At 29.4% G+C, this 62,858-nt stretch overlaps 8 protein-coding genes across 9 annotated transcripts; 4 read left to right on the top strand and 4 right to left on the bottom strand.

Moving 5' to 3' along the window:
• Positions 1-4,155: 4,155 nt before the first annotated feature.
• Positions 4,156-7,429, bottom strand: LOC114168508 (annexin D4). The gene is made up of 6 exons (XM_028053349.1): positions 7,261-7,429; positions 6,750-6,925; positions 5,601-5,819; positions 5,264-5,488; positions 4,686-4,754; positions 4,156-4,591 (listed from the first exon to the last, which is right to left on the bottom strand). Exons 1-6 carry the CDS (start codon positions 7,304-7,306, stop codon positions 4,382-4,384), a joined length of 945 nt encoding a protein of 314 aa, XP_027909150.1. The 5' UTR covers positions 7,307-7,429; the 3' UTR covers positions 4,156-4,381.
• A 6,197-nt stretch (positions 7,430-13,626) lies between these two features.
• On the bottom strand, positions 13,627-14,511 carry LOC114169374. The gene is made up of 2 exons (XM_028054513.1): positions 14,044-14,511; positions 13,627-13,908 (listed from the first exon to the last, which is right to left on the bottom strand). Exons 1-2 carry the CDS (start codon positions 14,509-14,511, stop codon positions 13,627-13,629), a joined length of 750 nt encoding a protein of 249 aa, XP_027910314.1.
• Positions 14,512-15,835: 1,324 nt separating this feature from the next.
• Positions 15,836-18,629, top strand: LOC114168824 (annexin D3). Its single transcript, XM_028053789.1, has 6 exons — positions 15,836-16,033; positions 16,441-16,586; positions 16,923-17,150; positions 17,521-17,733; positions 17,938-18,027; positions 18,148-18,629. The coding sequence occupies exons 1-6, from the start codon at positions 15,958-15,960 to the stop codon at positions 18,358-18,360; spliced, it is 966 nt and encodes a 321-aa protein (XP_027909590.1). The 5' UTR covers positions 15,836-15,957; the 3' UTR covers positions 18,361-18,629.
• A 6,740-nt stretch (positions 18,630-25,369) lies between these two features.
• On the top strand, positions 25,370-27,429 carry LOC114168952 (proline-rich protein 4-like). 2 transcript variants are annotated; one of them, XM_028053943.1, is made up of 3 exons: positions 25,370-25,538; positions 26,418-26,722; positions 26,765-27,429. In XM_028053943.1, the coding sequence occupies exons 1-3, from the start codon at positions 25,442-25,444 to the stop codon at positions 27,062-27,064; spliced, it is 702 nt and encodes a 233-aa protein (XP_027909744.1). In that variant the 5' UTR covers positions 25,370-25,441; the 3' UTR covers positions 27,065-27,429. The 2 variants fall into 2 exon arrangements, with proteins under 2 accessions (XP_027909744.1, XP_027909743.1); XM_028053942.1 differs by having other exon boundaries at positions 26,418-27,429.
• Positions 27,430-32,925: 5,496 nt separating this feature from the next.
• LOC114170587 (protein PELPK1-like) lies at positions 32,926-34,175 on the top strand. The gene is made up of 2 exons (XM_028056096.1): positions 32,926-33,117; positions 33,276-34,175. Exons 1-2 carry the CDS (start codon positions 33,021-33,023, stop codon positions 33,977-33,979), a joined length of 801 nt encoding a protein of 266 aa, XP_027911897.1. The 5' UTR covers positions 32,926-33,020; the 3' UTR covers positions 33,980-34,175.
• Positions 34,176-36,860: 2,685 nt separating this feature from the next.
• LOC114170503 (proline-rich protein 4-like) lies at positions 36,861-38,009 on the top strand. Its single transcript, XM_028055994.1, has 2 exons — positions 36,861-37,008; positions 37,123-38,009. Exons 1-2 carry the CDS (start codon positions 36,897-36,899, stop codon positions 37,785-37,787), a joined length of 777 nt encoding a protein of 258 aa, XP_027911795.1. The 5' UTR covers positions 36,861-36,896; the 3' UTR covers positions 37,788-38,009.
• A 9,848-nt stretch (positions 38,010-47,857) lies between these two features.
• Positions 47,858-49,381, bottom strand: LOC114169013 (aspartic proteinase CDR1-like). Its single transcript, XM_028054022.1, has one exon. The coding sequence runs from the start codon at positions 49,258-49,260 to the stop codon at positions 47,950-47,952; it is 1,311 nt and encodes a 436-aa protein (XP_027909823.1). The 5' UTR covers positions 49,261-49,381; the 3' UTR covers positions 47,858-47,949.
• An 8,247-nt stretch (positions 49,382-57,628) lies between these two features.
• Positions 57,629-58,933, bottom strand: LOC114169373 (aspartic proteinase CDR1-like). Its single transcript, XM_028054511.1, has one exon. The coding sequence runs from the start codon at positions 58,931-58,933 to the stop codon at positions 57,629-57,631; it is 1,305 nt and encodes a 434-aa protein (XP_027910312.1).
• Between the last annotated feature and the right edge of the window lie 3,925 nt (positions 58,934-62,858).

Raw genomic sequence — 62,858 nt, 5'->3', positions numbered from 1 at the left:
TTTTAAAAAAAAAAATTATATCAATTTTGAAATCAACAAATTCAAAAACAAATAAAATTATTTTTTTTTCTAATAACTAATAACACATTTATAATTCTATTATTTAAAATAATTTATTTAATTATTTCTATTTTATTGATAACAAAAATAAAATTAATTATATTTATTTTAAAAAACTTTATGTTTCCATCATTTAAAAAAAAAAAAAACCAGTACAGAATTCGGGTCCCTGGAAACCGAATTCAGACTGGTATAAGAAAAAAAATTGCAAAATTAAATTTAGAATTCAGTTGCCCGAAAACCGAATTCTCAACGTAAAATAAAACTGTGCTATGAATGTAAGTATTGGACACAATATGCTATCCTGGAAATATTTTGGAGAAAGTGTGCTACATGGGAAAAAAAATCATGAGTTCTCTGTAGCTAGTTTGAACTACAAACTTCACATTGAAATTTTGGCTAAGAAAGTTACTATATAAGAAGCCACACAAGGAAGGTCTCTGTGTAAAACTACAAATGAAAGAAACAAAAATCAGTGCTATAGTTCAGAACAGAGAAGAATTATGCATCAAACACTTTCAACCATAAAGTACAATTATTGGTGCTTTACCAATGTACACTTCATGATTCATCACAACACTACCAAAATTTCAAAACCTTTTTTAGATTAATGGAGGGAAAAGCAAAGAAAAGAACACAAATATATGGTGTAATTGATGAAAAGAGAAAGGTGAAAAATAATTTTAATAAAATGGTGAAATTTATTGAATTATTCTTATTTGTTTCTACTTTTTATACTTATCCATTTCCTCATCTATCTGTCTCTTCAATCAAACACCTTCAATTTTTTTTTTTTGTCTTATCTATTTTCAGTTATCAACTTATTTGTATCACATTTATTTATTTATTTCTTCTCTAGTAAAAGAGACAAAGGCTGACAATGTTAGGAAAGAATGGATGAAAAAAAAAAAACGAGTAATGAAAGAAAAGTAAGAAAAATGAAAATAAAACAAAATATGAATTTTACAGTTTTTAATTTTTTTTAATTACAATCAACCCATAAAGTTTTCTATTTCTTTTTCAATTACTCACCCACCATTCTATTTCTCTTGTACGATTTGGTTGAGTAGAATGGTCGGTGGAGAAAAAACTGAAATGAAAAAATAAAAAAGTGGATAAGAAACCGAAAAATTTGGTTGCATATGGTAAAATGGTGGGCCGGACTGTATCACATTCGTACCGATTATTTTCTTATTGTAAATATTAATTAAATATTTTTTACAAAAAATATAAAATAAAATAAAATATTTAATATAAAAAATATATACTTTATTTTATTTTCAATGTCAAATAATTATATAAATATTAGATAAAAATATTAAATAAAAATTAAATAATTATTGAAAAGAGCTAGAATGTATTTTAAAATTAAGTCACAAAACCAAATATTATAAGAAAGTTAATATAAATTTTGTAAATTAACTAAAAAATTAAAGGAGTTTTAATAATTTAAAAGTGACATTGAGTTATTGAGTTTGAAAATGAGAATGAGACAATATATAAATATATATATATATATATATATATATATATATATATATATATATATATATATATATATATTCCGTTAATATGTGAGAATTTTCGGTCAAAATTAGACAAAATTTATTTATGAGAAAAATGAATTTATTTATCATTTTTAAGTAGGTAAAGATTGAGAGATGTTTAAAGATTCTTTTAAAGATAATTTAAAATGACAAATTTAGAAATTAGTTATAATAAAATAGGTCATACTTTGAGCATAGCTCAACTATCATAAATATTGAAAAGAACTAAAAAAAAATGACCTAATCACTTTCAAACATTAAAAAGCATTATTAATCATCTAAATATTTTCAAAATTTTTTATTATTATTTTTTAATTGACAAATTAATAAAATTACTATTTTATATATTGATGTATGGGTGTGTGTGTCTCTTGGATTTTTTGTAACTTTACATGGTGATACAATTGATGAACTTCACTCTAAACATCTTCAAAAGACTAGTGGAGAGTGAACTTCGTTAGTAAGACTATGGATTTCATATATGATTGGTAAGTGAGTGAATGAGTTGCAATTAGGAACATGTAGATTGTGATCTTTGTCTAGAGACAACATATGTATTTATATGTGTTGTTTAAGTTTATGATTTTCATTGAAAAGTATTTTCAAACTTATAATGTGGTGAAAATTGTTGTTGTGACAACTATTGTTTAACATGTAGTGATCATAATTTATATGGGAGCATATAGGTGGTGGAGAAGATGTGAAAAATGAGATTTAAAAATCAGTTAATGCTCGGGAAGTCTTAGAAAATTGACTGTTTTTTTTTTTTTAATTTTGTCAAATTAATAAAGTACCTTATGTAAGACTTGAATTTTTATTTATTTGAAATGTAAATAAAGTGTTGCTTTTACTTTTAAGTAACTTCTTAAGATATATTTATTTTATTTGTGTAATTATTAATACTGGAAAAGCGAAAAAATAGAATGTTACAAAATTACTCCAACTATATTAATTAGAAGTTAAGTGCGGATTGAATGTCAAGTTAAATAAAATAATGAATATAAAAAAGAAAAACCCATAAATTAATTATCTTAAAAAAATTGGTAAAAATTGACTCACATTTCTTGAATATAAATTGATTCATAACTCAAAACTCATTAAATCCACAATTATCATAAATCGACTTATGACTCACGACTCACATAAGATCTACATTTTAGGTACACTTAAGTGGACAACTTTAATGGGTACTTTTAATGTATTAGAAGTTTTGTCTCTTTTATCGGTTACTAAATACAAAGGTCAGAAGTTTATTATGTTGTTAATGGTTATGTTTTGTAATCATTAGCAGAATTTTAGATCTGAAGATGAAAAATCAAAACTCAGTATAAAGTTCAAGTTGTAGTGTTTGTTTTAGTATGACAAGTATTACAACATTGGATGTGTTTTAAAGAGTGTCAAAGGTTGGAAATGTGTTAAACTTTTTATAAGAATCTCTATTGAGAGGTTCCTATTGCCATGTAAAAGACAATGTTTTTAACACTCAATACAATTGCACACTTAAAATACTTAGAGATGTGATGCAAGGAGATAGTGCATCTTCTCTACTTTTTTATCTTTTAAAAATTGTGTCAAGAAAAAAAAATTACTAAAGTAACAATATAACTAGAGTTTGTTGACATTAAGTAGATCAAAACATTATACCTTTTCTACACATGTTCTGTATTTTTGTATAGGTTTAATTATTCTTTTGGTCTTCTTTTCATTCAAAAATGTTAAGTTAGTCCTCCAATTTTTTTTAATTTCAATTTGGTCTTGATTTTTTAAAAATTGATGCAATATAGTCATTTTAGCTAAATTTTTTGAAATGGATCTATAATTTTTGGGTTAAATTTGTTTTTGGTCTTTCAAGTTTCAGTGAATTTTGAAATTAACCCCTCTTCGAAACTTTATACCAATTTAATCATTCATATTTAAAAATACGTGGATTAAGTCTTTCATGCCAAATTTTGTTAGGTTTATTTGACATTTTAAATGCATTTTCTAATAATATTTGAGTTAACATTGAAACGAAAATTTGTCAAACGGTATAAACAATTCAAATACTATCGTGAAATACGCTTGAAACGTCAGATAAATTTAACAAAATTTGGTTAAAAAGATTAAATTCACGCATTTTTAAAGATGAAAGATTACATTTTTAACAAAGTTTTGAAAAGGGACTAATTCTAAATTTCATTAAAACTTGAGAGACCAAAAACATATTTAACCCATAATTTTTCATCAAAATTGACATTAAGATTATGTTAATTATATCAACAAAGTAAATCGAACTAAATTAAAACATTTTTGAACAAAAGCAAGAAAAAAAGTAATTAAACTTTTTTACAACATTATGATTTCTTTTTTGTAGATGCAAAATGAGGAGTTTTCAACAAGTTTTTTCTTTTGCCTTTTGTTTATTTTGTTGCGCTACTGTTTAAAGGAAAACCTAAAAGATATCTACATTTAATACCTCTGGAAAGAGTTAAAGCATAAACAATAATAAGTTTGAGGGACATAAAAAACAAACCCTAGCATAAAGCACAACAAAAATTGTAACGTGATAGAAAAAGGATATTTGTCTTGGAAGAAATACCATGATGATTTTATTTGATTACACCTTTCACTTTTTTCTCATGTGACAATAATAATAACACAAGATGAAGAAGCATCATGCAGTGAAAATGAGCAGCAACAAGCAAAGGAAAATTGGGAGGAAAAAACAATACATGGTATAGAAATCAAAACCAATTTCATCTTCCAAGGTTTTCTTCTCCTCTTAACTTCTTCATTCAGCCTCCTCTGACAATCAAGTTTAGCAAGAAATCCTTGTAGTTTCCTCTAGCAACCTCTTCAACTTTCTGAGGCAAAGAAACTCCATAAAGGTTTTGGTACTGTGTTTTTATTTCCTTCATATCAATGTCAGCTCTAGTAACAATCACACGAGTAAGAGATTTCTTAGTATTCTTATCCACATCAATTCTCAATGCTGCATTCAAAACCTGAAGGAGACAGAGAAAGAATGCAAGTTACAACAAATTTCATCATGGAAAAAGGGAAACAATTGTAAGAACAAATACCATAACTTCATCTAACCTTGCTGAAGTATATTTGTGGGATGCAAAAGCATTGCACAGTCTCTTTAAGTCTTAAATCATCAAGATCCTAGCCACAAGCAAAGGTTTTGTCAGAAGTAGAATCTCATCATGTTTGATTTGAAGTATACAACAGAATCTCAAAACTATAGAATCATATGAAGATACCATGAGAGAACTCAAATGTATTTGTTAGAAGTGGGTTTAAAGCCTAACTCAACCCCACAAAACTGACTTATAAGGTGAGGTTTGCACCTCACTTATGTATTATGAATTTGTCTTATCTCTAATCGGTATGGGACTTATAACACACCCCCTCACGCCGAGGTATATTCATCTCGTGCGTGAGACTAAAAATTAATGAGTGGTCCGTTAGCAGGTTTGCTAGGATAAGCTCTAACCTGACTTTGATACCATGTTAGAAGTGGGTTTAAAGCCTAACAGTATTAGTACATTAGTAGTGTTCATTCTAGCTCAAATTGATATTTTTTGAAGTTTTATAAGATTGGACATAATCCCTTTGTTGTATTGAGATATAAGGTGTAATCTGAGAAAATTTTAGATATTGTGAATACCTACCTCATCAAGGTTTTTTCCAGAAATCTCTTTGTAGTGCTTATAAACTGTCTGAAGATGTAGCTTGCTTCTTGTTGCCAATATCCTTATCACTTCATCATCCTCATTAATAGGTTTCTTATGAGCATTCTTGATTGCATTGGAGAGGATTTTAGCCTCAGATTTTGCAGTGTCATCCTTAACCTTGGATCCTTCATATCTATAGGCACTTAGTAGAGAAATCAATAGCTGTTAACACAAATAGTAGGGGTTAGTTTGACTCAGTAAACTTTTTATAACAGTTCATGAACGAGAAACATATTTAACCCTTTATCTGATAAGACGGTGCAGTGTACCTCACCTTTCTTTCGGTGCCATGGATGTGAGAGGCAACATCTTCTTCGATGGAATGGTCAAAGAGGGAGTGATAGGCCTTCCTAGCTCCTAATAGCTCATCTGAGGATCTAGTGCATGCAACCTCAACCAAAACTCCATATGCATTTTGGCCCTTCTTTAGGGCCTCTCTTACTAAACGAGCATCTCTTTCCCAAGGGTGCATGGACCACAACACCACAGCATTCTGGTTAAACCACTCACATTAGGGACCACATATCAGATCAATTCTTCCAACTTTTGTTCTTTGTATTTTCATGTTTGGATCTTGTTTTTTGGAAGTGTTAAAAATGAACATAGCCAAGTTATATCAGCCAGAAATTGCCATGGTTTTTCTTCTTTTATATTGAAAAAAAGAATTTAACCGTAATAATAATAATTAAGAGTTTTTCTTCCATGAATTCCTTAATCTAACGACGACAAAATATACATTAATGATAAAATAAATAAAATACAAGATGGGAAATTTATTTTATGGAAAATGTGAATATTTCTTGTTGCACATATTTATTGAGTTCATGATTATAAAAATAATCTAGAGTCAATTTGTCTATGTTTTTTTTACTGGAAATATAACAAAATTAAAAATAATTAGTGCCATTGTTTTTGTTTGAACTTTGGAAAAAGAAAAGAATCTACAAGGAAAACATACTCCTATTTTCTTGAGAATTTATATTTACTATTGAAAAAAAAATGTAATTATATTTATGACTGGCTTTAAAAATCAAAGTTCTTTTTATCACTACAATATCAAAAATCAAATTTTACTTTTCATAAAATCTCATATATATATATATATATATATATATAAATAAGTTTGAACAAACTTCTTTAGTATATGATCAAATTGAAACATAAACTAATGATCTCAAATTAACACTCTTTATATGCCCTTATATCATCAACAAATACTCTTATGAGCACAATTCAGCTTTGATTTTATCATCAAATAAATTAAAAAAAAGTAACATCAACATCTGGCCATGAAGCACATTTCACAGTTTCCAAGGATATTCAACTCTCAAAGGAAATTCACTTTTGACATTAGAGAACAGAGTAACCATAAACATAACATCATATACACACAGAACAGAGTAACCTAAGAGGAAAAATGTACCTTAAAACGCACGAATTCATGTTTGAGAAGACGAACATGGTGATCATCCCACCTCTGAAAATGGCGTTCATGATCCTCTGTGAACAAATGTGGTGTCTTCTTCCTGAAAGATTCTCTCTCCAGATGATCCCATTTTCCCAGTAATGTTACCAACGATTTCTCATCCACTCCATGCCCTGAAATCACCACCCACACCACTAATCATCAACCACATGGTTTTCCCCAAAAATGTTCCTCAGAAACAATCTTGGTTAAACAAAATCATTAACTTCTGTCACACCAAATCAGCACATTGTATAAAATTATCAGTAAACAAGATCAATTTCTGATTCAGTGCTGGTACCCACAGCAGAAAAACACTAAGTAGAAGCATTTTAACAAAGAAAAAACTAAACTTTAATAAACCCTTTTGATTAATTCAGCATGTTTGATAAGGACATGCATGTTTGATAATATTAAAAGTGAAGGAACATGGTACGAGGTTAGGGGTGGTCGAAGAGAATGAAAGAACCTGAGAAAGCTTGGGTTATTGCTTCTAACTCTTGATGGAAAGCCATTGTGATTGTTCTGTGTGTGAAGTTTGAAGATGATAGAGTTAAAGACGGTCACTTTATAGGACCCTCCAAGGGTATTTTCGTCATTTAAAACGCAATTGACAAAAAATCAAGTGAAGCTTCTTGTGTTCTTACCACCTTTGACCAATGGATGAACCCTTGAAAATGTTAAATAACAGAGAATTACATGTGTGTACCAAACAGAGTACTTAAAAAGACTCATTTATCCTTTATATATATATACTGTTTGTTTCTGAACTTAATAATTGTATTTTTTTTTTATTCATAAACTTAATAATTATGTGGCAGTGGAATTAGTAAATAAGAGTGAAATTATGCTAATGTGGAGTTTATTCTGAAACTGTAATGATTTTAATGAAGTTGAAATGTTATTGTAAATTGAGATAACAGTAAATATTGGTAAAATTCATAACTCAAAATTAATACAATAAATTTAGACTTCAGTTATAGATAAAGCCAGTTCAACAATGTAAAGTTAGAGAGAGAGAGAGAAGGGGTGAGAGAGAAAAAATATTAATTATTTTTTATGTTATTGAAGTTATTGAAGTAGTTGCAGACATGCCCTTCATTTTTTGCTGTATACAACTAAGCCACTGAGATGATTTAATTTCTATTATGACCACTTAGAATGCTAATATTTAAATATAATGCAATCATTGATGTCAATGGAATAATTGAACTGAATTTTATATAAGGGAACCATTGAATAGACTTACTTTTATAGTTTTTTTTCCTTGATCAAGGTGTTTTTCCTTTTACCTTTCATTCTGTTCTTATCAGAAAAAAAAATTATTTTTCAAGATTTCGTGTGTTTGGATTAATTATTAAATTGAACATATCAAATTTTACAAATAGTCGATTTTATAGTTAAAATATAATTAAAATAAAATGAAAAGAAAAATCTAAAAATGAGTTCATATATATAACTTTTAGTTACAAGGTTCAAAATTTTATTTTCACATGATAAAAATAAATAATCCAAATATCAAGCATGCAAGAGTAGAATCTGAAAGAGCTTTATTATCCCACCGACATTTTTTTTTTTTCAGAAACTCATTATGGTTTAGGAACATTTGCTTGTTGAAATTTATGTAATATGACATATACAATAATTTTCAACGTATGCAAACAAGTTAAGTTCATGATCAAATATTTAATTCAATTTGACCTTGGAGAAGTGCAACCCAGAACTTTATATGATAAGTTGCTTACAATCCTTAATTTAACTATTACATATGACATCCACTAAAGTATATCAGAAGAAAACCAATATATAAATATATATATATATATATATATATATATATATATATATTTTGTGTAGATCTTATTTTAAAAACTTATTTTATAAAATTATATTAGACTTCAAATTAATTTTTTAATAATTTTGATAAAATTTATTATTTGTTAATTTTATCGTATCATTTATTATTAAATTATCATTAATGTCTAATCTATGATTCTAACATGATATCAGAGCTATTGTTAAAAAAAAAAAAACATATCCTAACGAGATTTTTTGGATATTTTGTTTCACCTGCTATTGGACCGCTAACAGACTATCCATTAATTTGTAACCCCACGCACGATATATATATATATACCTCTACACGAGGGGTGTAATGGAAATCCCACATCAACTAAAGATAAGACAATTTTATAGTATATAAGTGAGGTGCAAACTTCACCTTACAAGTTGATTTTTTGGAGTTGAGTTAGGCTTTAAAAGCCCACTTCTAACAATAAAAATAAAATAAATTTATAATATATAAATAAATATAAATTTCATTTTTAAATTAATTTTATAAAATTGAGATAAATATAAAATTCAATTGTTAATTTTTTTTCCTATGTGAGAAAAATGTGAATCTCTATAATTGTGAGTCTAGGATAAGCACAATCTTTGTTAGATGCATTCTTGAATGAAATCAAGTGAGAATTGGTAGGTTGGAAAATGATATATTAAAGAATCCATGTGAGAAACATGGATTTAAATTTTCCAAACATGAATGGACATAATTGTTTGTTGTTTTCATGTCAACTCTTTGTACCTGATGGGACATGTAGACCAAGCTTTCAAAATATCAACCAGCCATTTAACACTTGTTTGTTTTCATAAATTTCAAAGAAATTTCGAACACAAAAATTAAATAATATAAAACATAAACAAATTTGATTAATATAGACTGAAAGTTTTAATTACTAGTTTAAATATTTTATTTTAAAACAGAAGGTTTAAAGTGATTATAAAATGGATCTATTAGTTTACTTTATATATATATATATATATATATATATATATATATATATATATATATATATATATATATATTATTTTCACATAAATATTTGATAAGAATTTTTATAACCCTAGTCTAATAATTGTCTTTTATTTATTAGTTTTTCTTTGTTGTTTGTTGATTTTCATAAAACTCTTAATAACTAAAATTTCATCTTGTTGAACATTAAAAAGTTTAAATCATGTTAAAAAAATTCGATCTTGTGATTAAAGGGAAAATTAAAAAAAAATGTAGTAAGATAAAAAAAAATAACATATAAAACCTAAATAAGTATAAGAAAAAGAAAAACATTGTTTTTTATTGACTGAATAATCATAAAAACAATATCTCAGAAATGAACTGCTAAAAGCACTTATTTATGAGTAAAAAAAAAATTTGAAACTGGAAAGAAGTAACTCTATTATTGTTACTTTTAAGTTAGAAAATGTTTTATGGAATAAAAAGTCACACAAATATCATCAACATCTAAACAATAAAATAATCATTGAAATATCTTATTCTAAATATCAATGATTCTAAAAGATCTTTTAAAATTTCAATTAAATACTACCATGTTATCCACTTATAAGTATCTTGATATTCTTAATATTGAATACTATATTTTTTTAGGAAGAATTATTCATACTAATTCACTACTAGAAATTTTTATATTACATGAGATTTTCTTGTAAATTTATTAAAATAAATTGAAAAAAATATTTTTTTTTGTTATTTTTCTAAGAATTATAATTGACAAGTAATTACTTCGTGAGTAATTATTTCCTACAAATTTATAAAACTTACAAGTATTTCCTACCAAAAAATTTTCAAAACAAAATTAACAAAAAATATGAATTTTTTTAGTAGTGATTATTTCCACTCTTTTCAATAATTAAAAACAATGAGAATGCACTTATTCATTTTTATTGACGAACTCAAAAATTGACCCTAAGGCCACAAGATAAGTAAAATTTTCACAGAGACTTTTTATTTATTTATTTATAACAACTACATTATTTAATTTCACCAATTAATAGTTTTCACTCATTTTGCTTTTGTAAGTTTACTATAACATTTTGCATGAAATTTAAGATTTAAATCTAAAAATAAACACTCTTTTTGATTCCATCTTTTCTTTTATTGAACCAAATATTTATTGATCCAAAAAATTGAAAGATTTTTTTTAATAGAATCTCCATCCTCAATCATAATCTTTCATATGCAATATTCAAATTCAAAATCATCCTTAAGGACACAAACTTGAATATGACTCTATCCTTTAACTTGTGGTTGGTTTCATACACATATAAACACAACCAAGGTATAAAATCTTAAAAGATAATTATTATGTAAACATATTCAATTTTTTTCTAATATTTTGGTGACATGTAACATATGTTAATATTTTTTAGAGTGTTCAACATGGAACCCGTGTCCTTTATAATTATGTTGAGGAAAACGTGGTCAGAAATTATACCTTATAAATTATTCATCCACGTCACTGTCTCTATAAAAGTGAACCTCATTTATTTGTCCAAGTAATTGAAGGTGTTCATATGAATTTGATTGAACATTTTAACTTAGTCAACAAACAAGTGTGAATTTGTGTAAGATAATCCAAAGCTACGCTGAGATAATTATGAACCGGAATAAAGTTGGTCTACAATTGCCAAGGTCATTAATTTTTTTTTTAAATAAAAAAAATGTGCACAATTCACCTAGTTATCTAGAAGAAAATGTGTTCAATTAATTAATAATTTGTTAATTATCTTAGCGATGTTTTGTGATCACTAACATGCATAAACCAAACGAGACATATTTAAGAAATTTTCTCACACATGCAAACATTTCACGAATTCACTTTAAACGATGTTCTGATGATCACTAACATGTAGAGATTCATCTTGAACCCAAAAGAGACACATTTAAGAATTTTTCTCACACATACAAGCATCTCACAAATTCACTCTAAAATAAGTAAAATATGAAGTTATTTTAATTCAAATTTTGATAGGATAGAATAATGTCATTTACACCAAAGCTTCTACTGTGCACTTTCATATTCAAATAAATGGCTAAAATGATTAGAGTTATAAATGTTAACGCTCAATGTATGAATAACACTCTGATAAAATGAAGAGATTGCATACTTTATTAAATCATAGAATGATGGCTTTGTAAGCCTTACAGACGTGACTCTCAAACAGAATAAAAATGAAACAGAAATGTAAAAACTACATGACGACAATCTAGGCGAGAGCTTAACAACTAAACAGACCCACTCAGTCCTAAAAAATAGGACTGTTTATTCACACGTTTAAATAACTAACAATCCCTCCCTTAAGCTTTAGCTTATTTCATTGATTGCAAGTACTCCAAGCATACGTCTAAGTTTTTCATATTGGTCAAGCTTCAAAGCTTTTGTCATAATGTCAACCACCTGCTCATTTGTATTGCGGTACTTCAGTGTGATAATTTGATCATTGACTAAATCTCTGAGAAAGTGGAACCTTACTGCAATATGCTTACTCCTACCATGAAAAACAAGATTCTTAGACAGTTGTATGGTAGAACTATTGTCACAGAAGATCTCTGTAGCTTCATTTCCTTCTACTCCAAGATGGTCTAAAATTCGTTTGAGCCAAATACATTGACATGCACAATATGCTGCAGCAATATATTCAGCCTCGGTGGTAGATAGGCTTACCATAGGCTGTTTTTTTTAGGCCCAAGATACAGCTGCAGGTCTAATCATGAACACTGATCCAGTAGTACTTCTCCTATCATCCAAATCCCCTGCATAGTTGCTGTCACTATAAGCTGCGAAACTCATCTTCCTTCCCTTTTGATAGAAGAGACCGTGTTCAATAGTGCCTTTTAAATATCTGAGAAGTCGTTTTGTTGCTGCCCAATGAGACTCCTTGGGATTGGCCATGTATCTACTAATTAAATTGACTCCAAACATCAAATCTGGTCGTGTGACTGTCAAGTACATGAGACTACCAACTGCTTGTTTAAACTTTGTAATATCTACCGGAATTCCTGCATCATCCTTGGATAAAATGGTTCCCGGTACCATGGGATTTCGTACTGAGTTACTGTCTAACATATTAAAACGTGCTAGGATCGCAAGCGCATATCGCCTTTGGCAAATGAAAATACATGCTTCATTCTGTATTACTTCTATTCCCAAAAAGTGTCTCATTTTACCCGAAACTCCCCTCCTCTATCGGTTCTCAAACAAACAAGATGAGTCCCAACTTCCTTTTCAACACAGGCTTTGAAGCTCTTGAATGTATTGAAGGTTTCGGATTTTTCATGCAAAAAATAAACCCATGTTTTACGTGAATAATCATCAACAAAGCTTAGTATGTACCTTTTGCGGCTATTCGAAGCGGGTGAGATGGGACCGCATATATCAGCATGAACTAACTGTAATTTAGTTGATGCGCGCCAAGAACTTAACTTTGGTATGACATCACGGTGCTATTTACCAACAAGACATGTAGTGCACACAATAGTAGAAATTTTCAGTGAGGGTAGCCCGATCACCATTTGCTTCTGTGCAAGTGTATTAAGTCCTTTGAAATTGAGATGTCCAAATCGTCTATGCCACAATTGTGTTTCTTGTTCTGACGTATCTTCCACTTGGAAACATTGAGAATGTTGAGGACACATTGAAGCTGATAAATAAAACATTCGGTTTCCTCGCATGGTAGTGTGAATGATCAATCCCTTGTCTGGATGATATATTTTGCATGCACCATGTTGGATCAAAATGGTAAGCCCTTTTTCGTGAAGTTGTCCAAGACTTAATAAATTGGTCTTGAGTTCTGGAACGTAATAAACATCTGAAATAACGTGATTAATATTATTAATCTGAACCCGAATGCTTCCTTTAGCAGCCACCTCAAGTGTAGTATCATTACCAAGCTTGACAGTTTTATGGAGTCCTTCTTCATCTATTTTTGTGAACCAAAGCTTATTTCCCGTCATATGATTACTGCAGCCAGAATCCAGAAACTAATCCTCCATTTGAACAGGATGTGTCACCTCTTCATATGCTACCAACAAAATCTCATTTTCGTCTTCAATTGCCGCTTCAGTGTAATGAGCATGTTTTTCAACTCCAGGGCATTCATATTGAAAATGGCCAAGCTTATGGCATTGAAAACATTCAATTAATGCCTTATTGAAAGGCTGTTTGCCACGACCTCGCCCACGTCCACGATTTCCACAACCACGACCACGACCCGCTTTATCATCGTGCATAACTTTCAAAACTTGTTCCTCTGGTTGAGAACTCTGCATTCATTGTTCATGAACGAGCAGACTGCCATGGAGTTCATCAAGACTCAATGTATTCAAGTCATTAGACTCCTCGATAGAGCACACTACATAGTTGAAATTTGTGGTTAAAGATCTAAGTATCTTGCTCACCACGATGCTGGAATCCATTACTTCACCATTAGATTTCATTTTGTTTACCACGCTGAGTGTGCGCCCAAGGTAGCTATCAACCTTCTCGCCATCCTTTATCGCCAATAGTGCAAACTCACGTCGAAGATCTTGAAGTTGATCACGTTTGACCCTCGTTGATCCCTGATATTTCTGTTGCATGGATCTCCAAATTGCTTGTGACGTGCTTTTGTCCAATATCGTTTCAAGAATTTCTCGATCAATAGCTTGGAACAAGAAGTTCTTCACTTTCAGATCCTTTAATTGTGCATTAGCTACACTCTTCCTCTGCACCTCCGTGGACGTTGCACCAAGCGTTGGAATTCCATCTTCCACGAGCTGCCATAGTTCTTTGCTGCGTAGAAAATTTTTCATAGTCATGGACCAGAAATCATAATGCCCATCAAACCTTGGAATGGCTGGTTGAACAAATTTATCTGAGGTAGTCATGGCTTTAAACTCACAGTTGATGCTCTCTTCAGTCTCCCTGGATCAGGCCCCTTGCGGAGCTCTGATACCAATTGTTAACACTCAATGTATGAATAACACTCTGATAAAATGAAGAGATTGCATACTTTATTAAATCATAGAATGATGGCTTTATAAGCCTTACAGACGTGACTCTCAAACAGAATAAAAATGAAACAGAAACGTAAAAACTGCATGGCAACAATCTAGACAAGAGCTTAGCAACTAAACAGACCCACTCAGTCCTATAAAATAGGACTGTTTATTCACACGTTTAAATAACTAACAATAAAGAGGTAGAAAAAAATCTAGAAAAATAATAATTTTAATAAAATAAAACTTGATCGGTTTTCTATTTATAATTCAAGTTTTTAATAACAAAACAATTGAGTTTTGCTTACAATCATCTTCTTCTATTCTTAAACATTTTCTGGTCCTTACAATTAATTATCTTATTTTGGTGTAACTATATTACAATTATCTTTTATATGTGGTTGTTAAGATTTTATGAATAGGGAGTGATGTGTTCCACACGTTTTGGTAGATGGTAGGTGATATGATTATGAAATGTGTGATTAATGAATGCAACTTTATTTTATTTTATTCGTAGACAAAGAAGCACATCAATTCTTACTATAAAGTAAATTGCTATCATTGCTAAAACACACTCATCTGAATTTTTGAGTATTTTCTGAATTTTCCCCTGCACTTAAAGAGACAAGGTTAAACGAAAAATAACTCCATTTGGTATTTTTAACTGTAAAAAGTTCAGTTATCTAATTTTACAACTAAAGACTGGTCAAAATAAGAAATTTTTGAAAAAAATCGTTTGTTTTGGATAATCTTCTGATATTTTCAAAATAATGAAAATGAGAAAAGTTGTATTTTTATGTCAACTTCTCATGTCAGCAGCGTGTAGATTTATTTGCTTTAAAATTAATAAAGTATTTTTTTGAAAATTAAATTAATCAAACATAACTTTTGGATATATTTAATTAATAGGAACATGTTTTATTATAACATTGTTGAAAGCGAATTCTTAAAAATGAAACATCACAGAATGCCACTTAGAAGTAACATATGTCATAATTATCATAATTATAGCAACCTGATCAGTTTCTCAGTCAGGTCCAAAAATTAAATAAGTGAAAAGTGTGGGGTGCTACCCAGAAATTCAGGAGAATGAAGGTGCGCTATTCAATTTCATAAAAGCAAAGGACTTTTAATTGGAATTTCCGAAGTTGAAAAACCGAGCAGCGACAGGGGCAAAATGGTAAATCTTTAAGGCTTGTCGAAATCTTAATTTTAGCGAGCTTCGTTGAGGAGGGAACAAGAACTGAAACATTCAAAAACACGTGTGAAGTGTTTTTTCTTTTAACGTGGATTTGTTGTAAGCACTGAAAAACCCAAGTTCATTGTCTCAGGGAAATGGCTTCATTGAAACTGCCAGAGCTTGTTCCTTCTCCTACCCAAGACAGTGAAAGACTCAGAAAGGCTTTTCAAGGTTTCTCTCTATCTTTGTCTCAAAACATTAAAAGAAAAAACGAGTGTTAAAGCTGAAGATACATTTGAAAAACCGAATTCTGTCATGATCCAAGTGATACAAGATTTAGGAAGCAAAATTGTTTAAAAAAACATCAAGTTTTGTAGTTTTTAATTTCTGGGCTGATGGGTTTTCCGCAGACATGATTTTTGTCTGCAATTGTGTGGGTTTTTTTTATCGTCCCAATGGAGTCGAATGTTTGAGTCTGTGACAAAGTTTTGAGCTTTCTTAGTATTGATGGGAATTTGATTAATGGGACATTGGAGGTATTGCCAATGGATGCTTTTTCTTGTTATTTAGTCCTATTTTTCTTTCTTGGTTAATGTCAAATTAGAAGCTTTATAATGATTGTGGGAAATTTGGTGCAGGATTTGGGACAGATGAGAGAGCACTGATACTGGTATTGGGACACAGGAATGCTCAACAGAGGAAGGAAATTGCAGAAACTTATAAGCAGCTTTACAATGAATCACTCATTGATCGTCTCCATTCAGAATTGTCTGGTGATTTTAGAGTATGTCATTCATATTTACACTAACAATTGTATAAGGCTTTTGACACATTTTTTAGAATTTGGATTCTCTGTCGTATTTTGTTCAGAACTGTTCTTATTTTTGTTTGCAAAATACATTCATAGATACTGATTTTATTGATTTTAGTATCAACATCGGTGTACTGTTAGTGTTCAGCAGAGAACAACATTAAGAAACCAAATAGAAAATCTGGACTCATTTTTTGTTGTCCATGGATGAAGTTCACTTCACTGCTAAACTTCAATCATATTCCAAAATCATGTCATTTTTTTTAAGTGATCATGTGATCTATGACTCACACTTGTGATGCATGACAGAATGCTATAATTCTGTGGACTTATGAGCCTCCAGAAAGGCACGCAAGACTAGCAAACAGTGCATTGAAAGCTAAGAGAAAAGGGATCAAACAGCTTCAGGTTCTGGTTGAAATAACATGTGCATCAAATCCTAACCATTTGGTGGCTGTGAGGCAGGCTTATTGCTCTCTCTTCGATTCTTCACTCGAGGAGGACATTATTGCCAATGTTGCTGCACCTCTCAAAAAGGTAAGAACATGGAACTTTCGTAGACACACAGAACAAAAACATTTACCTGAGTTTGTCTAATCTAGTAAGAAGTAGCTGTTTTTTAGGTAAGTGTTATGTAATTCTTAGTTTAAGGCTCAAGTTGTCAGAGATCCTACATCGCCTAAAGATAAGTGAGATTCATAATACATATACATAAGTATAAACCTCACCTTACCTTACAAGTTGATTTTACGAAGTCGAGTTAAATTTAAAGTTCACTTTTTCACACGGTATTACAAAAGTTCGAGTAATGTTGTATTAATGACTAACTTCACTATCAGATTCAGTTTCCAATTTGTTCCATGGTTTGTTTTCTCTGGAAAAGTGATTGCATAATACTGTTTCACAGCTTTTAGTGAGCTTGGTAAGCTCATATAGATATGATAAAGTTGCTGTAAATTTGGAGGTTGCCAAGTCAGAAGCATCAAAACTGCATGAAGCTATCAACAACAAAAAATTGGATGATGATCATATTGTGTGGACACTTAGCACCAGGAATCTTTTCCAGCTTCGGGAAACTTTTGCATGCTACAAAAACCTCTATGGGAATACATTGGAACAGGTTTTGCTTTCAAATTTTCGGTTCTTGTATAAGATTTTGATTTTTGTCACCTGAAACAAGAACTTTTTTTTAACCTTAAGTGAAAACATTAGTTACTTACCACAATGATGTGACAGTATCTTGGTAATTAATAGTTTAGAAAATCTCACTGATAGTGGATTATTGTATTGCATCCATAAGGGGTTTGGATTATTTTCTTGACAGGGCATAAAAAGTTGTGGTAATGGTGATTTGGAAACTCTCCTACAGCTGGTAATATTGTGTATAGATTCCCCTGAGAAACATTTTGCAAAGGTAAACCCTAATTTCTTCAGCTTGACTTATTAATCCATTCCTGTATCATTCATTTTGAGAATACTAAAAAGCAGCAATTGATTCTAATCTCATTGTTTTTGGATTTTATGCATATAAAAGGTTATAAGAGATTCAATTGTTGGTTTTGGAACCGATGAAGATTCACTGAACAGAGCTATCGTAACTCGAGCCGAAGTTGACTTGTTGAAAGTAAGATTTGAATATTCTAACATGTTCAAGTGCAGTCTTGATGATGATGTTATAGGGGATACCTCAGGGGACTACAAAGATTTTTTGATGACTTTGTTAGGGAGAGGTCCAGAAGGAGAGTGAAACATGCTTCTCTCTCGTCATGCTATTCTAGGATTGCTTGTAATCTGCATTTGATGGTCTAGACTCTGTACTCTTTGTTGTTTCAGAATGATCAGAATTCAAGATTGAAACTAAGACAATTTATCTGTTATTCTGAATTGATTTTTGTCTATAGTAATTGTAGTTTGATACTCCTATGAAACTGAAAGAACTTGGTGTATAGTGAATAAGATAGCAGTTGTTATCTTGGTTATAGCAGTCAAATTTATAATATCATTTTATGCATGTAATCAATGAGTTGAGGTAATGATAAGACATATTGTTGATGATATAAATAGGTTTCTTTTTTTTTTAAAATATAATTTTAGTTCCTAAATTTTGACAAGAAATTGATATTTGTCTTTGTCTTAAATTTTGATACATTTTGGTTTCAACTTTTCAAAATGAATAAGTATAATCCTCTTAATCTAATTGCGTTAATATTTTTAGATTGTTTGAGTTGTTTCAGACTAACGTTTGAGTTGTTTATACAGTTTGACATGTTCCAATTCAAATGCAAACCTGAATCGTCATTTAACATGTGCCATACGGTTTGGAGAATTATATCCATTCAATTTTAAAGTTTAGAGACTAAAATGTATCAAAGTTTGTAAGAGAAACAAATTTCAATTTCGCATACGAACTACAAATATATTTAATCTTTTTTTTTTTTTAATTTTTATATTTTCATTTACTTCTGTCTGCCAGAATCATTACTCCTACCTAACATTTGTTGATTATTATTTATATGTAAGTAGTATAAAGTGTAAAAGTTATTCAAGTGTCATGGCTAATAAATAATTTTCTCTAGGCCTTATATTAAGTTTTTACACTCAGTTAACTAATCATGCTAAACAAACACACAAATATCTAGTAATCCATTTCACCTATAATTTTTTTTCAAATTAGATGCAATTATTAATTACTTAAAATTTAATTATTTAACGCTGATATATAAAATTAATTACAACAGTGATGAAAAATAGGCTGCTTCGAAGGGGGGAGAATGAACGTTTATGGCGGACTTGGCAGCAAAGGCAACAAGGCTTTTTCTTCTTGCAACTCCATAATTGCTACCTCCACCCTAATACTTCTAAAATACCTGTTCTACCCTTTCTATTGTATTTGGAAGTTGGTTCAAACTATAACTAATTTGTCAAGTTTAGGTAGTGATAGCGGTAATGTTAGTATGAGATTAAGTAGACTCTGATAGGTTGAAAAAGTACGAATGAGTAGGATAATGGAGTTTTTGTATTTTTATGAAAATCGTATAAAATATTATTTAAAAAAAAAATATTTAACTCTTTCTTGTTTGAATGACTGTTGATGATATTTCTGCATCATCAATTTCAAAATATACACCGAAAGGTATTTATTGAAAAAAAAAAATTCCTTCTGAATTATATTTTGTGGAATGTTAGTTTTGACTCTAGAAAACACATTCCAAATATTAGTACTTTAGATTGAATATTCTGAAAAACTTTTGGAACGATCTGAAGCGACAACAATGAATTGTGTACCAGAAAGATGAAGATATCGCAATGAAAATAATTAAGGGTGTGTTTGGTTCAGTGTTGAAAAATTGATTCTAGCAGAATTAATTTTCCAAAGCAAAAGTAAGAATTAATTGTTTTTTATTTAATGTAAATTTTTTACTCTTTATCTAATTTTGGAAATCAAACACATACTGATTTCGCGTTAGAAAACCAATTCTACGTCAATTTAACACGTAACCAAACACGCACTAAATCTGAAGTTAAATTCAAAGGGTATTTTGGTCTCTCTGCTTTTACTATGGGGTGCTGATAGCAATTATGAGATTGTAGAAAGAAAAGCCTTAGTCACATTTGTGAAAATCCAAAACTATAACAATCGAAGGGTAAAGCAAGCTAATAAGCAACATTATACGATTAAAGGTTTTTCACTTGAATTTTCATGATGTTTTTCACAACTCTATGGGATATAAAAAAAAATGATTAATTGATAAAAAAATGTTTAGGATAACACTCAGGAACAACAAAAATAAAGTTTTTTGAATTGTACAATTTAGATGCATTTGTATTATTATTTTTTATTAATTTGAATTAAACAATTTAAAATGTATTTTTAAATTGGGTGTTCCAAAAATGTTTTGAAGATGGAGTGTTCAAGAAATTATTTTAATTTTCATTATTTCCACTAATGATTGACTCATTTTACTCTTATATATATTGTTCCTATCTTCATTTCTACAATATTTTGGGTATATCAATGTTCTTTTTATCGTATCATCATTTGATCTAATTATTATTTTTTTAAATCCACCATATTCTTAAATTTAGCAAATCTCATAGAGTTCATATCATTGTACCTTTCTTTCTGTTAGGTTTGTAGATATGAATGCTTTATAAACTCTGTCCCATCTTTGAAATTTCTTTCACATATCCTTTTCTCTAAAGTTTTCTAAGAAATGAGAAAAAAAGAAGATTAGAGATGCATTTTGTTATTTAATTACAAGTGATATATTTTAGGTACACCCCACCTCGTGCAAGTCTGATAAAATATTTGCTTTATTAAAAATGACAAAACCCACTTTAATAATGTAAATGAAAAAAAAAGAATTTAAAAGTATTTTTGACAAAAAAAAACTTTTAATTTCAAAAGAAAAATTAAACATTTTTTTAAATAACATTATGTAAACATTTGATAAATAAAATATTTTGTACGTAATAAAATGTATAATAATTAATAAAATTACATGTCTACTTTTTTTATGAAATATTATATGTCTACTTTTTTTTGTTTTGCCAAATACATCCTTTGTATGTAAAAATGTCTAGCATTGATCCTAGGACAAGAGGTTTTCAAGCAGAATACATGAGATTATGAATTTTAACTTATAATTGTACATACAAAAAATAGTTTAAATAAGTTTTAGTTTCTAAAAATATGACCTGTGTTAAATAAAATTAGTATCTTCAAAATATTTTTAGTGTTTTTATACCCAAATTTAATATGTAAATTTAGTTCCGACAGCTATTCTGAAAATTGATTAAGTTGACATGTTAATTTTCGCAGTGTCCAATATATATATATATATATATATATATATATATATATATATATATATATATATATATATATATATATATATATATATATATATATATATATAAACCCAGTTAATTTAAAAGTAATAAAATTATTTCAAAAATTAAATTAATATATTTATCAAATATAAAATATAAAAAGTCAATTCATAAGATAAGATTTTTATTTATTTATAAATTATAAATTTATTTTATATTTTAATATATAATAAACTTATTTTATATTTAGTTTATATTAAATTTAGGATTAAATATATTTTTAATTTTAAAATTTGCATTTGAAGTTAAAATTTGTTTTTATCACAAATTTTGATATGTATTGATTTTCAAATTTAAAAGATTGATGAATACAATTTTTTTTTAATTTAACGATATTAATTTTTTTTATGTATTAAACTATTGATATTTGAATCGAAATATGTCAATTGATTTATAATTGGACGTCTGTGTAAAAGTCAATCACAATTTTTTTAAAACGTAACTTTTTTTTTTACACAATTGAATTAGAAGAAATGTATCTCTTTAATTTAAAAATTGGAGAACGAAATTATATAAAGTTTGGAAAAAAATAAATTAAAATTTAGAACTAAAAACGTATTTAATGTATTATTATTTTATAAGAGTATTTGAAAGTGTTGATGAAAAAGCGAGTTGTTATTAATATTGGATGAGAAATGCACCTCCCATACAGTTTTTTGTTGAATGAGAAGTGATTGAGGTGAGAGAGATGGTACATCACTTTCTTTCCAACCTGGAATTCTCATAATGCCACATGCTTCTTCATCTTTCTCCCTATTTCTCATCTTACTTTTAATGTATACCACAATCTCAATTTCATTCATCTTCTTCCAACTTTTTCTCATCCAATAGCTTTTGCACAGGTAAAGTTGTTGTCTTTGTGAGAACACCATGTTACATTTATAGGTCAAGTTATCACCTCACAGTCAAAACAGTGTGAAAGGAGTAAAGTTTTTTCATTTTCTTCATGTATATCTCTAGGCTTTTATTTATATATATATATATATATATATATATATATATATATATATATATATATATATATATATATATATATATATATATATATATATATATATATACTATATTAGATATAAGATCGAACGTGATTCAATCTTATATCTTACATACACGTTAAAGATATTATAAAATAATTTTAATCACTGATATATTTTTTTTATCATTTATAAATATTCCGTATCAAAGTTTATCGATAATTTATTATCACATAATAATTTATTAAAAACAAATAAACTAAAAAAATATGGGGACATCATGCCAAATTCATTAAAAAAATTATATTTTACAAAACATACACAAATTATAATTATGTAAATTTTAAGTCTAACTGAACCCCACAAAACCAATTTGTAAAGTTAGGTTTGCACCCTCTTATATACTCTAATTTTGTCTTATTTATAGTCGATGTAGAACTTCTAACATAACCCCCGTCGCATCGAGGACCGTGGAACTTGACATTATGGATGGTCCAATAGCATGTGGAACAATATGCCCAACAAAACTCACTAGTATAGGCTCTAACAATGATTTTGATACTATGTTAGGAAGTGGACTTTAAATTTAATTCAACTTCACAAAATCAGATTGTAAGACAATGTTTACAACCACTTGTTATTGTAATTTCTAATTGATGTGAAACTTTCAACTTATGAGTACGTACCAATGATTTCTCTTACGAAAAATATTAAAAACTTTAAATTGCACATGCTTACAAAAATGTAAACACCATCCTAACAACACACTCATAGTGATATATTTATTCATAGTATCATTCATAATTAGAAAATATGATATTAAAATTGAAATCTTTAATTTTAATACAAAAGTTAGGACCTCAAACCATGCACAAAGGCTTTAAAATTTATTTAAAGGTATTATTCATTTTGGTAGCTCCAATATTGTAGCTTTAAAAGTAATGAATAGTTAAGAGAAAAAAAAGGTATACTTAAATTACTCTTGATTTCAACTTTGAAGTGATACAAGATTTTTAGATGTACCGACACAATTTTTTCGATTAAAGATTAAATAAGAGAAGATTTACCTTTGAGTCTCTTTCTTTTTATTTAGTGTTTCACTTATTAATCTTTCTTCAACTTTCAACAAATAAGTGGTATAGCTCAACTTCAAACAATAATTTAGTTTCACAATTAAAATGAATGACCAAATTAACATTTAAGTTATATATATATATATATATATATATATATATATATATATATATATATATATATATATATATATATATATATGGATCTTATATTAGTGACTAACTCTTGTTAATTATTTCTTATTCAAATTAAAGAGTAGATATTCTTAGTTTAAGAATAAACATTAAACTTATTTCATATCATACTTAAAAGTTTATTTAATGGGAATTATTTCACTTTTTAAAATATGTATGTATAAATATTGGTTTAAAATTATTACACTTATGAATGTTTTCTAATCTTCAATTAGATATAAATATCATAATGATAATATCACCCATTTCAATGGTTAATTTTTTAGTAGTTATATATTGTACGAACAATCTAAAAATGAAAAAAGAAAAAAAAAAAACGAATGCAGAAAAGGATATATAATATTATTCAGGAGGCTGGAAGAAAGAAGAGAAATGTTATTTTCTAAAAACATTACTATTTTTGTGTTAATTTGTTCAACATTTTTTTTTCTGGTTTCCCAAGATTCTCTCACTTAATTCAAGTTCTTTGAAAAGTATATTAATTTAATCGTTGGTATTAAATCGATAAAAAATTTGTACTATTATTATTGTCTTTTCAAAATCAACCATCTCTCTTTTTACTTGTTTTCATCTAATTAATTAATCAATATTATTCATAGAGGATAATGACTATGTAATATTACTCATACTCCTCAATCCTAGTAAGAGAGTGAAAAAATTATCTAATTTTCAATATTTATTATATCAACAAATATATTTTATTAATAAAGGGTCTTGTATATATTCTTACGTATACATGACATCAGAGAGGCAGTATTTTGTACCTTTTTGTCATTTTCTTTTCATTAAATTTACTATTTGTAAAGAAATAAATGACCAAGTTAAAAATGTTTTTTCATTTGAGGAAGGAACATTAATTCATCACAAAGAATTGTCCTCCTTTTCATTACCATGAAAAGACGTATATCAATTTTGTTCTCTTTTCTTTTCATATGCTAAGAAATTCTAAACCTTCCCTAGTTAGATGCAAAAATATTCTTCTAAAACCCCAATAAGAAAAAACCAACCTAATTTATGAGGCTCATTTATTAGAGCCAACACAGATCATACATTCTCAGCTACAAAAACGGTGTTATTAAACTCTACAATCTTGAACACACTCCCAACCACCAATAATGCTCCCTAACTAAATCTAAAATCTCTCAGTTCTATAGTTTATTCACCAGTCCACATTCTTTATTGGTTCTTTGGTATTGTCCTCTGCTGAGTATTAAAAATATACTGTGTTAGTATTTTAAATATCTTTTTAATATATTTTAAAACATTAAAATTAGTGGTAACCAATGTATTATAGAGACACGGTAATGGAACAGTACAAAAAAAATCCAAATTCTTTATTTACACACAAAAATGCAGTTCAACACTTAATGCACCATGTCAATTTCTTTATACAATGTAATTAATTGGTACATAGTTGATGATTGAAAACCTAATCAGTCACTTTATTATTAGGGTTTTCTTTCTCAACCACATTTTCTCATGATCTTGTCTCAAGAGATATAAAAGTCAAATCAACAACTTTGTTGCATTGTGTTAATCACAGATATGAAGAAGTGTAGTAAATAATAATCATTTAATGCAGAGTGAAACCAAACCAGGTATTATAAATAATGCAGGTATGGGGCAAGTGTAACTCAAGCCTTCACACCATTTTCCATTTTCAGCATTCATTGGCACAACGTGGTGTGGCTCAATGGGAAAACATTCTCTGCTAAACGCAATTTTGCGTCTTGGGCTTGTTATCACCTTCTGCTATGTTGTTACTGCTGCGGCAACAGCTGAAGTTTCAGGTTCCTGGTTTTTCCTTTTCTGTGATAATATTCATCATACGTAGTTCATCAATAATCAATTGTTCTTATCGGGTTTGGCTGAGGACTAATATGATCATTGATGTGTAACCGAGCTCTGAATCACCACGAGGAAAAGTCTATCTGCAAATATTTATCCAAAATCTCTTATTGACTTGATCGTCAAAGAGTCTTTATAGATAAACTTTTTTCTCTTGATTATTCAAAATTCGGTCACACGTCAATAATCAAGTCAATTCATTTTGAAAATTGATCGACCAAACCTGGTAACAACATCGATAATAGTTAGCATTGTAATAAATCATATACATTCTTAATTTTCTCATGAATAATTTAAAAATATTTGTACTTTCTTTGTATTACAAATGTTAATCAGTACTTATACTGGTTAACAAATTCAAAATATAGAAACTCTTTTTGTTGAAAAAAGTGTTATAGTATTTGATTATTATGTTAATCTTAATGCAATTGAACCTATATTGTTGAATTAAATACATTTTATATTCTAAACATCAGATATATTACTTTTTTTTACCAAGTAATTGCTTCTTTTTTTATGTATACATTCAGTAAATGAAAATTAAAACTACCTGAATACATTAACTGATATTATATTCATTATTGTCACGAACCATTCAATTTAATTTTGCACCAGCATGCATGTGATCATAGAGAAAAACTGGTCCTACTTTCATAACAGTTTACAAATTCAATTTTTTTTTCCTTACTGATCTTGTTTACTTTGTGATATAAATTTAATCATATAGTTCCTGAGTGATTTTTTTAATGTATTATTTTTTCATTATATCATGACACTTCATTGAATATTTAACTTATTTTCATTTAAATCGATTATTTCAGGGACTGAAGTTAACACAAATGGGAATCTTGGAAGTGAAGAGCTGACAAAAACAACCCTAAATGAACACTATGAAGACGAAAAGTTCCTTTTTCACCATCACAAACCACTCTTCAAGAAACCATTTTTTAAACCGGTTCCAAAACCAATTCCATTTGTAAAACCGGTTTACAAGCCTTACCCTAAACCAGTTCCAGTTCCGGTTTACAAGCCTCATCCTAAACCAGTTCCGGTTTACAAGCCTAAACCAGTTCCAGTTCCTGTTTACAAGCCTCATCCTAAACCAGTTCCGGTTTACAAGCCTCATCCAATTCCGGTTTACAAGCCTCATCCAATTCCGGTTTACAAGCCTAAACCAGTTCCAGTTCCGGTTTATAAGCCAATTCCAAAGCCGGTTTATAAGCCAGTTCCAATTTATAAGCCAGTTCCAGTGTTCAAACCAGTTCCAACCCCAATTCCAGTGATTAAGCCAATTCCAAAACCGGTACCTTTTTATAAGCCAATTCCTGTTTTCAAGCCAGTTCCAACACCATTTCCAATTATCAAACCTGTGCCAAAACCGGTTCCTTTTGTTAAACCTATTCCTATTTTTAAACCCATTCCTAAACCAATTCCATTTTTCAAACCTATTCCAAAACACATCCCTTGAAAACCATAGTGATGATTTTTTAAGCCTTCAAAAACCCTAGTTATAAGTTTCCACTTTCACTCCAAATTTGAGAAACCACACCACATAAGATCATAGAATCTTTATTCTGTGAAACCATACCATGGTTTAGAAAATGTTATCCATTCTATTATTTCCATTATGGTCACGCCTGTTCTAAGAAATCAATGGCGTTTCTGCAAAAACCCTATCCCACCCATGTTGTGCAGTGTGCTAGAATATTATTATATGCAGTAAATGCAATTGTTTCAATAATGTTGTATATCAGTTATGTGTATTATTCCAAGAATAGAAATAATATATTTCTCTATTTTTGGCTTAAATGATATTTGTATCTCCTTTTCATATTTTTTGTGATTCCCTTTTCATCTTGATCATGTGTCATTAAAAAATTGCAGCAATCCATCACTTTAACACTTTAAAATTAAACTAACTTAATAATTTGTTATTTTAAAATTAAATTGTATTAACTTAAGGGTTGGATATTAATTTATAACTTCTAAATAAAGTCAGGTTAGACATAACTATGGACTTTTAACTAAGCTATACCAAAAACCATTGATTATTTGTCAGTACATGAAAAAATATTAAAAAAAAAAAACAAATGCACTTAATTTATAACTTCACTCTCTGAATTGTTTTGAAGATGTAGAGTAATCAAATGCTTTCTTTGTGATATGTTGAAGGTGGAAAAAAATTATCTGGGTTAAGTAATGCAGAATGAAATCTGCTCACATATAGAGTATATAAATCGAAAACAATCGTAATATAAGTCATAATATCTCTGAATGCACAATATATTTTTTGTGTGTGTTTTTTTAAATATATAATGGCATCAATGATGAAGGAATTCTCAGTCAATTGTACAGAAAATTTTCTATTGTCATCCATATCTAAATAGGCTTTTTCTTTTAATAAGCACATGAAATACACCCATGCTTGATTATAGCTATTATTCTTTACTGATAAAAATAACATATTGATAAATGAAATATTTGGGGTAGTCTAATTTATAAACATTCATATTGTTGGAATTATATATTTTTCATATATAATTATAGTCATCGAGAGATTGTGATTCTATATATATGACATTGGTTTTACGCATATAAACTTTTTTTTTATCAACAAAGAATTAAATTAAATTAAAGAGAGCACTTAAGGGGTGTTCTAACCCTTATACAAACAATTATGAACAAAATGATGCTCTTACATAATTTTATATGTACAACAAAACATAATTTTCAGCCTAAACCAAACCCACATGTACTATCTTTGTGATTCTCAATCATAAATTTGCATCTCCAGCAAATAGAATTTTTAACCAGAACTTGATTTACAATCATAAAAGGAGAGCAATATGTAATCATCCCTTTATTTAAGCTTAATACTTCCTACAAACCCAGCTGAACCACATTTTAATTGCTATCATAGGTATTTCTTATAGAAGGAAGAAGTATTTTCCATTGACAGTGGCTCCACTGTGAGCCTCCTCCTCGAACAGTTGGCTCATATATTGTAATTCATTCCTGATGAGCAGCCTTCCGGCCATGCATACCGCAACCATTGACACCTTCCAATCTATCTTCTGCAGTTCCAGCCTTGATATTGGTTTATATTACCTTCGTCCTCTTTAAAAAGTCCTTCTATCATATATATGAATCTCCTTCAATCCTTTACTTGAAGACCCTACACTTTCTTTCCTATTACACATAGGCACACAACATTATCATGTCACAGAGATTTTAAGCAAGTTATAGGCGATATGTACCATTCACTATAAGAGAACTTCACAGCTGGAATCTTGTGTTTCATCCACACCCAAGCTGCCACTTGAGCAAAACTAAAGATTTCTATAGGATCAACTTTCTTATGCTTGAAAATTATCCCATTTCTATGATTCTAGATTTCCCCTAAAATATTTAACATCACTTTTAATCCAAATATTATAGGTCTTTATTCTTATATAATGACAGATGTAATATATTACAACCCGACAAACGAATTCCTCGAGTGGAGCCGCATTACATAGATAGATTTAGAACTTCTATGTAATTTATGTATACTTTTTAATGTATAGGGATCTCAAATGCTTCTTTTCAATAAATCTTTTACAAATAAGAAAAAGATTTTTTAATGTATTTTCTTTTGTTAATAGTGAGTGATTGATAATAGGAAGACGATGTTTGTACTTATAGTTGTAAGTTTGATTACAATCACTCTAATCTTTATGTATATGTCTGTAAAAACATAGGTTAGACACAATCAATGAAATCAACTGCACAAAAAACTAAAATTCGAAGAGTAGCTTTCTGTTTCTGTCACACAAACACTCTCTTTCAATTTATTTTTTATTTTTTATATTTTTTTTTTGGCTTTTGTATAAGAATGTTGACAATTTTATCATTCTCTTTCGATTTATATTTGTTATTGTCCGTAAAAGAAAGTTAAATATAAGTTTTTAATTTCTAAACTTTAATGCTGAAATAAAATTCGTTTCTATCCTAAATTTTAATATAGTTTATTCTTCAAACTTGGAAATTGAATAGCTAAAGTCTTTCTAATTCAATTGCGATGATTTTTAATATGTTAAATGACGTTTCAGACTAGTGTTTGAGCTGTTTACATTATTTGATATATTCTTGTTAAATATCATTGAAACATCGTTTATCATGACATGTAAAAAAAAAATTAACAACCGTTGGATTAAAGGAATTATATCTATTTATTCTAAAAATTTGGAGATTAAGATGTATCAAAATTTGGAAGAAGAACAAATTTCAATCCTAAATTTAAAAACTACAAACATATTATTTATTTATAAAGAAAAAAAAATTAGCACCGAAGGTCACTGTTCGAAAATAAGTGATATGAGAAGTGGGGTAGAGATTCTTTGCATTGAAAATTAATATGAAAATGTTCACCGAATGCTTCTCTTTCATTCATAATTTGTTCATAATAAAACAAACCAAATAATTTTAGTGGCCAAAATACATTCCCAATAACTTAAATATGTGACTGGAGATGCTCTTAACTTAAGAGTAGCTAAAGGAAAAATCCATATTTTTCTTATTAAAATAAAGAAATAGGTTATATACTAATTAGGTATTTATTCTTGCATCACATATCGAATAATATCACTGTTATAATGAATGTTTTTCCTAGGTTGATTATTTTCAACAATATAATGTAGACAATGATTTAAATCTATGACTGCACGTTGACAGCTTCAAGTAACTTGTTAAAGTATATTTTTGACAACATTTCAAAAGTTAAAGTTAAGATAGTAAAATTCTATACTTGTTGCTAATTAAATGAGCTTTATGTAGTTCACGTGTGTAACTCGCTTTAATACATATGTCTCATATGGAATCACTACTTAAATGTCGAAATGTTTATAAGTATCCCATCTTCGGAGTTCACATAACAAAAAGATTCAAGAAGAGTTTGAAAAGGAGAGAAGAGAAAACCGACACAAAAAGTTCTTGAAATCATTTGATTTCATACTTAAACAGTGCTGATAAGTACATTTTTGATTAGAGATATAAATTAAATAATTAAATATTTTTTTAAAAAATATATAATTAAAAGTATAATATATATATATATATATATATATATTAAAATAAAAAATAACATTTTAAAAAAAGGTCAACTAAATTTTTTAACTCATCTAACTATGATAGTGAAGTCCCTCCTACTTCATTACTCACGAGGCATCAACAAATGGGACCGATCCTTTCACTGCTAAACAAAATTCAATCAAATAATATCTTTTGTATTCCATCAACAAAATTCAATCACCCCAAACTAATTAATTAAAAGAAAATTATAAACACAGAACCTTCCATCTTTTTACACTTTTATAACATCTAATAATAAACTAATATTTTTTACTTTCCTATTTCTTATATTTTAATTTATTTTATATTTTAAAATACAAATATCATTTATTATTGTTGAATAGGTATAGCGTAGAAAACATAGTTTTTATATATTATCGCCCTTAACTAAATAGTAACACAACCATATAAGAAATCAGAAAATTCAATATAAAAATCTGTTGGTGTCATTGAAACTATTCATAAACATGCCGTCACACACACACATATATATATATATATATATATATATATATATATATATATATTATCTTTCTTCTTCTTCTGTTTTTCTCTTTTGACCTTGATTGTTACTGTTGTTTATTCACATCATTATCGTCGCTGGGTCTCTGTTGCTCTCACGTCTCCTCATCTTCTATTAATATATAAAATAATTTCATAAGATTTGACTGTTTAATTTATTGATGATCAAAAATTTATTAATAAAATAGTTATCGATTAATTTTAATGACGGATGCAAAATTTGTTAGTGATTATTAATTGACTACAAATTCATCCATAAATATTCGATAGTAATTACTGAAAAATTTTGACATCGATCAAATTAATTGTAAATGTTATAATTTGGTATTTTTTTTTCTTTTTCCTTTTCCTCTTATTTTTCATTTATTTTTGTTTCTCCACTCCTTCTCGCTTTCCTCCCACTTCACTGTTGTTGCATCCATTGTTGTCACTAGCTCTTCCTTTTTCTCTTCATCTTCCCTTTTCATCTTTTTCCTCCTCTTTCAACTATGGTTGTTACCATTGTGGACGTGTTGCCACATAACCATTGTTTGTGTCTTTGTCGCTTTTGCGTTTCTTCCTCCTCTTCTTCTCTTCTCTTCTACCCCTTCCTTAATATATAAAGTAATCTCATCAGATTTAATCGATCATTTTACTAACAGTTTTATCGACGGATATCGGGATTGATGAGAATCAAATTGAATATTTTTTTGGTTGAGTTAATTCACATGTTTGAATTTGTGTTAATAAATACTCTTGGACTTTGATATTAAAATAGACAAAAAAAATCACTTTCAATATAAACATTATTTTTTATCATCTCACATTAAATAAAAATAAGAAATAACATTCGTTTTTATTATCTCACATTAAATAAAAATTAGAAATAAAAAAAATGAATGTTTACATTGAAATCAATTCTTTATCTATTCTGATGAAAAAAAGACAATGACTTATGAACACCCTTAACTAAATATCATATATATATCATGGAGGTAAAATGCAAAAACCAATTGAAAACAGATACTTTTAACAAAATTCAGTACCATTTGTTACTTCAATACATGTTATCAATCTTACAGACGGTAATATTAAGAACTTCATTAAGGAGAAATGTTAATTACATGTATTCCAAAATCTAGTACACAAGAAGGGTACGAAAGGATCATGCAATCATTATTGAGATTGAAATGTGGTGTATCTCTGTGTAAAAATCCTTTGAATTTTGCTTCTTGATCATGTCTTTGAATACTTGGTTTTTCAAACTCTTCATATTTGTCATATGTTTAGAGAGGTCAAAAGTGTTTAACACCGATGTTGCTGCTGCTGTCATAATCCATGGATGCTCTCCCTCCATTAAATGAGACTCCAAATTAGGTCTTTCTTTTCTTTTTCATTGTTTGGAGAAGACAAATGCTGAATGCCAAAAAAAGTTGATAGCAAGAAAAATGCTACGTTGGATTATTATGATTGCATTATTATGGTTGATTTATGAAACATCTTTCTCAGGCTCACTTATTGAAGAGAGAATCTATCATTATCACACCAAAAACAAAGGTGTTAAAACACTATTTGACCACTCTAAACAAACGTCAAAGCTGCAACCACCCACATTATGATCCTAATTAACAAAATCTATAATTTCGGAGCATATTTCAAAGCATGTAATGACTAATGAGGAATCAACTCCAAGGTTCTAAGTTCTGTTAAGAAAAATCATGAAAGCTAGGCATTATAAATAATGTGATTATGCATCAACTTGTGACTCAAGCCTTCAACATTTCTCCTTTTAGCTTCCATTACTTGTTTTAACGATGAGAAAGGGTTCTTCTCTCTACTCTGCACTCTTGTGCTTCTGCTTGTTGCTACTTGCCAACTTAGGTTCTGTTCTTTCCATATCTCAAATTTCAGGTTTGTGCTTATTATTCTTTTTCAAGCTTTCATATGTATGAGGTTTTTCTTAGTAAGTTTTCAAAATGTATTAAACTAGAGACTGATCCCTGATGAACTTCATTCATTTTGTGTATTGTGTTCATTTCTGCTATTTAATAACTGCACTTTTTGTGCAGGCAATGAAGTGAACAAGGATGGGAAGGTTGTGAATGAAGAATTAGGAAAAGTAAATGTAGAAGGAGACGATGAAGAATCAAAGTTCAAAGGGTTGTTTCCTAAACCAATTCCATTTGCTAAACCTATTCCAAAGCCAGTTCCTCTCATTAAACCTATTCCTATTCCATTTTACAAGAAACCTACACCAAAACCAATTCCAGATATTAAGCCAATTCCCAGTGAAGAAGCAAAATTCAAAGGTATTTTCCCAAAACCTATTCCCATAGTTAAGCCAGTACCAAAGATAATTCCTGTTGTTAAGCCAATTCCTATTCTTAAACCTGTTCCAAAGATAATTCCTATTGTTAAACCAATTCCTATTCTTAAACCTGTTCCAAAGGTAGTTCCCATTGTTAAGCCAATTCCTATTATTAAACCTGTTCCAAAGGTAGTTCCCATTGTTAAGCCAATTCCTATTCTTAAACCTGTTCCAAAGCCAATTGTTAAGCCAATTCCTGTCCTTAAACCTGTTCCGGAACCATTTGTTAAGCCAATTCCTAAACCATTTGCTGTGAAAAACCCTATTCCTACCATTGAGTCAGAGGAATTCTTAAAACCAAAGCCTTTTTTCAAGAAGTCTATTCCTAAACTACCATTTTATCCCAAATTCAAGAAACCATTTCTACCCAAATTGCCTATTCAGAAGCCAATTCCATCTCCTTAAAATGAGAACACTCTACCTCTTCAAAATATAAGGATAATGGTTTTATATATGTGACACCATGTTTGATTCAACCTCAATCATAATTTGGATAATCCTTTGGTACCCGTCTTGTGTACTCGATTCCAAATATATATGTACTTGATGTTTTTCATTAATGAAATTCTCCATATTATGTTAAAATAACAAATGTTACTTATTTTATTTTGCATTTTTTTATTTAATTAGTATTTCCATTTGACATATTGAAGAGTTGAGATATCTAATTTTAATTTTGTTTGAAGAAATATAACTATTTTTACACAAGACTTAAATTCTACAAATTGAATTTATAATCTTAATTAGAGCACTTATAATATTACAACGAAATAACACTAAATTAGGTCTTAGGTTGGTTGTAGATTGCAATCATTTTGTTTTTAAACCCTTTTCTTCAAACAAGCCTAGTTAGATGAAAAGGGTTAAATAATTTTTTAATGAACTTTAAAACCATTGGATTCAATTTCAACCATAAGAGGAAGTGAATGTTTGATGGATGAACTATTAAAATATTTTCTTAAGACATTTCCTATAATGATAAATGTTAGACACAATTTAAAGAGCGTTTTCCAAAACTTAATTTTGCAAATACTTGTTGGTTCTCAATTGACATTGAGTTTCACTAGAAAGACTACTATTGCATAATACATATGAGTATTATTTGGACTTTAATCATTTCTATTAAAAGTGAGTATTCTTTAGTTATCAGTTACTCTTGGCTAAGATGGAGTATCATTTATAACACAACAACTCCTAATTAAGACTAAGTATTGTTTGGAACATAATCACTTCTAGTTAAGACTGTATTTTTTGAACCACTTATCAATAAGAACAAGTATTGCTTGGAACACAAGTACTCGTGGTTAAAAATAAGTATTATTTGAAACATTACAAAAAAATCATGTATATTGTAACAATTTTAATATGACAGTTCTTTAAAATCGCCACTTTTTACGATATAATATGATAATTAAAGAACTGCCACAATTTACATGTAAAATGCGATATTTTTAACTATCATTATTTGAACCGTCACATTTTACATGTAAAATATGACGTTTTTAACTGTCATTTTTTAATTAATATCAATATAACTTTCATCAATTTCACTTTCCCTCTTACTTCTCAATTTTCATGTCTGCTCTTTCACTTTCCATGTCCCGCTCTTGTGTTTTCATCCTCCCGCTATCAAACCTTGAACACCGAAAGTATTCACCAAAGTTCTCATTTTTTGCTATCACCATTAACATAAGAATTTAAATCTCAGTTTTCTAAAACTTTTGTGGTTCAGTTCTCCATTTTCACTATCACCACAACGGAATGTGGTGTGTTTTGTTCCCTAACCATCAAACATCCACTCGGAAGCAAGAGATTCTGCTTCTCCTGCCTAGTCTTCTTTTCGTTGGCTACCCCATAACCGATCTCAAGCTCATCGAGCCACTTCATCCAGATTTAGGTTCAAATCAACCTAATCGAATTATGAAAATATAAGAAATATTAAAAAAGAATAAATAATTAAATAATTACGTCACTTGATACACTTGATAATGACGTAATTAATTTCAAAATTAATTATAATTAATTAAATTGATGACAATTAAAAATGTCATAATATAATGATAATAATGTCAGTTTAAAGTGTCATTTTTCACATTATATTTGTTATTCAGTAAAAATATTACGTCAGTTTTAACTGACGTTTTTTGCCTCTTTAAACTGTCACTTTATACGTTGTATAAAATGACAATTGTTGCGGCGGTTCATCTATAACTGCCATATTATACTTTGTGACGGCAAGAATTACGACATTTCAGAAAACCGTCACTCAAGTAAATAATGACAGTTAAAAACGACATAAATTACAAAAATAAACGTCAGTATTTACATGTTTTTTTGTAGTGAAACATAGTCACTCATAGTTAAGAATAAACATTATTTTAAAAATAGTTATTATTTAAAACATAGTCACTCCTAGTTAAAAATAAAAATTATTTTAAACATAATCACTCATGGATAAAATCAAGTATTATTTGGAATACAATTACTCTTAACTAACACACACAAGGTTTAAAAAGAATGTGGTTTAAAAGATCACAAGTTTACTCACCGGAAAGAAGGAAAACATCTTTCGATGTATACAAACTTAAATACTCTTGTAATATTGCTAATGAACATGGACAATATTCTTTCTCACAACCCCTTCCATTGTGGTCAACCTTTCTTATTCAAAGAGATCGATATTTTGTGTAGAAGATACAATGAGCCCTAGTTTGTTCAAGGATGAAGTACATGGGTTAGAGATGGGAACTTGGGCTCTTATGAGGAGAAATGCAAGATCCGATGTGCATGCTATGCATGAAATTGTCCCCCACAAAATTGGATAAAGTTACTGCCTTTATATAGTTAAGATGGTTGAAACGTATGATATAGTAGTTGGTGATGTAGTGAACAATGGTTGAGTATTACACTAAAAACCTCCTACAATAGTATTACACTAAGTGTATACAATAAAATATATGAAATCTGCTTTGTCATGTTGCATTTGAACCTTCTGCAGAAGTTATGCAGTTTTCAACACACAAAAGAAAAAGAAACATGTTACCCAGCAGACTCATTTATTGAAAACACCATTCCTCACCAACACAGCTACAATAACGGTGTTAAACTCTTCTCACCTCTCCAAACACTGGTCAAAGTTGCAACCACCCACATTATAATCCTAAACCTAATCTAAAATTTCGGAGTGCATTATTTCATAGCATGTAATGACCAATCACCAACTAATCCCAAGCTAGGAATTATAAATAATGTGATTATGCAACAACTATGACTCAAACCTTCACACATTTCCAACTTTTAGTTTCCATTACTTGTTTTAGCAATGAGAAAGGGTTCCACTCTGAACTCTGCACTTTTGTGCTTCTGGGTTCCCTTGTTGCTCCTTGTCACTTTCAGTTATGCTACTTCTGTTTTAGCCACAACTCAAATTTCAGGTTTGTGTATGCAAATACTGACACATTACTCCCTTTTAGGCTTTTATATATGAGGTTTTGTTTTCTTTAATTAGTGTGTCTATTAGTTTATATATTTATTGCATTTTTATGCAGGCAATGAAGTGAACAAGGATGGGAAGGTTGTGAATGAAGATTTAGGAAAAGTAAACCCAGAAGGAGATGATGAAGAATCAAAGTTCAAAGGATTGTTTCCTAAACCAATTCCATTTGCTAAACCTATTCCAAAACCAGTTCCTCTCATTAAACCTATTCCTATTCCATTTTACAAGAAACCTACACCAAAACCAATTCCCAGTGAAGAAGCAAAATTCAAAGGTATTTTCCCAAAACCTATTCCCATAGTTAAGCCAGTACCAAAGATAATTCCTGTTGTTAAGCCAATTCCTATTCTTAAACCTGTTCCAAAGATAATTCCCGTTGTTAAGCCAATTCCAATTATTAAACCTGTTCCAAAGATAGTTCCCATTGTTAAGCCAATTCCTATTATTAAACCTGTTCCAAAGGTAGTTCCCATTGTTAAGCCAATTCCTATTGTTAAACCTGTTCCAAAACCATTTGTTAAGCCAATTCCAGTGCTTAAACCTATTCCAGAACCATTTGTTAAGCCAATTCCTAAACCATTTGTTGTGAAAAAGCCTATTCCTACCATTGAGTCAGAGGAATTCTTAAAACCAAAACCTTTCTTCAAAAAGTCTATTCCTAAACTACCATTTTATCCCAAATTCAAGAAACCATTTCCTCCAATTCCAACTCCATAAAATGATAACACCCATTGTGCCTCATCAAGCAATAAAGTTATTATATCTTCCATTACTAAGTGTGTTGATTATATAGTGGTAATTAAACCACATTCCAATCTCAACCATTAGTTTCTTAATCCTATTGTATCCCTCCTCAATAAATTTTTCATTAATGTTACCTTTTGTAAAATTATTGTCTTAAAGTAAGAAATGATACTACTGAGATTTCGTTTTAGTTTATCGGATTTGTTCTTCAGAATTTGTTTCCTAATGTTGTGAACGTCCTTTATTAAGGAATTATCTCTTGGGTTTGAAAACAAAATCATTTTGTTCTATATTTTATAACAAAAAAGAATAACTACTATAATCATTGCTTTAAATTGATTGTTCAATCAGAAATCAGAGCCAATGGTAAGTTTATAATTTATTAGGGACAGATTCTATAAAATTTAGAACTTCCCGAAAAGATCTCACAGAACATGACAACTAAAGTTTAAACTCGAAAAATTTTAATCATGTGGTTTCACTTTTAGCTTCCATGCAGAAACACTTCCTTCATATTATTAATCAATTCACGTAGCTTGTAAGGAATTAACCAATATTGACAAAATCCTTCATATTATATATATATATATATATATATATATATATATATTGTTTTTATGTAATGTATTAAGCAAAATAAATAAAATTACAAAATTACAAAAAGAATATAAAAAGAATAAAAAAACCAAAGAAAATAATTTATATATATATATATATATATTTTAATTCAATAATTATCTTAATCGGATTTTAAAATTTAATTTTAATTGAAATTCGAAATCCGATCAACTAGATTTCAAAATCCAATTTTTCACTGAACATGTTTTCTACCCTAGATTAGGAAAGTGTGAGGGGCCTGAGTGCTGGTGGGTGGAAAATATTAGGAGAGAGAAAAATCATTTTTTATCTAATCAAAAGGTTAAGTATCATTTAGGAGTTTCTAGAAAATATGGGAGGTGCAGGAAGAAAAGGGTTAAGGTCCAAGAAGAAATTCCGTAAATTTTATCCAGAGAAATTGTAGCAAAGTGGGCTTGGCCCACAGGCTAAGCTGGTGTTTTCGCTTTGTCTTATCTCACCCAACATACTAAACTAGTAGGTTACAAGTCCATTTTTTAATTAAAAATTAAAATAAAACATAACTTAGGAGAGTAACATTTTTTGTATTAATATAAATTTATAATAATGTCTGAACTTAAATTTTTAATATTTATAAATTAATTTTATTTATTAATTACAATAAAGTAATTTCAGAAAAAGATAATAATAATTTTAATTTATTTGGTTAGAAATATTAATTAATTAATTAATTAAAATTTTCAAAAATATTTATATGATTAAATATTTTTATATATATTTTTAAAATGTATACAAGTAAAATATAAATTTTAACGAAAACAGACACATTTTTGAAAACAAAATTGTCGAGAAATTATACCTATATACATTAAATTGATTTTATTACGTACTAGCGTAACACAGGCGCTATCGCGCCTGTGTGTATGTATTTTTTAAAATGCGTGATATTATATTAGTAGGTGATAATATTATAATATTATTAAGTTAATATATATTTTAAAATTATATTTATTAAAAATAAAGTAAAATATATCAAAACAGATAAAAGAATAACCATTGATAAATAAAGAAGAAGAGAAGAAACAGAGACATCTGATTTTATAAAAAGTTTGTAAAAGTAACGGTCAATTTTTTAAAATTTAATAAATTGTTATATTTAAAGGGTAAAATCGGTATTTTGAAAAGTGGACACAAAAAGGGGAATCCCCTTTATATATTGTTATAGATATACATTAAATTAATACCTTGAAACTGTTTATATTCATAATAATTCTGACGTTATAAAATGTTTGTATTACTTACACAATTGCAGAAGTATATATAATCTATATTATTTGCATAAGGAAATACTCTCGGTTTTTTATTCAGTCTATTTTTTTTTTAAATGAATATAGCTATTTTGTACAAATAAAAAAAGTTACTTAATAAAATAAATTATATTAAAAATTCTATTTATTTCAAAATAATATTTTTCTTTCAAAATAATCATGACATATTATTTCAATGTTTTCTAATATTATTCTTACAAAATTATTTATACTGTTGTAGTTATATTATTTTAATGTAATAAAAATGCAAATATACTGTATATAATAATTATAATATGAAAAAGTATATTAATTTGTCCAAACTCGTCTCCTTTCATATTATACATATCAAGATAAAGATAACGATGTCATGCTCAATGAAATGTGTAATAAGTTAACTTTTTATTAAAAATATAATAAATATATTAATTAACGTTAAATAATTAATATATTAATTAAAAGGTAAATAATGTAACACCTCATCTAAATAATAGCATAATTAAATGAAATCTTACACCGAATAATATAAATAGTCAAGTTGCGGATTATAAAGTCACTCCTTTCAGTTATCCAAGGTACTTACTTAAAAGGAAATACTAAAGCTCACTACAATGCCCATAACCCAAAAGGAGTAAAAGATAGACATTATTCGAGATAAAGTCCTAGGGGCAATACAATACACGGGCCTTAGCCCTATAAAAAAGCTCAAATCAGCGAGATCCAACACGGATAGACTATGTAGCGGAATTACCATTTCCCAATTGACCACGGAGAGTTCTCACATCTGCTCACATCAACAATGATCATCGCAAAAAAGAGAAAACCACACCAGACAGAACATACAACAAACAAAAGGGTAAGCTAGAGCCAAAAAGATTTTATCATGCAATCAGATATATTTCTACAGTCAAATATACACACATCATTCAAGCATGTTATGACCTTCAAATCAATACACTAGGACTCAACTTGACTCATCCGGATACATATAATCTGGTCAGATTCAGCAGATGCTTGCACTTGTGATGGATTACCCTACTCACCCTCGAGCTATGTGTTACAAGTGTTACAATGATTCAATCCCCCACACATAAGGTTAGCCCTTAATGAGTTTCAGGCCTCCTGCTACTCTCACCACAAGAGTCAGTCCGCTCTAAGTGAGACTAACTGACTCCTTAGAGTGTCAGGATGCAACCTTACCTTGAATCCTTACCAAATTATATAGATGGGGCACCACCATGGACACCCACTAACAGGGGCCATGGAATTACGTCCCGACCACTGAAGCACTACCTTGAAATCTCAAGGAATTACGCACTGACACAAACCAAACATGCTCAATCAATCAGGTATTATTTATCATGCACATAACCCTCATGCCAACCTTTATAACCCAATCCTCATTCATATTCCATGTTGAATCCATTCCAACTCATCCTTCCCAATCCATGAATATAGAATTTCACCTCATACCAATACCATGCCATTTTGATACTGTACCACACCTAACCGAACTCAATCAAATAAGTAAAAAATACATCAAGGCAGCCAAGTATTCAGCCTATGCCGAGTAAGTCTAACTTATACCGGACCTGGTCAATTTAACCATATAAATGATAAACCTCACGAACATGCCAGAGACAACCCAAGTACACAACCTGGGCCGCCATGGTCTCGAATTTAACTGAACAAAGGCTAAAGTAACAACAAAATGGCCAACACGGATAGTACGCGGCCAAGGACGACATCTGACAAGCCAAGAAGTAAACGGATCAGACCGTCCTCGAAGACTTAGTAAAATGGAGGTCCCTGCGTTCGATGGACCTTGGGGGCCTGGGTTAGGGCCCAGGCCCACTCATAACCCAGGCTATGGCCCAAGCCAAGGCTCGACCCATTGGATAAACGAACATCATTAATGCTCTATAAATATGCATGGACCCCACGAATTAAAGGTACACATTCATTAATCACTAATTTGACTTTCTGAGAGCTTTGACTTACTTGAGCTTCGGAGACTCTTCTGCAGGTAACCCCTCCTGGGTTCAAGCTGACATGTATCAATTGGGGAGAGTCCAACTGAAGAGATAGCGGACTACGTGGTAAGGTGACACTTGTGCCTAACTCATCTTATTTGTTCTCTGCAGGAACAGATACCAACCATTTCATTGAAATCACATGCCAAGATCATAGCCAAAATTCATCATTTGCCCACCCATGAACCATTCCATATCTCATATCGAATTCATACCCAACTCATCATATTCAATTCATGTTAAACTCATAAGCCACAAACCATAATTCATCATATTCACACAAAGTCACTCAATTCATACTTTAAACGGTATAATCAGTCCAAACATACGATTAATATCCAAAAACAAAGAAAACAAGGAGCAAACCTACCCCTCGCGCAGCCCCTCGCTCAGGCAGAAGGGTCTCGCTCAGGTGAGAGGGACTCTCGCTCAGGTGAGCTCCCTTCGCCTAGGCGAGAGCTCGACAATCTGGAACAATGGCCATTCGCACTAGCTCGCTTCGGCGAGATCTCCTCACCTGAGTGAGGCATTCTCTCGCTCAAAACAAAGATGGCCCGTCTGAGCGACAGCTCGCGCAGAAGGCCTGGGCGAGCCTCTACCAGTCTCGCTTAGGCGAGACTAGCTCACTTGGACGAGATTATTAGTTCTCGCCCTTGTTCTCACCTGCAGCAGTTACATTTTCGCACCAAACAACAAACAGAAGCACTTCGCATGTTCATAGTAACATATAGCCCATACAACACCAAACAGAACCAAGAATAGGCCAAAAATCATTCAAACACAAAGCCCTAACTTCCCTTACTTGGAAAGAGATGTCCAAATGAGTCATATACATAAACAGTGAGCACCACAGTTCCGGGAACAACTTAGTGAGGTGGAGTCGAAAGAGCTTTAGCAACCTTGACGAAGGCTAAGGATCAAACCCTAGCAAAACTTCTGTTGAGAACGAAGGGATTTGAGGACTAATGTTTTCTGAAAGTGAGATAGGAGTGAGAGTGTTAGGCTGGTTTAGGATCTTTGGCTCGGCCAGCCCTTAGGCCCAATTAGATTTGGGGCAGCCCTTAAACATAAGGGCAGAAAATATTGGGTCTTACAAATAACTAATTCATTAATTAAAATTTATTAATTTATAAATTATTTTTAATCTGTGTTAATTTTTTTTTCACCAAGATGCTTACCTAAAAGGTTAATTCTTTATATGATTTTTATGCGTTTAAGGATTAGTTAGTTTTTAACCGAGGATATTCGTTTAGGAAATTTAAGATATTTATTGAGATTTAACAAAAAGTAATTTTTTCAACATCTTTAATATGGAACCAGTCTAACGATTAAAGGTTTCATGTCGAATGTTATCATCGATAATAAAATAATAAATAAATATAATTAAATTAAAATAGTATCATAATTTTATAATACTAAAATTTAAAATGAAAAGGTATAGTTAATTTGATTATTAATATTCAAAATTAATATATCGTAATATTTAAAATGAAAATGTAGTTGTACTTGATTACTAATATTCAAAATAAAAATAAAATAAAATAATATATCGTAATAATGATGTTAAACGAATTGATATTACATTTATTTCAATTATAATAATAAGTTTACAAAGAAAATAAAAACTAAAGTGACATATTAATAATATAAAACTACGCAAAAGTAAACAAAATACTGGTTGGATATATTATCGCTCGATTGGTGACGTATAACAAAAAATCATCACGTAATAAGTGCTAGTAAAGAATAGGATCAAAATAAAAATATATGTTAAGATTATTTTTTTTTATTGAGGATGAAAAGTAAATTTATAAATTTATTAGGGAGAAAATAAATTCAAATTAAGAAATTATTAAAATATTTGGGACACATTTCTCCCTATGTATATTAACGGTTTCTTTGTAAATTCTTTAAAAGGTAAAGTCTCATAATATATGAGAACTTTAGACTGAACTGAAATTGTCTTTGACTAGTAACGACTTCAGTTTGTTAACATAAATAATTGGTAAAAGTATATCAATTGAAGTTGAAATTGGTCAAATATAATAATGTGGGATGTTTTTCTTAAAAGTAGAAAGAGTAAGATCATTTTATTAAATAATGACAAATTACAAGTAAAATGGTGATGAATGTAAGGCCCATTTTATTCCTGTCCTAAAAGTTAGTGGGCTGCCTTACAGTATTGGGCCTAAAGGCCGGCTCATAGGATAAAAACCTGTTTCAGTTGCCCTAACACTCACACTTTCTGCATTCTCAGATTCGCAGCCGCCTCCTTCCCTGTTTCCGCACTAGAGCTCTGCTAGGGTTCCAACGTTCTTCAGATTTACGTTTAGCTTGGCCATTGTTCTGTTCACGTAAGTACCCTTAACCCTTATCGCCTCTGTTTTGTATAGCTTTCACAGTAACAGTGGAGACTCTTTTATAACTCGTTTTACCCACTGTTCCAGTTGCGAATCGGGTTCTAGAGCTGCTGTGCTCCTTAGTTCTGTGCCGAAAGACCAGTACAGACCCATTTCCAGGTACGGGAAGTTAGAGTCCGAGATTTAAGTTGTATTTTATGCCTGTTCTTGAGCTTGTGAGTGGACTGTATGAATAAATCACTGGTTTGATGCGTATAGTGCTTGGTGTGTTTGGTTGGGTCGGGAAACGCCCTTGCTGCAGGTGAATCAGGGGCGAGAGCTGTTAATCTCGCCCAGGCGAGTTAGGCTCGCCTAAGCGAGATTCCGTGGCGTTCCCTGAGTGCTTCAACGAACCCTCGCCCAGGCGAAGAGGGGGCTCGCCTAAGCGAGCACGTCTCGCCTGAGCGAGACCCTTCAACCTGAGCGAGGGGTTGGGCGAGGCTGTACGCTGTTTGGGTGGTTGTTTGTCTTTGGAGGATTGATATTGCTTTGGGTGTGAATTGTATGATGAGAAACATGTATATAAGGGAGTATTATGTATGCTTGGCATGAATTACGAATTTGCGTATGACGGGATGGGTATGATCTTAGCATGTGAAATGAATGAGTGGTTTGGAACTAAAGGAAACACATTATTGATATGAGATGAGGCCCTAGATTCATGGGGTGGTGATGATCCGAGGTATGGATTCGAAATATGATGCGTATGAGGAATTAATCTCAAGGGTTGCTATAGAAATGTAAATATGATTTAATGTTCTCCTATTGCTGAGATATGAATGTTGGTCCGTGTCAGCGTGTAAATTCCTTGGGGTCTCTAGGCGAGACTTTCAGGGTTGCGCTTCAGTGGTCGGGACGTAATTCCATGACCCCTGTTAGTGGGTGCCCATGGTGGTGCCCCATCTGTATAACTAGGTAAGGATTCAAGGTAAGGACTGCATCCTGACACTCTAAGGGGCCAGTTAGTCTCACTTAGAGCAGACTGACTCTTGTGGTGAGAGTAGCAGGAGGCCTGAAATTCATTAAGGGATAACCTTGTGGTGAGGGAGATTTGATTCATTGTAACACTTGTAACACATAGCTCGGAGATGAGCAGCTCAGAGTCGAGCAGGGGTATCCACCACAAGTGCAAGCATCCGCTGAATCCGACTAAGTTATACGTATCCGGATGAGTCGAGTCAAGTCGTAGTGTATTGAATGAAAAGTCATGACATGCTTGGTTGTTATATGGATATAGGATGATGATACTATGTTTGACTGTATGATGAAAATGTATTGGCTCTAACTTACCCGGTTTGTTGCATGGTTGTCTTGTATGTGGTACTTCTTCTTGCGATGATCATCAATTCGATTGATGGGAGCAGATGGGCGAGGTTCTCGTGGTCAGCAAGGAGATGGAGATTCTGCTGCTTAGTCCGCGTGGATTGGACTATAGTTGTCATTGTACTTTTTTTTAGGGCTATGGCCCCTGTATTTCGCTGTTCTTGGTTTTTGTAAACTTTGGTCGAACCGTTATTCTGTTTTTGGTTGGCATCATGGTGTGCCTAGTTGTAGGGGTGGTATTATGTACCCCAGGATTGCATTGTTGATTATCTCTGTGTGACGTTTCCTTTAATTTTACGTATTAAATTAAATGGGGCGTTACAATGAACATAATATAACATCTTGAAAAACTAGAAATAGAAAAAAATACTGACGATAGAGATAATCGTTCCTGTGATATCTTTTATTTCTATAATATGAACATAATTGTCCCTGTGATATCTTTTATTTCTATAATATGAACATTTGTTTAGTCTCTTAGGATTGAGTTGATATATTTCATTGCAGATACAAGTTGTTAGAGGTCTTCCCAATATTCTACATCACATGTTTGGATCAGAAATGAAATAAAATTGAGTGTGTGTGAACTATAAATTAACTAAAATATATACAAAAATTAGTTTAACAAAAATTTAACAATTTGAAGTTTTATTATCCTACACAAAAATTGTCATGTACTATAAAGATTTTGTCTTTTTTAAAATTTTAAAAAAATTCATTAATATACATCACGACTTCTATTTCATTCTCCATCCTAACAACTTAACCTAGATTTATAAATTTTTCGCACCCTATCTCATAATTTTGTGGGAAAACTTACCCACATTTGAAAAAAAATCTAATATATTTATTGTCTTGATTTAATATATATTTTAATTAAAAAAAACTTTTTCTTTATAAGGTTCTAACATATCAGAAGTATTTTACCATGTTAACCTAACATTCTAAAGAAATTGATGGAAAACCAAAATAAACAAATAAGTGTATCAAAATAAACCAAAAAGTAAATGAAAAGGAAGAAAATCTAATCGATTGACAGATACAGAACAAAAAATTATAACAGTTCATCTGTATATTAATTTCAGTGACAAGTCTTTCCATAGAATTTATGGGAAAGACAATATATATTAACGAGAAAAAACTGAAATCTGTATAAATCTTTAGCTCCAACTCAAAATTTTTAAAGTTAAAAAATCGACAAGGTTTTTTCTTTATATAATGTCTAAGTTTGTTATTTTTACTGGACGTTACACTTAAATTTTTATTATTATTATTATTATTATATATATATATATATATATATATATTATATAAATTAATGTATTATTTCACAGACATATTAATTGTCTGATTCAACTATCTTAGGAGTTTCAGACCTAAAACTTTGTGCAAGCAACATAGTTTTGTCAGAAAATATAGATATTCAAAACAAGTAATAGATTTCTGTAAGAGAAAAAAACCTGACTTCCGGTGACGATGTATCATCATATTTAATATTTTAAAATTCATTAATGAATTATTTAATTTATAGAATAATATATTTATAATGACAACAATTTATAACTCTTTATTTTTACAATATCAATTACATATGACTTTAATAATTTAAGTCACATATTTATTTTTATACATATCTGTATTTAATATTTTAGAATATATGTTTATTATTAAATTATTTAATTTATAAAGTCACAATATATATTTATGATTATAATAATTTATAATTTTTTATATAGATAATATTTATTACATATAATTTTAATTTAGACCATTAATAATAATTATATATTTATTATGTTTTTTAAAAATTTTGTATAACTTTTAACATAGACCAGCGTAAACACAGGCGTGGTAGCGCCTGTGTATATATATTTTTTAAATATGAGTGATATTATATTAGTAAGTGATAATATTGTAATGTTATTAAGTAAATATATAAACTAAAATTATATTTATTAAAAATAAAGTAAAATATATCAGAACATATGAAAGAATAACCATTAATAAATAAAGAAGAAGAGAAGAAACAAATATAGCTAATTTTATAAAAAGCTTGTAAAAGTGCCAGTCAATTTTTTAAAATTTAATAAATTATTATATTTAAAGGGTAAAATTGGTATTTTTAAATGTGGCCACAAAAAGGAAATCCCCCTATAGATATATCATGATATTGTTTTTAGAATAACCGTATAAATCAAATAATTGGCATATCAAATCCAGATTTTTTACTCGTTTTAAGCATTAAAAATATATTGTGTTGATATTTTAAATATTTTTTAATATATTTTAAAATGTAAAAATTAATGATAATAGGTGTATTATAAAAGTATAATAGAAGAAAAAAAATCATAAACAACACAGAAAAACCAGTACAGAATCAAATTCTAGAATTCGTGATTCACAGGTATTGATTAATATAATATTTATACATGATTAACAGTGACAACATACTTTGTTCTGTATTATTCAATCAAACTGAGAAACACAACAAAAAGAATCACCCCTTGCTACAATCTTTAGGTTTAAAAGAAACAGTTTGCTTCTGAAGATCGTATCCAACCACGAAATTCTGCTGCGCCACGTTTCCAAAGATGGAAAGATCCTCACTTGCACGGAAAGCTAAACATATTACCCCATCACCAACCTCAATAAAAGTGTTCACTGCTTTCAAATCCACATCTGCACCTCTGAAATGTGCTGTGATCACTGGTATTCCTTGTTCAGAATTCGAATCACTTTCATAACACAGGCTCAAAAAGCCACTGGGATCACTCGCACGTTCCAGATTCACTGCATCAGCCACTGCAGATTCCAATTCTTCGTATACATCACTTGGTAAAAGAGTGAGCGTTGTTCCTGAGTCGATTATGATGTTTCCCTCTGAAGCAGGTCCAGAAGAAGAACCTCTAACAGCTACTTTTTTTCTTCCAACGGTGAATGATTCCAACGTTAGGAAGAAAAATATTTGACCCTCTTGTTTGATCAAAGGGGTTGAGACAACGCCTTTCCCAGAAAGCACAGCAGCATCACCGAAACTGAGTTTGCTGGTTGATTTAGACCCTGAAAAAAACGGTGCCAAACAGTACGAAAACTTTCCCTCGATTGTAGAACCCAGCTGAGATATCAGAGAAGTAGCTCCACCAGAAAGACCAACTATGCCAGAACCATTGGCTTGAAAGGTTCCGGTGTTGTCATGTCCACACCCTATAGCAATGTTACGAAATTTGACAGGTGAACCTTCGGTGGAGCTTAGGGTTATGGTGTCAACACTAAGATCTCCCGTTGAATGCGATCCATCACCGTAGTTAATAGTATATTCACACTTCTCTGAGCAAGAGGAAGAAGCTCCCGCAGCACGACATGCGCTAGAAGTACAAGGTAGGTTTTTGTATGTTCTGGATTTTCTAGGATCAAATATAGGACTGGTTTGTTCGTAGCAGTCTGTGCAAGGTTTACACTGCAACCAGACAATGTTGCTACCGGTGTCAACTATACCGAGGATTTTGAACGGTGGAGTTCCGACTGAATAGGTCATGAGATATTCACCGGAGTTTGGTATCACGGTGGATTCAACCGTGTCAAGGGAAGCAGAAGGTTTTGTGAGATGATTGACACGAGCAATGGAACGCTGAATGGCTTTTGCAACTCGTTGAGAGTGAGTTTCTGAGGGAAGATAGAATGGCGATTTTTCTGAATCACGGTGCATCATTTCCACACTGAAACCCTTGAGAGCGTTTGAGAGAGAAGTGTTGCAGAGAAACAACAGAACAAGAACGAGAGATGAATAACTTTGCATCGTTGTTGCCATGGTTAATGTGCAGAGAAGAGAAGTGAATGAAAATGAAAATCTCTGCGACGAAGTGAAGAGTAAGTGTTACACTGTTAGAGGCCTTTTATAAGATCTAGTCACGAGTTCAGAAATTCTATACTGATTTTTGATCTTATCTTCTGAGCATTAAAAAATATATGGTGTATTAGTCATCATGAAATTAAGTATAATAAAATTAAGTAGAAAATCTAAATTCATCTAGTCATCATGAAATTATAATTAAGGAAGGAGAAAATTTGGCTTGATGTAGTGATTCTTTTTGTATATTTTCATTTAAGTATGATAATTCTCAATAAATTTAATTAAAGTCTTCGATTATGAATTTACGTTGTATGGAATATTCTTTTTGGTTATCTGATTGTATACGTAAAGAAATTATTTAATTAAAATCTTTTGAATCTACGTTGAGGTTCCATTTCTGTATATTATTTCGTCAACATTCACCTTTAATTAAAAAAAAAATGAATAGAAAGAATACATTAATTTTCATCTACTTTTCTGTTGTATATGTACGTCTACACGTAATTTTTTTTTTATGAAACAATGAATATTATAAGCTTTTTATTTAATATTATGTTATTATTCCGTAACTTTTACAAAAGCAAAATTAGATTTTATATTTGGTACTTTCGCTAGGTAAATATCTTCAGCCTTAATTTTTTAAAATAAAATCTTAATTATGAGTTTTAGTTAAAGAAGTAACAAGTAGAACATACTTTTCCAAATATTATATAGGTTCTTTGGGAGTTTAACTTTATACGTATAATAAGTATTTTGGAACCTTTAGATATACAGATAAAAGCAACAAATTAAAACACGAAATATATTAATTTAATAAACATATATAATTAATTAAATATATATTATTCCTTTAGAGTTTCATGAACTCATAGGATAATTAAAAAAAATCACATAATTAAAGACTATATTAATAAAAAAAATATTAATTAATTAGTAAATATTTAATTAATTAGCTAGGTTAAATATGATGTTGAAGAATATATATATATATATATATATATATATGTATATATATATATATTAATGTATAAATTAATTTTAACTTATAATAAATCTGATTTCGCTTTTTTGCATAAAGATGTTTAAGCAAAAACTCTTATATTAATTTGATGCATTATATCTTTTTGGTTATCTGATTCTTTTTGGTTATCTAATTGTATACGTAAAGAAATTATTTATTTAAAATCTTTTGAATCTACGTTGAGGTTCCAAGAGTTTCCATTTCTGTATATTATTTCGTCAACATTCACCTTTAATTAAAAAAGAAAAACATGAAGAGAAATACATTAATTTTCATCTACTTTTCCGTTGTATATGTTGGGTCCACACGCAAAATTAGATTTTAGATTTGGTACTTTCTGTAAGAAGTAAATGCTTAAGCCTTAATTTTCTAAAATAAATTCTTAATTATGAGTTTTAGTGAAAGAAGTAACAAGTAAAACATACTAATAGTATATAGGTTCTTTGGGGGTTTAACTTTATACTTATAATAAGTATTTTGTAAGCTTTAGATATATATATAAAAGCAACAAATTAAAACACGAAATATATTAATTTAATAAACATATATAATTGCTTAAATATATATTATTCCTTTCATAGTTTCATGTACTCATAGGATAATTTAAAAAAAAACATATCACATAATTAAATATTATATTAATAAAAAATGTATTGATTAATTAGTAAATATTTAATCAATAGGTTAAATATGATGTTGAAGAATATATATATATATATATATATATATATATATATATATTTAATCAATTTTTTTTAAAATTATCCTATGAGTGTATGAAACTCTGAAAGGATTATATATATATGATTTTGGTTTATTACTATGAATGGTTGTATTAGGAAACATTTTTCAAGCACAAATACAGAGAATCAGTTATCGTTTTAATATTTGGTTTTCATTACGTTTCTGTATTTACTTTTTATTCATTTTATATTTTATAGGTTGGAAATGATTGTTTTTTAGATTTCATAGTTTGTAGTAATGTTTAGCGTGTTAATTTTTAATAAAAATAATCAATATATTTATTAAAAATTACCTAATTAATATATTAATCGACTAATTTAAAATCAAGTATTTTGTAAATTAATATATATATATATATATATATATATATATATATATTAATGTATAAATTAATTTTAACTTATAATAAATCTGATTTCGCTTTTTTGCATAAAGATGTTTAAGCAAACTCTTATATTAATTTGATGCATTATAAAGGTTTAGTTCTTAGTTTTTAACTGAGAATATATAATTTAGGAAATTTAAGATATTTCTTGATATTAAAAAAACTTAAAATTTATTTTTTAAAATGTTTCAAAAATGATTCTAATGTCTCATTATGATTCAACTGGATGTAATAAAAAGAAAATTTTATAAAGTAGTATTTAAATAAAAACATGGTTATATTTGATTAATATTATTCAAATGAAATATACCATAATAATAATGTTAAATTAATAAATATCTCATTGTTCAATTTTAATAACAAGTTTACGCACAAAACAAGGATTAAAATGGAAATTAAAATAGCATAAAATTATGCAAAACTAAGATATATACATTAATGAGTCAATCATACTTAATAAACCATTTATCATACAATAAGTGATAGCAAGCACAGAGTTAAAACAGAAATAAAAGTTATGATTAAAAGAAGACATTCTTATTGATGATAAAAAAACAGATGTAGAAATATTTGAAGATAGTAAAAAACGTTAGTCCTAGAAAATAAAAACGCGATTTTTAAGTCTCCAAGATTTAAAAATAATTTATTTTAATATTATAGAGCAAAAATAATTTATTTCGAATGAATTTCAGAAAAAATTGTTAACGCCTGATTAACTGTGTTTAATTTTACAAATAGAATCTTACTTTATCTGTCTTTCTCTTATCTCCTTTCATTCTTGTAAGTTATCACTTTCTTTTTTTCAGATTTAGCAACATGGTTACATGATACATGATGTACAAATATAATTCGGTTTATCACCTAATAAACAAACACTTTGAGGGATGAACAAAAACAAGCTTCAACGGCAAAAAAAAAAAATTAGGATTTTTAGGGAGAAATTAGGGTTCTCATATTATATTGGGGGGGTCGATCCGACCCAGTTTAGATATCCAAGACGACCCATGTAACAAATCGATTCATGATTCACGAAATTTGTTGTTGTAACATGCGACTCAAATACGATTCATGAACTAACACGAGTCTTCACACGATTCGTATTGCAGAGGAGTTGATGATAAGTGCCAAATATAAGATAATATTGAGATGAATTTGACACTTATCTTGTTTTTATTTTAATAAATTTATATATAAATCGTTCCAATTTAACTTGTTTTACAGTTTCCAATATCAATAAAGAAAAAAAATAAAGAAAATGGATGAATTTTAAGCAATTCTGAACAAAACTGACATTAGTGCAATTGAGTGGTAGAGTTGAGGCTTGAACCACACAAGCAAACTCATTCCAGAAGGAAACCTCAAGCATTGAACCTGAGACTAAGCCTGAAGACTCATTCTTTAGAAAGTTATCTCAAGATCTCAGGAGCTGCAGCACTAGAGCATGAGGATTGAGCCACAAAGAAACCCACCTATCTTTTGAGAGACTCTTAGAGAATTTTTGTAAACACTTTCCCTTATGCTTAGGAACATTATTTGACGGTAAAAGAGAGTATGAATATTTCATATATTGTATTGTTTCCATCATTATGAGGAGTAAAATCTCTTTTAAGTGTTCAAGCAAATATGTAACTCTTGGAACTCTCCTGTATCAATACTATTATATTTATATTTATTGAAGTATGCTTTCATTACATGTTTATGAATTAGTTTATACTTGGTTTTAGATTAAATGATCACTCATCTTATTTCACTGGCTTAGGATTGAGTGGGAACTGGTTCAAAGTTGTGATCCAACTAATTTTCCCTTACTTTTAGATGCTGGGAATAAATCTAATGCTCTAACTTGTTATAGAGTCATGATCTTAGTGCAAGTGATTCATCCAAGCAGTCACAAAAGAATCATATTGAAGTTTGATGATCCTAGGCTCTAGGTGTTAGGAATGGACCTAGAGTTACATTTAAAGAGAACTCCTAGAACATGAATGATTGTATCTTTATAAATGATGATTGAATCAATACAAGAGAGAGAGAGTAGTGAAATCTAGCTTTAACATGTCTTTTTAAATTTAAAATCAACCCTTATTCAAATATAATTTTATTCCAATTTTATTGCTCTAGATAAACATTATTTTTCATATTAAATTTGTCCTCATATTTTCTATGCAAACCAAACACTACATTACAAGAAAATGTCTCATTAACAACCAATTTTAATGACCAAAAGTTGTTAGTCACTATAGTGATCAATTTAGATACTAAATTACAAAATAACAAATTATTGATTTTTAAAATAGTCATTATTATAAATAAAAAATTATAATTGGTCGCTAAATTGGTCACTTAGAGACTAATTTAGAAACCAACTTCTTTTGGTAGCAACAACCTTGGTAGCTAATATTTAGTGACCAATTTCTTTTGATAGCTAAAACCTTAGTAGTTAAATTTTAGAAACCAATTTAGAGACCAATTATAATTTTTTATTCATAATGGTAACCATTTTAGTAACCAATAACTTTTTATTTTGTAAATTGATATCTAAATTGATCACTATAATGACTAACAACTTTTGGTCACTAAAGTTAGTTGTAAATGAAGTTTTTTTCTTATAGTGCAATTTCATTCAAATCAAACTAGTTTAGACCTTGTGTTTTCTACAAAATCCATGTCGATACGATACTTGTTGTACTATAGGTAATAATAGTTAATTAACATGTTATTTATTTGAAAATACTAATATTTCTTTGTAACAAGCTTTATATTATCCTTGTGTTGATTGATATTATACAAAATGTCATTTGTAAATTATGGGTAGACAATACTCAAAGGATTCACAATGATTCATATCAAGTTTATCTGCGAACAATGAAACATGCATGTTTGATAAAATCTTAGAGGATAGGTTAATTAGTTGTTCATTCATAGAAGATGATAAGGAGTTACAACACATGTTATTTTATTGTAGGAGAATGCTACCCAGTTAAGGCACTAGTTAAGAAATAATACACATTGGTTTTATTATTTTTACATTGAAAGATGGAATAATTAATTCTATTAATTAAAATAATATAAATACATATAATTAATTTTATAAAGATAAAAATATCCTTTAAAATATCTAAGCAATAAAAATAAGCATTTTGGAAACTCAATTAAATTTCAAATTGATACTTTAATTAATTAATTTATTTATTGTATATTTTGTGATGTTTAATACTATTTTTTTGTTGGTTTTTCTATTAATTTAAATTTTTTTATGTTTAATTATATTTTAGTTTTTAATAATATTAAAATATAGTTATTTAATTATTTTTTAATTTTTATCGATCAACCTTAAATAAAATATGATAGCAACTGTACAATATTTATGAATATTTCTGTCTTTTAAAGAAAATTAAAGGCTTAAATACCTTTTTGGTCCTCATTTTCGTAGTGTTTGTTGCGAATGGTCCTCATTTTCACAGAATGTTTAAAATGGTCCTCATTTTTACCGAATGTTTAGAATGGTCCTCATTTTCGCAATTCGTGTTTTATTTGGTCCTTTTCTGTAACGCCGTTTAAATCATTAACGGAGCATTGTACATGTGGCACGATTTGTATTAAGGTGTATTACGTGTACTGTACAAGTGGCTTAATTAGATATTTGGGGATAAATAAGTGAGCTAGGGTTTTGGTAGGGAATGTTTGGGCAGTTGGTGAGTTTTGACAATCTTGTTCCTCCATTCCCAATTGGTATTGCTGCAATCTTCTTCTTCCTGCAATCCCATTATATAGGTATGTTACGGTCTCAATCTTCTTCCTTTACCTCTGGTGTAATCGTTGGAGGCAACCGTGTTGTATCACTTCATGCACTATTGGTGATTCAACGAGAAACGAATTAACCCCGATTTGTAGTTGCGGAGAGATGACTGCTTTGAGGATGACAAGAACTCCAAAGAATATTGGTAGAAAATTTTGGGTACAATCTACTTTTATTTTTGTGTTAATAATAAATTGGTTTTAATTTTTGGTTTATTGATTTACAGAGTGGTGGTTCCAATAATGTGGGCTGCAACTTTTTCAAATAGTGGTGTTGATGAAAAGGATGTCATCATCATGACACAAATGAGGCAGATTAATGATTTGGAGAAGTCATTGAAGATTAATCTTGAACTCCCTGCTACAAGAATGAACATCAAGTAGTTTCCTCAATTGCCAAATCTTACGGCTACGAACATAGGAACAATATGCGGACCATTGACATTTATTTTGTGCACCCAAACAACCAACCCTAACTCGCTTACTATCATTTTTCAAGAATTTCAGATTTCTCCCTGCATGAATAGCATAAGCCCTAATGGCATCCTTGAAGTGGTTGTTGTCTAGAAAAACAGTTCCTACTTCCCATTTGTAATCCGCCATACTTTTTGGCATTACAAATGTCTGGAATGGACCACATCCTGTCATTTCATCATTGTTTACTTCATCCCCAGTTGTTTCACTCTCGCTATCTGGCCCACTAAGTAATTCTTTTGAATGACATTCATCATCAGATAACTCGATTAATGACGTGCTCTATTTTCAAATTTACCTCTGCTAGAATCATCACTTTCAGGCATAGTTTCTACTTCAATTCACCTTCCACTTCAACATCACTATTCAGACCACTGGCATCCCCAATCTCTATTTCAGCAGCCTCTTCATGGGCCTCTACTTCACCACCGTGGTGGACAATAACATTGAACCTATCATCACTCATTGCCCTAAAGTAAATTAAACAGATAAAAAAGATGTATTATTAAGCCTACTTTAACGCAATGGGGGACCAATGCTACAATCAATTACAAATAAAATAATGGGAACCATTACACCAACATCGACAACCGACAAACAAACCAACTAAAATAATAGCCCACTGAACCCCACCTACAGACACAAACTACACAAAATCATGGAAGTAATTTAGAAACCATGCAGAACATCACAACAATCGAAAGAGAAACAAACCCAAAAATAGAATTACGAAAACCCTAACCCACGAGCAAACACAACCCAAAAAACCCTGAACCCACTTACCTTGTTGATGATGATTAACTGGAAAATTGAAATGAAGAGTGCAACTGCAATCCAATGATGAAATGGCAAGTATTAGCTGCTTCCTCTGCAAATCTGAACTCAAGAAAGACGAAGATAAAGAAATTTCTCTAATTGCAAAATTTCTCCTAAATTGAAATATTAACGTTAATTAGCCACCTGTACAGTACACGTAACACACCCTAATACAAACCGTGCCACCTGTACAATGTTCTGTTAATGATTTAAACGGCGTTACAGAAAAGGACCAAATAAAACACGAATTGCGAAAATGAGGACCATTCTAAACATTCGGTAAAAATGAGGACCATTTTAAACATTCTGTGAAAATGAGGACCATCCGCAACAAACACTACGAAAATGAGGACAAAAAGGTATTTAAGCCAAAATTAAACTATATTATGATTAGGTTAGATTTTATTTAATATTATAATTAATTATAATTTTTTGTAAATTTGAATGCGTATTAATTATTCTAAGAAAGTGGTTATCAAGACTCTTTATGGTTTTAAATCGTCTACAACTCTTGGATACAATATATTGTTTAAGGTCACTATATTTTGTTGGTCATAGATGTCTGTTGTGCGAAGTTCCCAAGGATGGTTGATGAACATGAACTCGAGAAAGGTGTTAATAGAATACAATTCCACATCTGCACCACTTTTGAAATGTACCATGATTGTTAAAATTTGATATTGTTGACCGGGTGTAATTTCATAGCATAACTTCAAATCTTTTAATGGGTCATTAGTACATAGTAAATTAATTGCATTTGTCATTTCTCCTTCGAAATTTGAGTAAATCATCTGACAAAAAATTGAGTGTTGTCCCTGAGTCAATTAAGATGTTTCTCTCTTCATTCCTTGAAGCTCTATTCTCTTCATTCCACATGTTTTTAGTTCTTGACTGAGTTGCAAGTGAGAAAAATGTCCATTTCCAATGCCAACCATGCGAGAGCTTTGCTCATGAAAGAATCTAATGTCGTCATGTCCACATCCAATCACTGCAAACACTTCTCCTACAATCTAATTAAAGATGATTTTTCATTGATAGTAAATGACCAAGAGTGACAACAACACATTTTTTATTCTATTTTATTAAATTGTCTATAACTCCGAGGTACAATCAGTGTTCAAAAAGGTCACTGTATTATGTTGTGTGTCATAGCCGACCAAGATGTCTTGTTGTGCCAAATTCCCAAAGATGGCAGTTGAATCTGGACTAAAAGCCAAACATATTACAGTTTCAGTCATCTTCACAAAGGTGTTGATCGAATGCAATTCCACAACTGCACCACCTTTAAAATGTGCAAACACTGTTGGTATCTGATATTGCTGACCAGATCTAATTTCGTAGCACAATTTCAATACTTTCGATGGATCATCGGTGCGTACTAAATTAACTGCATTCACCATTTCTGCTTCCAATTTTGAATAAACCTCGTCTGGCAAAAACGTTAGTACCGTCCCTGAGTCAAGTATGATGTTTCCTTCTTCACCATTTCTCGGAAACTCTATTCTCTTGCTTCCCACACTGATCGCTTCCATCACCAAGTAGTACCCGAATGGCATTGCATTGTTCATGACTATAGGGGTTGGAACTGCAGATTTAACAGAAACCTCACCACGATCTCCAAAATGGAGATAGCTAGGTTTTCTGTCTCCTTCATACATTGGCGTGAAACAATAGGAAAACGTTCCACCGGTTTTAGGTCTTAACTGAGTTGCAAGAGAGTAAGGTCCATTTCCAAGGCCAACTATGCCAGAGTTTTGCTCACCAAAGATTCCAACATTGTTATGTCCACATCCAATCACAGTTTTGGGCAATGCTACAGGTTTATCTTCACTACTGGAAGTTAAAGTAATGGTGTCCCAGATTAAATCTCCTTCTGTAGTTGAATTATCACCATAGGTGGCCTTATATGCACAGTGCTTCCCATTGTTAAACTTGCAAAAGGAAGTTTTCTCAGTGAGACATTCAGCAGCAACACAAGGGATACTGCTGTAAGTGCTTGAAATGGAAGGATCGAATATGGGTCTGCTTTGTTTGTAACAGTTCTTACAAGGTTGACATTGCATCCAAATGGTGCTGGAGCCAGTATCAACTAGACCAAGGATTTGGAAAGGTGGAGTTCCAACTGAATAGTTCATCAGGTATTCTCCTGGAGTTGGTATTACAGTGGTCTCAACATCATGCAAGGAATCTAGTGTCAGGTAATTAGCACGATGAATGGAACGAAAAACGGCATTTTGAACTCGTTGGAAATGAGTTTCTGTGGGACGATAGAAGGGTGATTTTGGTGAATCACGGTGTATCAGTTCCACACGAAATCCACTTTTGAGAGCTTTTGAGGAGGAAATGTTGTGAAAAAATAACAAAAGAATTAAAAAATGTGAATAACATATAAACATTGTTATCACTATGGACAAGAGGACAAGAGTGAACAAACAAACAATCTCTTTGAATGAATTTGTAAATTTGTAATTGTTAGTGCTTCTTATATAGTGACTATGAAATTATTTGCAATAATTGTTATCAGTATTAATATATCTTATATGTGTTTTTAACTGGCAGAAATATTACCCATTTTTTCTATACATTTGGTTCGGATTCCAATGAACAATCCGAAATCTGATTTATTTTAAATTTGTTCATTGTTTTAATATATTTCCTAGCTAAATTTATTACATAGCTAAGATTGAACCTGAAAAACCTAAAATTTATTATATACCTTTCTTTTAAAAAAACAAAATCCTGCTAACGAAAACTAAATAGTCAGAGTCAATGTACATAAAAAATAAATATCCAATTTATATTAGCGGGTGAAATTCAATTTGAACATCTTAACAATTATATATATATACCTTTATTGGAGGTCTTGTGAACCAAAAGTATTAACCATATTCAGAAAATTAAGAATATTATATAGATTATTCCTTTTATGATTGATGACATTCGTAGTAATAATGATCGATGAGATTGTAGTAATAATTGCTTGCAACCTTTTTTGTTAATATAACACATGTTCTTAGTGTTAAAAATAGTGTTTTGTTAATTTGAAATACTATTACTCTTAAATATGGATTACACGTTGAATAAGTTGTAATTAACATGTAGTTGCTCTTTAAGCAATTTGTAGGTAATGAAAAACTCTTTCGAATTAATGTTTTAGAAATGTTTTTTCTAATATACATATATATATATATATATATATATTATATGTTATATTATTGTTATTTTATTATATTATACAAATACAAATTCAAGGAATACTTTAAAGACACGGCTGTCAATTTTTTCTTACAAAATTCAAAAGAAAAAATAAATTTATTATTCAAACTTTGATAACATTTTTGTGTACCATAAAATTCAAAAGAATATTAATACTTTCTTAATATATGGAAAGTAACGAGGAAGGAACCGTAGCTACGTTAAATTCTCAATTTAAAAATGTCTCAATTAAAAAACGTGACTACAACGGATTTGAAAATTTTCTTTGCTATTTGTGCGGAATGATATATTATTTTTTATGAGTAGTATGCAATTCATAATAGCTTTTCCAAGTAGAGATTATGTATTTTTAATTATGGGAGCAACAAATTAGGGTTTTAAACTCAAATTTCAATATCCTTTACATGTCTTATATGTTTTACTCGCTTATATTTATATTTTTGTTTGTAGTTTACATTTGTGTTCAAATTCTGACTTGGTTTGGTAAGTCTGTTCCTTTGTATCAGGGTTACCTTGGTCTTCACAACATTTTGAACTCATATGCAGAAGAATATGTAGAAGTTGGTTCATTCTTTCAATGGAATTACCCCCATAGAAGGAAAACTGGAAAATAATTGCAAGAGTATTAATGTTGTGGTGCATGTTGGACTTCCCTAAGCCCGAGTCTCCTTTTTCATTAGATATGATCTTACAAGACAAGGAGGTAATATACTCGGTTCATCATTAATATGAATGTGTTAGAATTTTCTGTATCACTTATGTCTTGTAATATTTTTATATGAATTAAGTCCTTGATAATGCTATGATATTTTTAATGTTCAGATATTATTGTCCTGAACTTTTTAATACTTAATTGCATATGGATTTTAAGGTTATAGGATGTTGCATCCAAGACATATGAAGATTGCAAAATGAAGCATACCACATTTGTTGGCTTGCAAAGGTCTATAAATAATATCTGTATGAAAAATTTTCTAAATTTTACTCATTCTATATAGGATTTACTCACAAAATTCTCAAATGAGTTAAATGACAATAAAATACGGTGTTTAAGTGTTTCTTTGAGTTTTGATGTTGCTCTCACTTCTTTGATATGAAGTATATGTACTTTGGACGCTCAAAAGCATGATATTAGAAAAAGGGTTAAATATGTTGTAGATTCCTTAACTTTTAGTGAATTTTGGAATTAGTCCATTTCGAAATTTTGAATCAATTTAGCTCTTCATCTTTCGAAATACATAGATTTAGTCATTTAATAAAATTTTATTAAGTTTATTTGATATTTTAAGCGCGTTTCATAATAATAATTAACTTAACCCTAAGGTAAAAATGTGTCAAACAATATAACTCAAATACAATCATGAAATGCGTACGAAATATCAAATAAACCTAATAAAATTTGATTAAAAGTACTAAATCCACATATTTTGAAAGATGAAGGACTAAATTGATCCAAAATTTCAAAATTGATTAATTTCAAAATTCACTAAAAGTTAAAGGACAAAAACATATTTAATCCTTAAAAAAAGTCTTAAGAAATACTTTAAAATTAATCGGTTCATAACTATTTCGCGAAGGTCATCAAGTTTGAGACTATTTAAGAATAATTTATATTATTTGTCTACTTACTATATGTATTTTTTTTTCTTGAATTTACTTTTTTGTTGCTTTTAGTTTGAGATGAATTATGAACATGTGGTCCTCATCCTAGAATGGTGTTATTGGCACCATGTCATTTTACTTTAAATGTTTCATTTCTTATTCTCATATCACCCACCCTCAATGCTCATGTTAACTTTATATGTTAATTTCTTATTATTAATTACTAGCGTAAACACAGGTGCGCATGTGTGTACGCATCTTTTGAATTATATTAATAATTGATGATATTGTAATGTTATTAAGTTAATAAACAAAATAAAAGTATATTTATAAAAAATAAAGTGAAATGTATGGAGAAAATATGAGAAAAATAACTGTTGAAGAATAGTAGGAGAAGAAAGAAGAAAGAGATAAGTAAATAGTTTTATAAAAACTTGTAAAAATAACCGTTAATTTTTAAAAATTTAATAAATAATTAAATTGTAAAGGGTAAAGTTGGAATTATAAAACGTGGACACAAAAGAGGGAATTTCCTTTATATATAGTTATAGATTTCTAAGAAATTATTAAACACTTTTCTAAGAAAATGAAACATTATTTTTAATGAACGCCAACAAGGTTACTTGCAGAAATTAAAGATTTCAACGCAAACAAATTAATGATGTCTTAGCATTTATTTAAAAGATAACATTTTGATTGAATTAAAATTTTATATTTATGTATATTTATATTTGTTGAAAAACAATTGCTTGCACAAATTAATGATGTCTTAGCATTTATTTAAAAGATAAGATTTTGATTGAATTAAAATTTTACATTTATGTATATTTATATTTGTTGAAAAACAATTGCTGCAATAATTAATTAACATTAAGTATATTTTTATTATTATTAATTTTCGCAGTTACACAAACTAAATTAAATTGTATGATTATTTCTTTCTTTAATTAATTAAATTTAATTACATATTTTAGAAACCAAAAAATAATTATTTTTTTAATATATCATATATTAATAATAAAATTTGATTCACCATTTAATATTAATTGTTAATTTATTAATTATTATTTAATTATTTAATATCAATATAAAATTAATAATATTATACATATTTCCTATTACACAAATTAAATTATATGATTAAATTTTTTAATTAATTTATTTATTTATATTTTTCAAAAACCAAACATTAATTACCTTTTTAATATAACATATATTAATTATTAAATTACTACTTATTATTTAATACATCAATATGAAATTATTAATATTATACATATTTTAAGTTATACAAATTAAATTGTATGATTAATTTTTTATTTAATTAATTAAATTTATTTATATTTTTTAAAAGCCACATCATTTTTATTTTTAATATAACATATATTAATTAATAAAATTTGATTCACTATTTAATATTAATTATTAAATTATTAATTATTATTTAATACATAAATATGAAATTATTAAGATTATACATACTTTAAGTTGTACAAATTAAAT

This window comes from Vigna unguiculata, chromosome 11 (genome assembly GCF_004118075.2).
Source record: "Vigna unguiculata cultivar IT97K-499-35 chromosome 11, ASM411807v1, whole genome shotgun sequence".
In the NCBI taxonomy this organism is placed as follows: Eukaryota; Viridiplantae; Streptophyta; class Magnoliopsida; order Fabales; family Fabaceae; genus Vigna; species Vigna unguiculata.
The sequence above is the reverse complement of the archived record's forward strand: the minus strand, read 5'-3'. Positions and strand labels throughout refer to the sequence as shown.

Excerpts from the sequence above, each read along its gene's own strand:
- LOC114170503 (XM_028055994.1), top strand. The coding sequence starts at position 36,897 with ATGAGAAAGGGTTCCACTCTGAACTCTGCACTTTTGTGCTTCTGGGTT. Across the intron at positions 37,009-37,122 it reads AGCCACAACTCAAATTTCAG|GCAATGAAGTGAACAAGGAT; the intron begins GTTTGTGTATGC and ends ATTTTTATGCAG.
- LOC114169373 (XM_028054511.1), bottom strand. The coding sequence starts at position 58,933 with ATGTTTATATGTTATTCACATTTTTTAATTCTTTTGTTATTTTTTCAC.
- LOC114169374 (XM_028054513.1), bottom strand. The coding sequence starts at position 14,511 with ATGACTACCTCAGATAAATTTGTTCAACCAGCCATTCCAAGGTTTGAT. Across the intron at positions 13,909-14,043 it reads TAATGGATTCCAGCATCGTG|AGTTCTCAACCAGAGGAACA; the intron begins GTGAGCAAGATA and ends CAATGAATGCAG.
- LOC114168508 (XM_028053349.1), bottom strand. The coding sequence starts at position 7,306 with ATGGCTTTCCATCAAGAGTTAGAAGCAATAACCCAAGCTTTCTCAG. Across the intron at positions 5,489-5,600 it reads TCCATGGCACCGAAAGAAAG|CTATTGATTTCTCTACTAAG; the intron begins GTGAGGTACACT and ends TTGTGTTAACAG. Across the intron at positions 4,592-4,685 it reads CACAAATATACTTCAGCAAG|GTTTTGAATGCAGCATTGAG; the intron begins GTTAGATGAAGT and ends TGTCTCCTTCAG.
- LOC114168824 (XM_028053789.1), top strand. The coding sequence starts at position 15,958 with ATGGCTTCATTGAAACTGCCAGAGCTTGTTCCTTCTCCTACCCAAGAC. Across the intron at positions 17,151-17,520 it reads TTGCTGCACCTCTCAAAAAG|CTTTTAGTGAGCTTGGTAAG; the intron begins GTAAGAACATGG and ends ACTGTTTCACAG. Across the intron at positions 18,028-18,147 it reads CTGAGAAACATTTTGCAAAG|GTTATAAGAGATTCAATTGT; the intron begins GTAAACCCTAAT and ends TGCATATAAAAG.
- LOC114170587 (XM_028056096.1), top strand. The coding sequence starts at position 33,021 with ATGAGAAAGGGTTCTTCTCTCTACTCTGCACTCTTGTGCTTCTGCTTG. Across the intron at positions 33,118-33,275 it reads TTCCATATCTCAAATTTCAG|GCAATGAAGTGAACAAGGAT; the intron begins GTTTGTGCTTAT and ends CTTTTTGTGCAG.
- LOC114168952 (XM_028053942.1), top strand. The coding sequence starts at position 25,442 with ATGGGAAAACATTCTCTGCTAAACGCAATTTTGCGTCTTGGGCTTGTT. Across the intron at positions 25,539-26,417 it reads GGCAACAGCTGAAGTTTCAG|GGACTGAAGTTAACACAAAT; the intron begins GTTCCTGGTTTT and ends CGATTATTTCAG.
- LOC114169013 (XM_028054022.1), bottom strand. The coding sequence starts at position 49,260 with ATGGCAACAACGATGCAAAGTTATTCATCTCTCGTTCTTGTTCTGTTG.